This window comes from Mugil cephalus, chromosome 10, assembly GCF_022458985.1.
Source record: "Mugil cephalus isolate CIBA_MC_2020 chromosome 10, CIBA_Mcephalus_1.1, whole genome shotgun sequence".
Taxonomy (NCBI): domain Eukaryota; kingdom Metazoa; phylum Chordata; class Actinopteri; order Mugiliformes; family Mugilidae; genus Mugil; species Mugil cephalus.
The window spans coordinates 5,942,694-5,999,774 of NC_061779.1; the positions used below are offsets into that span (position 1 = coordinate 5,942,694).

At 42.4% G+C, this 57,081-nt stretch overlaps 2 protein-coding genes across 2 annotated transcripts; both read left to right on the forward strand.

The window, feature by feature from the left end:
• The first annotated feature begins 561 nt into the window (after positions 1 to 561).
• On the forward strand, positions 562 to 23,878 carry kcng4a (potassium voltage-gated channel, subfamily G, member 4a). The gene is made up of 4 exons (XM_047595353.1): positions 562 to 1,056; positions 3,349 to 4,011; positions 4,109 to 4,750; positions 22,185 to 23,878. The coding sequence occupies exons 2-4, from the start codon at positions 3,904 to 3,906 to the stop codon at positions 23,067 to 23,069; spliced, it is 1,635 nt and encodes a 544-aa protein (XP_047451309.1). The 5' UTR covers positions 562 to 1,056; positions 3,349 to 3,903; the 3' UTR covers positions 23,070 to 23,878.
• A 15,677-nt stretch (positions 23,879 to 39,555) lies between these two features.
• Positions 39,556 to 47,451, forward strand: si:dkey-246g23.4 (uncharacterized protein LOC559426 homolog). Its single transcript, XM_047596772.1, has 6 exons — positions 39,556 to 39,865; positions 41,374 to 41,640; positions 42,205 to 42,348; positions 42,437 to 43,140; positions 43,238 to 43,478; positions 46,584 to 47,451. The coding sequence occupies exons 2-6, from the start codon at positions 41,415 to 41,417 to the stop codon at positions 46,763 to 46,765; spliced, it is 1,497 nt and encodes a 498-aa protein (XP_047452728.1). The 5' UTR covers positions 39,556 to 39,865; positions 41,374 to 41,414; the 3' UTR covers positions 46,766 to 47,451.
• Positions 47,452 to 57,081: the final 9,630 nt, after the last annotated feature.

Below are 57,081 nucleotides of genomic sequence, written 5' to 3' on the forward strand. Positions count from 1 at the left end.
TCTTCCAACTTGGGTGTGAGTTTCATTTTAAATAGTTTAATTTGGTTTCGATTGCTTTTGTGTTATTCCAACCATCTGGCCCAAGGACGGTTGGATAACTAGAAGCTACACTGTGGAACATTACATGATATGTATCATGCATGCTGAATTATAAATGCTTCCATATGCTTTTTTTGTGTAGAAGAAAGTAATAAATAATAATATATACACAAAACATCTGCTGCAAGTCTAAGATTATCCTGCTAAGAGGCATTTTCCTTTCACCTACGCTTTTATTTCAAGTAACGTGAATGAATGTTTTATATGTGAACTCTCAAACTTTGCGCATCATCCATACTATCTACAGTATGTGTGTCTTACCTTATGAACAAAGTGTTGCGCAGTTCTAAATGGATAGATAGACAGATTCGTGTTATAGTATGAGACTTACGCTGCTGGTAAATGGGGGGAAAAAAAGGTAATTTAGGAGGAGAACCGCGCCGAAGCATTCAGGTTAGGAGACATGGGAGATGACATCTCCTTAGTGTCCTTGAATTTCACATTATCTAAAGGCAAAGGGACATTTGTCGAGTAGATCGCGCGGCAGCTGCACTCCACCTGAAGATAAGTAAAGATGACTCCTCGTACCTGCTCACTACTATATCTGTCGTCACCTTTACGCAAACTTAAACTTGGGTAAGCCACTCTGAGCCTCCTCTCTTGCGCACCACGGCTCCGACTCCCCCTCCCCTGCGCCTCCTCCTCCTCCTCTCCCTCTCCCTCCTCCTTTCTCTCCTTCTGCAGCACCACTAAGCGAGCTGTAACGGGACACTTTCAGCGCACAAAACCTTTACCCGCTTCCCATCTCTGACATGTCCAGGCTGTCTGCGCGCCTTCCACCAGCTTGGATGATGCGGATGCCGGAGACGTGTGTGCTCTTGTGATGACATGTGGCGGCTGAGAATGCTCGTTGACACCATGATGTGGTGTTTAAAGCTCTGAGGGACTGCGAGGCGACAGAGGGATTTTACTCGGAGGCAGTTCGGCCGTCTGGGCATGAGTGCGGGACTAAGGATGGTAAGCTGCCCTTCATAAGTTATTGTGATGTTTGCACGGGTGGCGTTTATAGCTTCACGTTGCTCCGAAGTTGTAATATTCTGTAGTTAGTGTGCCATGATATGTTATAAGACAAATGATTACAGTGTTTTACTTAGAAGTATCTGTATTCAAAATTTGAAGGCAATATCAAACCCCCTTTTGGATATTAACATTCTAGTATTCATATTCCATTATATTCTAGTATATTCATATTCTAAGGGATGCAAAATGTCCTTTAAAGCCACATTTGACTTTGACTTTAGGCGTCCCATTATTTGCCAGCCTACCCACAAAACAATCTTAACACGAGTTGGTTATATAATCTTAATTAAACGCCCAATTTAACCGAGTTTAATTAAAGGTCTAAGCGTCTTTGATAAGGGCGCAAAATTGTAGCAAGCGTGTGTGCGCGCATCTTTTTGCAAGTTGGGGATAGAGAGAGAGAGGGAGAGGGAGACATTACATTAAAGCAACCCGATCCATTTGGGACGCGGGTATCTCCACCAGCTCCTTGACTGACTATGAATGTAATATTCCCTCACGAGCTCCCTGCTTGAATGTGTGACCACTGCATAGAAAAGGTCATGCCCAGTGTTGACATAATAGAATAAATAAACTGAAGAAAAGTATTGATTTTTTTTTTTAAATACATCTTTCCATTTTGTCTTAATACATAAGGGTGCTGCTCCAACGCCTCTTTTAATTAACTTACCAGTGTAGGAAAAACCAAGAGATTCCACAGGGACTGGGAATCGATAAATAAATAGTTTATCAGCTCTCCTCTTCCTGTGAGGTAGAAATCAAACACCAGAATTGAGACAGAAGTGATGTATTGGTCCTCCCAGTAAAAGAGCCTCTCCTCTTGGATCTGAATTGCATGCTGACAGAATTACATGCACCAAACTGTCTTCTCTGTCCAACAACGCCTTTCAATAAGCCTTTGGTTTGCAGATAATTATCAATACTGTTGATAATATTCTTATTTTAGTGTGCAGTGTTAGTGCAACTCAGCGACAACCCAGCAGAGACCGTTGGTCTGGGTTAGTTTTACAGGACAACATGCCAAGCTCACAGTCACAGCTGTGAGTCAGGACTAGTCACAGTAACGGATGAGTGCTTTGTTACCACAGGGAATCCTGTACCTACATGTTATTTTAGAAACGGGTGGGAAAGTGTGGAATCGACGGTGAGACCCCGGCTTAAATTGCTGTATCAATTGTAGAACATCTATTACAGCCTTTCATTCGCACCAAAGGCTGTCAGGAGAAAGCTTTAGTGTTATTACGTGCATACACCAAGCTAGAGAACGATGCATCTCCGAGGATAATTCCAGCTGGTTCAACCTGGGTTCTTTTCTTTCATCTTTGGCCAAACTTCACTTTCGAAAGTAGATAAGTTTGATGCTTGATCTCTAAAGATTATGCAGCTCAAATATTTTCAAATGTATTGAACATGGATATGTTAAAGCTTAGATTTTGACTTCCCACACCAAGAGAAGCACAGGTGTAATTTGTGCAATAGGTTTGGCCAAAAAAAAAAGTAAAAAGAATGGCCATAAAAAGGGTCTTTTGTTGAGTCTTTTGCAAGCTGCTAGCCTTCATGTCTGGAGCTCATGGGCTCATCAAACAGCCGCGTAGAAACAAAGTACAGCTGCAGCCAATAACTGTCAGATTCCATGATATTAGGACCCACTTTGAAACTCAATATTCAAGCCTTTAATGCACAGCGAACAATCCTGGGCAACTGTGACAGCCGACGGTGCCAGTGAGTTTCGGGGGAAGTCATATTGCCAAGAAAACATTCTGGACCCTGTGTTTTAGTGTCTGTTGCTCGGATTTCTGCCCGTTTTCAACAGCCAATAATTTAATGTGAGTGTGAGTCATGCGATGCAACCTGAATGTTCTTTTCTACACGCATAGTAACTAAAAGCAGCCAGCCCTTACTGAATTTTGCCTATACGTTCATTTGCTATCATTCAGCTCCTGCACTGACCACCACCACCACCAGCAGCAGCGTGACTGACCTCCTATAGCTGCAGAGCTAATGTGTCAGTTTTGTTTCTCATTGAAAGCAAGTTAGGGAGGAGTATACAGCACTGCAGTCTCTCTCATTTAGGAGCTCTCTTTCTGTCTCTTGCTCAATTTTTCTGTTTTCTCCCCATCTATTATTTTCTCTCTCTCTCTCTTTTCTTTTTTGCTGTGGTACCTGCCCTTATCTCAGCCTATCCGTGCTCCATTATGACGTTTTTTTTCCTTTCTGTTTCTCTCCCAGAGCCTGCATGATGCCACCACATGTCTAGGCCCTCCCTAATCCTGCTGCGGCGACACCGAGGATTCCCCTCAGTCATCGGACTCCAATTCTACACATTTGCCTGCTTGACTCATCCAGCTCATTCTCGGCAGCTATCAGCCGCTGATCAATCCTGCCCCACGCCCTCTATTCAAGCCTTTTCTTTCCGAGGCTCTGGCTTCAGATCTGGGGTTGCCCATAGATCTGATGCCGAATCCTGATACACAGTCTACTGTGGATCTCTGATGAGAACTCAGCGAAACTCAAACGTCATAACCTTCCCCGTTTGTGCTTTTGCTCGGAAGCCGAAGCCATAGGTTGTGTATTTCTGAGAAAAAAGAAACTCTGCACTGGTTTCTTTTTTGTTCGCCTTGTCTGCAGCAGATGTGGGCTGTGACAAGTTGTAGCACGAGGCTGCTACACAAAAAGGACTGATTCTTCATGAGTCCAGTGGGGCGCTATCTGCAGACCCTTTCCCGTCTTGGTTACCTGGTCTGAACTGCCCGCTCCGGAGCAGTGCGCTTTCCAAATGCTGCCATGCCCATCATCAGCAATGCCAACCATGACTTCAGCAACCTGTCGGTCAGCGATGACAGCAGCCTTGACCGCATCTTCACCGAGATCCCCGAGACCGAGACCATCAAGGTATGAATAAAAATTACACTGATTTCATCAAATAAGTGATTCAGTATTTCCTCTGCGGCTGCTTATGCTTTGAAGTTTTCATTTTGTCGCACTCTAGGGTGTGCACTACCAAAGAGCTCAGTTCATCCGTCGGCCAGAGGACTTGGTGTCCGTCGACCATGCCTTGCTGGCGGTGATCAACGTCGGTGGAAACCGCTACACCTTCCCCTGGAGCACCCTGGAGCAATTTCCCCTCACGCGGCTCGGCCGCCTCTGCGGCTGCCGCTCGCCTGAGGACATCGCCAGCGTGTGCGACGACTACGACGAGGCCCACAAGGAGTTCTTCTTCGACCGTTCGCCGTCGGCCTTCAGGGTCATCCTCAACTTCCTGGCTGCGGGGAAACTCCGGCTGTTGCGGGAGATGTGCGTCCTCTCCCTGCACGATGAGCTGACCTACTGGGGCGTGGAGATGGCGTACATGGAGCGATGCTGCAAGAGGAAGATGTACACGCGCATCGAGGAGGTAAACGAGCAGGAGAGGCGCGAGGAGGAGTGCAGGCAGAGGAACGCCATGCAGCGAGTGATAGTGGAGGAGACGCGCTACCGAAAAGTGATGAACTGGCTGCGGGACACGATGGAGAATCCACACTCGGGCTTGCCGGGGAAGATCTTCGCCTGCATGTCGGTGATCATGGTCGCGGTGACCGTTGTCAGCCTGTGCATCAGCACTATGCCAGACCTCAGAGAGGAAGAGGACAGGGTGAGTGAACCAGAGTGTTGTCAGACTAATAGTAAACAATCAATTGCAATACTTCAACTTGAATGGGGCCGATAAATTCAAGATTTGTAGTGAGATGCCTACAGCAGCTCCGTCTGTCACGGAGATTTATCGCGAGTGGTGTGAGTGATTACAGCTGTCTCGTCTCACAGCTCCTGCCTGATCAAAGATACAGTGATCACGAGCTTACAGAGCTGCTCATGACTTATCGTGACAAAGTGGATGCTCATTTAGACATTACTGTGTGAATGAAATGCAATACAGAAAATATAAAAACAAAAATCAGTTTATACGTGATCATTTCAGCCAGTGCACCCTCAGACTGGAGGTACAGCTCAGAGCCGGATTTGTCGAAGTGCCATTATGAAACCATTCCCGGATTCCTCCAGTGGTTGCATAAATTTAAACAATAAGGGTTCAAATCCCAGAAGAGCAGTCTGTGGAATCTATGAAACGTTATGGAACCGTTTCGCAAAAGTGAAGTGAAGCCAAGGCAAGTAGAGCTCCCCCTGGTGACTGGTTCCATTATAGGGTATAAGCTCCACCTCCTAGTGGATAGTAGAGCAGGTTTTCCACAAACAGGAGGATTAGCTGTGCGATCCCCGGAATGTGCCACATGCCGGGGTATGCTTGAGCAAAACACTGAACCCCCAGTACGTGACACTGGTGTGCGACTGCGTGTGTGCTTGTGTGAGTGAATGGGTAGATGTGTCTGTGACTGTAAAAGCGCTTTGAGTACTAATAGGCAAGACCATTTACCATCACTTGCCCCTCTGGTTATTTTTAAAAGTTGTGTGCAACCTGCAGTTCTGCATGCAAGATCTTTTGTAGCTTGACCACAAATGGGGGGTGGCAAGCGGTGTACAATACGCTTTGAACAGGGTCACCTTCACCTGTTGTGAGCAGGTTTCAATGGTACATATAAAAAAAAAGGTATAATTTACAGCATGGTCTGTACATGTCATCATCATCATTCAGTTGATCAGTTATGAAGTGTCCGAGGTATTTAATCCTTCCACAGACTTCAAGATTATTGCCGGAGAGTTTGCGAGCAGGAAAATTCAGCTTATTACCCTGCTCGGTTCTACATATTACAACATCACTCTTCTTAGCGTCATACTTAATATCATGTTTTATTCCATACTCAGTGCAGATATTAAGGAGTTGCTGTATTCCAGCACTACTTGGGCTATACCTCCAACGCAACCTTTGTTTTCCTGAAACATAACATTAAAGGTTGAGTGTCAGCATGATAAAAAGAGAAAAGGGCTTGTTTTATTCAAAGCAGGCTTTGCAATTCTGCAGAAAGTCGAAATTCGAAAATATAAAATTCTCTGTCAACACGCTCCCCTAAATATCCATGCGTGACTCTGCCGTGTCTGTGTGTGTCCTGTGATCTGCATCTCCCCAGTGTGGGATAACGAAGCCCGAGCTGTTCACTGAGCCCTGTCCGGTATCTGAATAATGAGATGGGTATACTTTATGTTCTGAAGAGGACACACTCCACAGTTTTTGCAAAAAAAATCAAAATAAAAAAATGCACATAGAGGCACTTGTGCATTCAATTGCAATCGACCATTTCAATGCAGTGGTCTCTTTCTGAGCTATGCATGCATTTAAGCATTTGTCTTTTGTTTGCTTTTTAACTAAAAACTGCCTGCAGCGCGTTGTATTCTGTGACCTAAATCAAATTACGTATACATTTTAGCTGCAGACGAAGCAACTTTCGCCTGTGAGTTAGTTCCCGTATCAGATAATGTTGCGCATCTTCGCCCGAAGTGCCTTTTAAATGAGAATTTTAATGTAGATATATGGTCGTGGTGCGTGTGAGGTAGCCTCCACATGCATGACAGAGGAGGCTGCTTGAGAAGTTGCAAACTGCAGCTCCTCCGTATTGATTTTGACAAGGGACGGCCAAAACATCGGGTGCAAGAGGCTGTGATATTGGAGAATGTAGGAAGGCAGAGTAGCGTGCCGGCTGCAGAATGCTTGATGAGTTGTAAAAGCTGAAGTGAGGAGTTTTGCCAGGGGGATGAGTCCTAGCAGTTAAAGACAGTCATCAGGAGCACAGATGGAAGAACTTGGGCTCGGCGGAGGAAAGATTCTCTGGCTGTATTTCGGTGGGTGCTTGTAAACCTGTAGGAATGAGTGATGCTTTTGATATGGACCTTTTACAGCGTATGACAGGGCAATTCTAGCAGCATTAGCCTAGAGGGAAAAGCATTTATTTTCTGTGCAAACACAACAGAAGAATCAGATATGACCAACAGGTCGAGCGAGCAGAGAGTTTGTGTAGATGTTACAGGTCATGTTTCCTGATGTGCAGCACTGTGGTTGCATTCTCGATGTAGATAGTAAATACAATTACCCTGCTTGTAATTCTATCTTGTAAAAATGCAGTAGCGTTTTGCTAACACAATTAAAATCTTTAAACATGCACAAACAACACATTGATTCATACACTCACAGAGAAACGACCGGAGATTACTTATATTGTTATTATTAATACGCCGATCAGCCATAACATTGTAAATAACATTGACCACCTTGATACAATTTAATGTTCTGCTGGGAAACTTTTGGATCTGGCATTTGTGTGGATGTTACTTAGACGTGTAGCACCCACTTTAGACCAGACCAGACACCCCCACCCCACAGCAATGACACGTTCTGATGGCAGCAGCCATTCCGTGACAACCTGACACAGACACATGCAAAAAAAAAAAAAAAAAAAAAACAGTTTACAACTCAAGGTGTTAACCTTGCCTCCAAATTAATTAGATGTCAAACTGACTAAGCATCTGTGGGATGATCCACAGAGGCCCAGACGCCCTCAGTAGGCCCGTGTCCTTTCTCTGACGAGGGATAGCTTTTGGAGGCACAAGGGAGACCTGCACAGTATTAGGAAGGTGGTCATAATGTTATGCCTGATCTGTGTATTTTCCAATTGAATTCAGTCACCACGCCTCTCAATCGATCGGGTCGGTCCGTTCTGAGTGAGGTGGTCACATGAGGCAGTTTTAGTCTGATTGAGCTATTATTGTGATTTTGAGGTTAATATTGGTGCCCGTGTAATTGTAGCCAGTAAAACTCAAATAGCCTTTAGGGACTGGGGCAAACCACCAGCACCAACAATTCACTTCCCCCGACCTCTTCACGTACCACGCGTACACACTTTTATTGATTCCTGAAATCGAATAGTGTTTCAAAACCCAAACATTGTTGTTGTTGGTCCGCTGTGCTGCTTTATGCATGTGCATGTTTGTGTGCTTTGCGAAGACAGTGGCGGTTATGAAGTCGCCTCAGGTGTGTGCGATTGCATCCGGTAACTCTTGGAGGACGTTGTGGATGTATCATCCAAGCGTCTTGGAAAGACAATGGCGGCCTCCTTCACGGGTAAACAGATCCATCTGCTGCTCTTATTCATTTCCTCTCTGCATATTTTCAAAACCAGAAAGTGCAGTGGCCGGGTAGCGAGCACCAGGCAGGAGCGACAGGATCCCCGTCATCCTTAATTCACGCGGCCCTGCCGTTTGTCTTCTCCGCACTCTGCTTTGTGCTGCCGCGGCCCAAAATTTACCCTCATCCGCTCATCAGTCATTCTGACTTTGTTTGCGTAAGAGGTGAGAGAGGAGAGATAAAGTAAGTGAGAGATGGAGGAATAGGCAGATAAACAGACAGAGAGAGAGAATGTCTTTTGGAGAGAGAACTAAAGGGAGGATGAGAGTAAGATCCGGGTAGGAATAAAAAGTGGAGAGATAAACCGTGCTTTATTTTACCCCTCCTCCCGCTGCCCTCTGTCAATGTAACATGTCCTCAGCTGATCCCGTATGTCAGACTGTACACTACGAGCTAAAGGCTTTGGGAGGGGCCTTTATCTTGGAGCTCAGATTCAAGCAGACTGATAATAACCCCTCTGTCATCCCTCCATCCCCTGCTGTGAGCATGTATCCCTGCGCTGCTCTTCATGTAAAAAATAAAGAAATAAATAAGTTCTCCATGTGAACACTTCAGGTTGTGTACAGTTGCAACATTTTGACAGAAACAAATGATGTGTTTCATATATGAGGGTAAGTAGATGCAGGAAATGTTTATATAAAACAGTAGGGATGGGTACCAATAAAAAAAAAAAAAGGCGTACACACCACATGCCAACGCTGCACGTGATGCATGCATGAAGTGAACCTTCAAAATGCCTAAGGAGAAACGGTCAAAAGTTTGGCTGTACTTCACCTCTAAAGATAAGATGCAGACTCGACAACCTACAAGTGCTCGAAGGCGCTATTGTGCAAGGGAGGTAACACCTTGAATTGGATTAAACATCTGACAGCCGTAGCGTTTTTTTTTTAGAAGTCGAGAAATGTACCGACTTTCGTAGCCTGCGAGACCTCACGTCAGCGGAGCTAGTAGCAGCATCGCCGCAGATGGAGGAGAGTAGTTGATGCTGTTTTTGCTATGATAATTATGACGTTTTGTTGTGAATTTTATTTTATAGTGGTTAATTTATTTCTTAGTTAATATGCTGTTCAACTTGCATGTCACCAAAATGCCTTGAAAATAAAAAGCCACCGTGTTTGGACAAAGTTTGTACGTTTTCCGTTCTTTAAGCACCGGTTCGGGCACCGTTTAAGCACCGGCACCGTTTCAAAAGTACCGGTTTGACGGTACCTTTCCCTACTAAACAGCAGTATATCTGAGGAGTTTGAAAAGCTGCGACTTAGATCATCAAATTTCACAGGAACCAAATGCACGTATTTTTTGAACATTGCATTGATCTGTTACAGACCGGAGTATACAAACAGCTAATTTGGACCGAAGCTAATTCAGGAATCCAGTCTCCATCAGGCTATTTTCTTTACCACTAGACAGCTGTGACAAGGTGAATTTGTGAGACAGTCTGTCGCAATAAAAAAAAAAAACATTATTAATGGCTTCAATAATTTAATCCAACAAGAAACATATCGACTTTGCTTGCTCAGGGGTAGATCTGTAATTCTGTAAGACCTTTTTAAATTAATGTCATGTGCTTTTTTTTTTAACAAAAAAAAAAAGGGGGGAAAGAAGTAATGATTTGAAAGACTGAAAGTCAAATCTGTGAGAGTAAGAACTGAGAGGGTACGAACAGTCATAATCTTCCTCTAACAGGACTCAGAGATGTGATCATTTATAGAAGAATAAAAACTAGAATAGCTACTAAGTTATTATTTTTCCATCTGGTCTGGTGTGGTCTGGTCTGGTCTAGGTGGGTGGTACATGTCTAAGTAACATTAACATGAATCCCCCATCCTAACATTTCCCAGCAGAACACTGAATTCTCACAAGCTGATCAATGGTCTCCTGTCAGGGGTCATAATGTTGTGGCTGATCAGTGTAAGGCTGCTTTACGTTTACTGTTACAGTGTCATCCTCCATTGTCATCCAATTACTCTCATTCTGGTAATTACTCCTTAATGTAACACCTCCTTTCATCATCCTAACTGATCTCTGACAACAGTGTTAAAGACTGGAAAGTACAGTATGTACGTAAATGCAGTTTTTTGCTTTTTTAGGATGTGTCTGGAGCAGGAGGCCTCAGCATACAGTGATAACCGGCCTGAATTCACATCATGTTCTTATTCCAATGTCACAACATCCATCACTGACTTTAGTATTTATTTCAGGGTAAAACTTTTAGCAAACTTTTTTTTCTGCATTTTCATCTTCCATTCATATACATCAAAGTGTTTAACCCTCAGCGATTCATGGCTTTAATATTCTCCACGAGTGTTTTTCAGGCAGACGAGTTAGAGTTGCTCTCCTTTTCCTAATTCCGTCATTATCTGGCCCCGGGAGTTATTGAAGTGGCCGTTTTATGTCCTTAATGCCATGAATTGAAGTGGGATTTGCTGTTCAATAATTACGTCCCGGGGCATCAATCACAAGTATCTGGAGAGAGGACGGACAGAGAGAAAGAAGGAAAGAGAGCAGAGTGTCAGACTTCATGACTCAAGCATCAGGCTGTGAGTTTTCTGTCTATCCACTTGTTCTCAAGCAGAGATCTGTCAATAATCGTTCTGAACCTCAGAACCTGCCTGGACTTGTGATTATAGAGAGAGCAGACAGGTATTTGATTTTATTATTCTTATTCTATTAGGAAACCAAAAAAGAAAATATAGAGAGACAGGGCTGAGCACAGATAATATGCCTTATGACGTCCTTTTTTTTTAAATTTTTTTTATTTTACGTATTAGAAAGGAAGGCGGTGATAGAGGCGTCTGGGTCGATGAGAAGATAAGAGAACAGAGAGGAGGTGAAGAGAATAAACCCCTACTGGCCTCCGTCGCTCCCTCTTTTCAGAGGAGCTGCTCGAATGGGGGGGCGGATGAGACACAGCGATATAACCTGGGAACATAAAGAGAGGATGCCCACGCTCAAGGATGATATCTAACTTATAGCTGTACTGATCAGCCACAACATTATGGTCGCTGACAGGAGAAGTAAATAACACAATGACCATGTTATAATTCAGGTTTTTTGCTGGGAAACGTTTGGACCTGGCATTCCTGCAGATGTTACGTAGACACGTACCATCAGACAAGGCCCATGTCCATTCACTGATGAATCACAACTGTTTCGGAGGCACCTACACAATGTTAAATCATGGTGGTCATAATGTTATGCCTGATCCATGTATAATTAGCTGTGATTATGTGTGTCATATGTTAGGGTTATATAAAACATCGCATGTTGATCTCCAGCAGTGCGTTAACATCAATTTGTGTTCAAACTACCAGAGGAAAAAAAAGTAATTTTCAATGGAAGTCAAGGACATGAAGCTTCCCCTGCGTTGCTGGCATGACTCGTCCAATGACAGTTAAACCCATCAACCAACCATATGTTGCTGTTTTTTTCCCACCTGTAATGTCTCTTTAAGTATTTAAATGAGCACATAGCTTCTTCTAAGAATGGTGCAGGTTAACTGGGAACTAAGACTGCATCATTGTTGAACGTTTACAGGAAATGCCACTGTGAACGAGGGTAGAATCACAAGACTTTAGCTTTTGCAACGATGGTTCTTTTATTTCAGAAACTGTTTGTTCCCTTATCTGTCACTTTACGCCAGTGTCCGGCCCCATTGAGAATCGTTTGGGAAAGATGAAAGTACTGGCCGTGATAATATCTCAAGCATGTACATCTCCTGCGTCTGAACTGTGCAGAATTCCATTATGTGAATCAACAAAGCCATTTTTATTTCTGTCTCTGAGGGGGAGTTGTGATTTGGTATCCAACATTTTTGAATGTCTGGACTTGGAAGCATGAAGGATGTTTCCCCTGCAGCTCAAAGCAGCACGGTCGACACTCTAATCCAGAAAACTATACTTCTCGTTACTGTAATACGACTGAAGTCCTTCCCAGCATTTTATTTCATTTAAGTTAATTTGCTAACACACCCAAACTGTGAGACACGTACTGTAACAGGAGAGCGAATGGGAAGGTTTTAAGTTGTGCTTGTGTGGTCTATTTTATAGATTTTGAAGGCCAATTTGCAATAGAGACCTAACACCAACCAGGCATAACATTATGACCACCTTCCTGTAGGTCTCCCCTGTGCCTCCAAAAGACGTCTGACTCATCAGAGAATGAACATGGGCCTTCTGGGGGTGTCCTGTGGTGTCTGGCAACACCTTTGTGGATCAGGCTTGTTCCAGCGCGTCCCACAGATACTGGATCGGTTTGGGATCTAGTGAATTTTGCCAGGTCAACACCTTGTGTTGTTCTTCATGTTTTTTTTTTTAGTTGTTCTTAAACCATTTTTGTGTGTGTGTCTGTGTCAGGCTGCATCAAGGAGTGTCATTGCTATGGGGTGGAGGCAATGTTCCCTCTAAGCTGCGCGCTTGCGCAATCGCGCACTGCTTGCACATTCTCAGCGCACAAGAAAATCTATGCAGCGCATAAAATAAAATTCAGCATAAACGTATTAATTAATATCTAATATTAGACCTAATCTAATCTAATTAATTAGACCAATAATATTGTTTTCTGTACCATTTTGCAACGTAACTCAGTGAGTGACAGGTGTCCATTCAATGGTATGATACAGTTCACTTACGCTACGCAGCCAATCATAGCCTAATAGAAGAACAAGCAGTGAAACTGGGTGAGATTTTTTCTTTTTCGAGTGAGAAAGGTCTACTCTGTAAATGTTGCTCACAGTGGTCCTTGGTGTGCTCAGGGAGCTTGTGTGTATGCCCAGACACATGAAAAATTAGAGGGAACATTGGGTGGAGGTACCTGGTATGGTCTAGGTGGGTGCTACATGTCTAAGTAACATCCACATGAATGAATACCAGGTTCAAAAGTTTCCCAGCAGAACATTGAATTGTCACAAGATGGTAAATGTTATTCACTTCTCCTGTCAGTGGTCCTCATGTTATGGCTGATGGTGTAAGTTGTCATTGTCATTGTTCTTGTAATTTTAGGTTTAAGGTTTAGGATTAGGGTAAGCGTCACGGTTAGATGGGATGGTTAGGGTTCAGTTAACGGGCTAGGGGATGCCTTACATCAATGTGAGGACCTCATAAAGACAGAAACACAAGCTTACGTGTCATCAAGACGAAGAACCATCATCAACCTTGTTTCAGCTGTTTTCATGGCCGAGGCGCAAAATTAAGATATGCATTTGTTGCGTGCCGGCGTGTAGGCATCGCCATAATTTCAACCTCCATTAAACACACATGAAGGGATCGTAAATCGGTGCTGGTGCCTGTAAACTTTGTTGCCTTTGCAGGGTGAGGCCGAGGCTGGCAGTCAGTCAAGGGCTATGAGTCAAGGAGCGTAAATGAAACTTTAAGGGAGCTGGTGGCTGGAGAGCAGTTAGTGTTAGGGAAAAATATCTTTACAAAATGTGGGGTTGTTATATCGTAGGATAACACTAGATAAGGTTCACTTGTACTTCCATTCTCTCCGTCAGAAGGACAGAGCTGCCACATAAAACTGAAGCTGATTAAGTGTGCAGAGATTCGGCATCACTCACCCTGGAGAGGATGTGTAAATATTTGTCCGTGAATTGCCACGCTCCATTGTGATGCATCTGAATACATTAATAATTAGCATGCACATGCAATTCCTCCTCCTGCTCCTGTCTGCAGTCATGTACGTATCTGACCGTGTCAGTACGGAGCAGATTCCATGCCTATTACGGCCTATCTGCTTATGAACTGCATTCACAGTGTCAGATGTGCTGTATGGCTGCCAAGTGGGATTATTGAGGGAACAGCAAAGTATGAGGTGTTTATCCTGTCCATGCCAGGATGGGATTGCACAGCACAGACAAGTATAGCACAGTGCAGTGGAGAGGTGTCAGTCACTAGACCTTGGGCAGTTTCAGGCATTTTGAAGTTTGAATTCAAACACGTCCAAACATTCACAGTTTGCATATTACCAAGGATACAAGATGCACGGTGCTGTAAATGTCAAGCATCCTTCATTACAGAAGAATAAGCCTGTTTTTTTGTTTGTTTTATGTGTGTGCCTGATCCAGAGAGGTGATTCCTCCACAGTAAAGACCAACAGAATGAACTTTAATTTCCTCCCCAAACAAGACCTACCAGACCAAAACTAATGGGGTGTGCATCGACAAAATCAGCCATAAATTTCAAGGCTCATTGCCAGGATGTTGCTAACAAAGTGATGGATACCACTAGAAAATAGAACGTGTTGTGATATCCCTGCAAATACAGCCTGATTTGGTCATATTTGTCTGGCCGCAGTGGATCTGTTTTTTAGGTGATTAAAGCTTAATCATGTTCTGTCTGAACTGGGACGCACTTAACTGACCTTGGCTCAGTAGCCCGTACCTCCAGAGAGAGTGTATGCTTGTTCAGAGCTAAGTATGGAAGCCCTTTCTGCTACTGGGTGAGAAAACACAGCAAAATACAGAACTAAGATGCAAAACACAACCAAATACATGCATGGAGAAAATTAGGAATGTCCTGATCAAGTGTTCTGCCCATTTATTATTCAATATCAGTTGACTTGAGTGCCAGTCCGATCTTAAATTAACAAAATGTCCAATAAATATGGTTGTCAGCGTAAATGTAGCTAATATCTGCCGTTAACCCTGCAGTATTTCTCTGTTTTTCTTCTATATTTGCAGTTTGATTCTGTATTTGCAGCTTTTCCTCTAAATGAATCATGGGTTGTTTACTCTTGTTTTTTCTACTCGTGTTTTTTCTTCAGCTGGTGCTTTGGGCTCTCGGGACCACCACACAGACAGGCTAACAACAATGAACAAGGTGGAGACTGAACAAATTAGTTTGACACTAAATAATTCATTTAATTCGGTTATAAAACAAGCTCAGAAACTTTGACCGGGATACAGCAGGAACTAATGGAAACTTGGATTTTCTTCGCACTAACGGACATGTTATCACAGTTCAAAGTTGCTGGCAGTGGCTAGTTAGATATGAAAAGTACACACAAATGCAGCAGCTGTGATAAGATTGTTCGCTTGGAGCCTATTTGCATCAGTAACACAGTGAAGCTTGGTGATAAAGAGGGTCAATGGTGCAACTTCAAGCCGGGATGTTTACAGCACCGCCAACTAACACGCTACCTACCTGGCGACATGTTAATGTTTGTCACAATAGCACTTAGAAGGCTAGCTGGCCAGGTATTTGCTATTTGATTTGTTATTTGTTTCAGTCTGGACCATTTTCAGTGTAGCACTTCTAAACATGCATGGTGCGACTGCGTCACTGCTAGATGTGGTGAAGATGGAAAGGTCTGAGAAACGAAGCGGCAGAACAAGAAGCCAAAAAATGGTGCCGTGTTGGGTGTTTGGGTTTTAGGGGTGACCAGACATCTCCAGTTTCTGGGGACATTCTCCATTTTGGATGACCTGTCCCCTGGCTAAAGTTGTCCCTGAAAATGTCCCCAATATTAGCTTTTTATAAATGAGAAAAACAATGTTGTGCGCAGACTACAATTATTACGGTAGTCGGTCGCGCTGCTATTGGCATTACAGACATAGCAGTTTAAACATGTTTAAACATGATGTCATAATATGTCAAAATAAACACGCAATTATACATGAAAAAAAAAGTACCGTGATATGATCAGAATTTTGAAAAATACTGTGATATACATTTTCGGTCATATTGTCCAGCCCTGGTCCAACGCTCCTTTTGCCACGATACTCACACCCTCCATCAGTAGCGAGTCTTTGCAGAGTGTGTTTTCAATCCAATATTTTAATGGTTTTCAGTAACACATGCGCTACCTGTCAAAAATTTGGACACACCTGGTTTTGACTTGTGGTGGAAATACACGACCGGTGAGACGTACGATGTCCCCATGCTTCAGATGTCTCCTCATCTTTTCCTCATCAACTTATGCTGTAAGCCTATTCTCCCTCTGCACCGCTTAGCCAGCCGCTCGCCTTTCATCTATTCGTCTTCACTTTCTTCTCCTCTGTCTATCCCACCCACCTTGACCTTCTCCATTTTCCGTTTGCGCATGAACAAGCTCTTGGTCTTTGTCACTGATGGGCCGCTCTGCAGCCTGTGCGGGTGCCTCGCATGAAAATAAAACCGCTCGGCCGTACTTTCACACTCGTGTCCCATGTTATAGCGCTCGGCGAAGGGGGGCGGCCAGTGGACTGTGTGTCTTTGGAGACTGGGTGGCTGCGGTTCCTTACCCTGTGTGCATTTGTGCGTACAGCTAGCCGGTAACAGGAGAGCAGCAGAATAATGGATGGAGGTGGTCACATAATACGAGCTCTTTAATAACCCATGACGCTGCGAAGACACTGCATGATGCGCAGTATTTCTGGTTAAGGCCACTGCTGTGCCGCTCAGCCACACCCCCTCATCTTCTGCCTGTCCTCCTTGGTCGTCCTTGCTGTTCATCCCATTCCTCCTCCTTTCGGTTCTTCTTATTTGGAACTTTTATGCTTTAAAGGCGAGGGCAAGGTCAGTGCAGCAGCAGAGAGTGTTCATTGGTGCAAAGTTTGTTTGGGGCCTGTTGTAAAGGTAGAGCTGACTGATGGGGAGAATAGTTCCTTTTCTTTTGTTCCCCTTTTCTGCCTGAAACCTCTCGGGATTATAGAGACATCATGGGAGATAGACCCTGAGAGAAATGTAAAAGAAAGAAATGAAGACTCAGCTATATGGGGACATGCTGTGAAAGGGGTATAGAATGAATTGAAAAGCCCTACAGCAGGGAGCATCCTAATGAATGATAACCCAATTTTAAATGCAGTGCTCTACTGTTGATAACCATATAGTGGTTTTGCAAAAAATGCACACGTGTCTACATGTGTCGGTGTCATTCATGGCATAGTGTGGCGGTTGCTGCATGCAGGGAGAGTCGTCCCAGTTCCCAACTAAAGGCTGTGACATGCGGAGCTTTAGCTCGCCCACAAGCGTAAAACAAAAACACATTCATAATTCAGAGCTATAGAAGCTTTCCCTTGTCTAACAATAAAGAGGCACATTTACACTTCAAACCCGTGGTACACGGAGTGACCGTCCATCCGGCAGCTGTCTCACCGCACACTGATGGGTCACCGGCAAAGGGTCGATGGGAGGTTGTCAACAAGAACGTGAAACTCAAACAGTGCTGGCAAACACAGCAAACATGAGTAAAGGATTTTTAAACAAGGAATTACGATTTCACACATAGTTCTGTGTTTTTCTTCCTTACAAAAGAGCAACAACCCCTGCGGATTGCCATCCTTGTGATGGCTCCTGTGTGCCATCAAAGAGAGTTAGCACAAACACTGACGTCAGCGACGACGATCCTAATCATGCAATGAAAGCCAGATGTTTAATCAGAGAGGTGAGGGAAAACATTTCAGTGACGCTGCGGAGTCAGAGCCAGACATTCGCTCGTCAATAAAAAAAGATTGTTCAGTGCCAGCAGCCGTGAGGCAAACCGTCTGCCTCGGACATCAGATATTGAAGCACTTTGCTGCGAAAAAAACAAAATCACGATTCTCTCTTCCTCACATTGCATTGGGACCTCATACGTCAAGGATTTCAGTCAATTTCAGCTCAGATCTGCTATTTTCACAGTTCTCAATTTGGTTACAAAAAGTAATGCAAACATTTTAGGAAGCGATCTCCTCCTGAGCTCAGATTTTGTGGTATTTCTTTCAGCATAAGTCAAGTCCTTGCACATCCTTTATTTGGGCAAAATAGTTGGAGGGATGTGCCCCTCCCATAGTGTACATGTTACTATTCTACATGTGAGAAAAGAGGACGCATAATAAAAAGCAGTTTAAGGAATTGTCTTGATAGGTTTTGCATTCAGCATTTTAGCACATTTCTTTTTCAGAAATGTCTGCAAATCTCGTCATGTAAATTCAAGTTAACGGAGGCTGTGATAATTATTCAGCGGCCGTGCCCGCATCAAGCCTCGCACAATGTTCTCCGGCCTCTCTGCGGTCTTTGTCTTAATTTGACATTGAGATGTGTTAGTACAGACAATAATGTGAAACCCCATGTGAGGGCAGCTGCTGGGGTGAACGGCGTCTGTGCTGAAATGTGCCATCAGTGACAGTAGCTCTGCGGAGAGTCGTACGAATGAGATAAGGTCGTGGCGATAGTTGGTGTTGTGGGAGGTTATTGTGCGCGCGGTTGTGTGTGTTTGAAAGGTTGAAAGAGAGAAGTGGAAAGCCTTCCAGCTGTAACAAATGGCCTCTACTGCATGGGGTGAGAGCAGTATTGCAAAGCTCGCATGGGTCTAACATCAGCACGAGGGGGAGAACAAGCAGTTAGGAGGGTAACAAATGACAGGTGGAAAGTGCGCAGGAGAGACATTGCTGTGGGGAGAAAGTGTCTTAAAGATTAATACGGGACAGACAGCTGGCAAGAAATCTCAGCGGAGCTGAAATAAGCCCATGAAGAATGAGGTGAGATTGAGGACAAGGAGAAGTGTAAAGGTTAATATTTAGTTAAAAATGTATTGAAGTGATGTTTCTCTGGGAGAAAATATTTAAATTATCGAATGTGCCCTTTGTAAATGCCCTCCACCTATCCGCATATCCCTCGTCTTCAGACCTCTGTAGAAATCATCTGCAGTTCGGTGAAAAATTATGAATTCAGTAAGTTGGACATTTGTCGTGTTGGTAATATGTGGCATTTAAAATGGCACTGAGAGATTTTTTTTTGTTTTAAAACCTGCACTAGTCAACACTTTTGGTTAAATGAAAGGGCTTCCGTCAAATGTGTGACTATGAAGCGTCACGATCCTTCCTCCATCTCCACAGACTCTTTTAGCTTTTTTACTTGTCGATGCAGATGTTACTTGCTCACGTAGTTAAAAGTCAGTATATCTCCAGCTTTGAGAGGTTTTGTCTTGTTATGCTTACCCCAAGTGTCTAAAAAGTAAATTGAGTTAGCCATAAACACAGGCTATAGGATCACCTTTAGATAAAAACGTTTATCATCTGCATCACCTGCATGTAAGAACATTTACCGTAGCAAAGCAGTAATGGTTGAGTTGGTGATCATTAAGTCTTCTGAAGCACTTTTTTATTATAATTCTAAAATTTAAAAAGGAATTAACATATTTTCACGTCTCTAAATTTTAATTTAACAGATTATAACTGGTATCTGGTAAAAAGCTTATTACTGCTTCATTAAAAAGCCATTTTGGAGACATGACACTACGTTTGTATTATTGAAACTCCAGTGACCCGCTGGTTTTAGTCATAGAAATATGGAATCTGGAGTTTGTTTGTTAGCTCGTTTTCTCTAACCGTTTGTCGTCTAGAGCAGGGGTCTTCTTCATCATTATTATAATTTGCATTCAATACTAATCTATTCAAATCATACACTGGTTCAAATACGTGCAACAGCTGGAACAGTAGTTTCCAGCTGTTAGCTTCTCTCTGCTAATGGGGACTGAATAGGCTCTCGGAACCTGACAGAGTCAGCATGTAATATGCGGCTTCGTGATTGGCTCAGCAGCGATAGGGGCGGGGCCTACTGTGTCCAGGACATGTTTAGATTGACAAGTCTAGTGTGACTCTGTGTGAAACAGTGCGATGTTGAGAAGGTTCCCGTATCGCAGAATGAGTGAAGTTCTGACTGAAAGATTATGTCATCTGCCTCACGTTAATGTCTATTTAAAGAAATTTAAATTTGTGGGGGAAAATTAAAAAAAAAAAACATCCCGCAGTACCTCTGTGGACCACCCTGTTGAAGACCTGTGCTCTGGAGGATCACGGGGGGGCTGGAGTCTATCCCAGCTGTCACTGGGTGTGAGGCGGGGTACAACCTGGACAGATGGAATCTGGAGTTTTAATATTTAATTGGTGTATACACCATGAGGCTCTAATGAAGATATGATACCACCCACACTGTACTGTGCATGAGCATGACTTCTGATAATCCAAATAATACTGCTTTAATCAATACTTTTGTGTTAAATATGACAGTAAATAATAATGAATATAAGAGACCACACAAAATGTTCCATTAGAGAACTTATTGTCCTGCACTTTAAAACTTTTTAATCACCAGACGACCTCCCAGGGTGTCTGAAGGGAGAGTCCCTCTGGTTCATGAATTGCAAGCGGACTCGAAGTGGAACGACTCCATGATTTAACATGATGTAGTGCTTTCAGAATGAATGCACGACGGGTCTAAAGTCAAAACAGCGCCACAAATTACAGGTCAATCTGCAGGAATGAAGTAAAAGATTAAATGTCACCGTGAGATGAGAGTCAGTGAAAAAGCCAAGAGGACAAAAAGTGATGAATGAGAGCGGGAGGACACGCGCGAGGAGGATGCATCGAGCGTAGAGACGCCGTGGAGGGTGCTGAAGGAATGAAGGATCTGGTACAGAAAGAGAGCGGCGCGAGGGGCGAGCAGTGAATGAAGGATGAAAAGGGGAGGGAGTCCGGAAGGGGTGATGGAGGAGGAAACAGAATGAGTGATGAGAAGGTAGAGAGAGAGCCAGGAGGAGAGAGGAGAGGGTGGCGGGGGGGGGGGGGGGGGAAGGACGAGTGGGAAGGGAAATAGATGAGGCAGTGCAGAGAGACGAACGTGCAAGAAGTGGAGAAAATGTGGAGAGACTGATGAAAGAGAAGACACAATGTCCATTTTAATGATAAATACAGTCATTATACTCAAATTAAGTTATTTTTCTTTCAGTAAGAAATTCAAATCAAGTCAAGTTGTTTCTCTTTGTTACTGCAGCTAGAAAATTCAAATCCAGACATCAAGGCGTGAGAAAACGGCACCAAAACGCTCACAACCTTATACTTTGACATTCAAGTGAAAAAGACCTCTACTGCACTGCGGGAAACGTCACTCTTCTTTGTGAGAAGGACCTAAAGCCACAATGGGTTGTGGTTGGGATTGATTGGTCAACCAAATTATCGAACAGGGCTCTACAGAGGGTAAAGTGCTCATTAATTTAAAGGATAGTGGTCCCTAAATCAGAGCTGTAATTTCCATCTAAATCTTGTTTTTGTCTCTGAGCCCAACTGGTGAGATCAGAAAATAGATGCCAGCACTGGAGCAGGAAACCAGCGGGGATAGAGGCACAGGATACTGTTGATCAGGCACAATGTTAATGTTGTCCCTTGTGCCTCCAAAACAGTTGAGACTCATCAGAGAATGGACGTGGTGTGAGTGGGGGCGTTTTGTGTCTGATTGGATCAGTTTGGGATCCGGTGAAACACCTTGTGTGTGTCCGTGTCAGGCTGCATCCTGCTGGGGATGGCTACTTCCATTACTGTGGGGTGGGGCTGCCTGTTTTGGTCTAGGTGGGTGCTACATGTCTAAGTAGCACCCACACGAATGGATGCCAGATGCAAAAGTTTCCCAGCAAAACGTTGAATTGTCACAAGGTGGTCAATTGTATTTGCTTCTCCTGTCATAATGTTGTGGCTGATCGGTGTATTTCCTGTAATTTTAATGTTATTTTTTTTTTATTTGGGCTGAGTGCAGGTGTCAGGAAATTGAATAAAGTGACAAAAAGCTGTGCGATGATACAAGGATTTAAAGAAGAGGGTCAGTTAACAGCACTGTTCGTTTTATCCCAAGCCTCCCCCCTTTTATTATTACACGATGGCACTGGAGTTAGAGGGCATGCAGTCCTGATTGCATTTTGTCACCACTCCCACAGAGTGTCATATTAATCTTTGAAGCCTTCCCAAATTAAATAATTGATTGATGTTGTCAGTGTTGTATCTATCTGTACATCTGCGGTCGCATTAGCATACTGAGTGACTAACTCATGATTTATTAATGATTGCCAAGGATGATTATCTGACCTCAGGGTTTTTGTCTTCTCTCCATCTCTCCATCCCCTTTTTCCACCATCTGTCTTGCTCCCTGTCAACCTCTGCTCCTCTCATCCTCAATCTCCCCGCGTCCCCTTGTCTCTCCACTGACTCCCCCAACCCTTCATTCTACCCCAGGGCGAGTGTTCCTCCAAATGCTACAATATGTTCATCATAGAGACGGTGTGTGTAGCCTGGTTCTCTCTGGAGTTCATCCTGCGGTTCATTCAGGCTCGCAGTAAGCTGGACTTTCTCCGCGGGCCGCTGAACATCATCGACGCCATGGCCATCCTTCCCTACTATGTGTCCCTCGTGGTGAAAGAGGAGGACCCGACCATGGAGCACGAGAGGCCAGGAGGAGGTAAGGGCTACTTAGACAAGCTGGGCCTGGTGCTGAGGATCCTGCGGGCTCTGAGGATCCTCTATGTAATGCGGCTGGCTCGCCACTCTCTCGGCCTGCAGACGCTGGGGCTGACGGTCAGGCGCAGCACCCGGGAATTCGGCCTCCTCTTGCTTTTCCTCTGCGTGGCCGTCACCCTCTTCTCGCCGCTCGTCCACCTGGCCGAGAGCGAGCTCACGGGCACCCATGACTTCAGCAGCATTCCCGCCTCCTACTGGTGGGCCATCATCTCCATGACGACGGTGGGGTACGGCGACATGGTGCCGAGGTCCATTCCGGGACAGGTTGTGGCGCTGAGCAGCATCCTCAGCGGGATCCTCATCATGGCCTTCCCCGCCACCTCCATCTTCCACATGTTCTCACGCTCCTACCAAGAGCTCAAGATGGAGCATGACCGAATGATCAAAGAGGAGTGCGCCGCCGCCGCGGCTGCGGCCGCTGCCGCCACAGGGGAGCTGCAGGAGGTGGGAGGTGAAGGAGGGAGAGAGGACTCGGCCTCGCCTGGGCTGGGATTACGTATAGACAAGGGCAGTGTTCACTCACTGGAGTCCATGGCTCTGCTGGGGAAAAGCGGTGAAGCTGCAGGAAATAATAACTACGGCATTCCAGCTGCAGCTTTCTGAACAGTATTCTAACCGAATGACTCAATCCTAAACTTCCGAGAAGTCCACTTGTCTCCATGTCGCATACAGTGAAAGTGACTGTCGCCCCAAAGGCCTCACTATCCATGCACTTCTGACTCGGTGGGTGTTGCGTCGGATGAAAAACGATCGAATGAAACGCGTTTCTTTTGGTCTTCGGTGTGACGATGAGGAGTGAGAACGCTGCGGACTGCTCAGAAACTGAAAGACGTTAAACCCTTTAAACTGGACAGTCCATTAGTCTGACCAGAAAGCCTCTGCAGCATTATAAGTCACAGGCTGCTTCTATTAACATGCAATATTCAATCCAAAGTTGCTTTTCCTTCCACTGTGAAAATACTTATCAGCCTGACTGCTTTTAGTTCCATGGTCATTATTTTTTAATATGTTGCCTACGGTACGATCTCAAAGGGTGAATCATACCGTATACTCTTCTGCCATGAATTCGATGAAGTGCTCCTCTTAGTTTATTTTTAAGAAGCCTGAAGCCATGTTCTGAAAAGAAATCTAAACTGTTTTATCCTTATATGATGTATATCTATCTCTTTGTCACGTATACTCATATGCTTGGAAAGAAGGAACGATATCTTCCGTCTCTACTATAAACTAAAGGCAAAGGGCGGCGTGTCGCAGAACGGTCCTGATTGATTTTGATCAATAAGTAAGTTAACGGATGGAGAGAGGAGAGAGGGGGTGAGTGTGAGAGTGAAAGAGAGCGAGCGCTAACAACCATGAAATGTACTTTGCAACGGTCCAAATAAAAGCTCTCCTAGTAATCTGAGAGAAATCCATTTTCTGGGCTTTAATTTCTTTTGGTTTGTTCTGGGCATGACGGTCTAATCTTCTTGGCTGGCCAGGGATGCTCAATCAGAGTCCTGACGCTGAACATTTCTGAGAGGAGAAGGAGAAACAGAAACAGCTGCCTCCGTCAGACGCGCAGATTTAGTGAGTTCTGTCACAATCCCCTTCTTACATCACGTCCTTGTTTTCATGTACACAATTACACAAGTTTGGACGGGGGCCATGTCTCTCCACAAGTCTGCGGTTTCAAGACAGGGATCTCCCTAATGTAGTGCAACTAAAGCGCAGCTTTCACTGTTACATCTTCAGGACTTCAGTTGGGATAAAACCAACCCCCCCCCCCTTCCATCCTTAAATCCCGGGGTGGCCTTCAAACGAGTTGCCGTCATCCTCGTATTTTCTGAGAAGAGCGACCCGCCACGCCATGGGGTCCAAGAGGGATATGGAGGCGTGCAAGGATATGCCAGATGTGGATATAATCAAGATTAAAGTTGGGATTAAAACCCCCACAGGCAAACGGGTTGCTGCCTAAAGCTCAACTATGTACAGTTCCTTGAAATTACATTTAGCTTTAATTTCAGCCTTCCACGGAATCCCAGTGATTCCCGTGCAAATACTGTTAGTGTGTTAAGGTGCCCATTGCACATATGGAATCCCATTTGATGGGCTATAGCTCAAATGGGATTCATTAGACCAGTGGATTTAGCAGCTGAAACTCTGGCACTAACATATGGTGCAGAATGCATCAGTCTTAATGTGGCCATCCAACGTGCATGACATGATGGATTACATCATATCTGTATGCACAGCAAATAACCTCATAAGTAGCAGTATGTGCGTGGTATTTAACAGGAGAGACAATAACTGACATGGACCGTAATTCTAAAAACTGCCATGAGGATAATCAATCCTCCTCATCGCAGCAATAAAAATGCACATCAAGTAGTAAATATTTGGCCGTTCCGATGGTTGGATGGGTTTGTCTGCGGTAGTCGTAGGTTTATTGATGAATGGCCCAAGTAATAACGTCTAAAACATCCAAACGCACCTTACTTGAACTGATTCATACTTAGTCAGAACTTTCTCAATGACATTCACATTTGAGTTAATATTAATATTTTTTTTAGAAAATGTTTCTTTTGTTGCTTCGATTCGTTTTTTCTTGCAGAAATGTACATGAGAAGATTGATACTAGTCGGTAAGTAAAACTTAGTAAGACTGAAAGACGAAGCAGCACAGCTCTGTGAAATGTTCAGCTGTAATGGTTTGTGTTTGATTTATGCTCAAAGAACAGAAAGCTAACCAGTGGGCTGCCTTTTTACACCTGAATCCTGCAAGATCAGCTGATTGCTCCCCAGCTCTCAGCCCAATCTTAACAGACAGACTGGGGATAATAGTGCCATCAGTCTTATAACTCACATATTTTACTAAAATCTTTTTTAATGTTAGCTAACAAACAGAGACCCATTTTGTTTTTGTTTTTCAAAAATGCTGTTGAATAAATTGTGAGACATATTGCACCAGACGGAACCTCCAGAGAGACACAGTTCTCACCAACTCATATGTTCTCGGTTTGATACTGCTTTCGGGCTTTTTAAGAATATGTATACATAACCACTGTGTTGTGTCCAACTAGCAAAATCTGCAGATCCTTGAATGACCACTTGAGGCTGGCTCCAAGAGCAAGTCCATGCCATTGCCAGCCATGTAATAATGATCAAAACAGTTTTGGTCTCTATAGCTGATTTCCCTGGTCATGAGGACTGGGCCACTTTGAGTGACAGACAGCTGCTGCCTCGGGTTGCCAGCTATAATTGCTTAGGCGACATCCTCCCACCTCAACCCCACTCATGCTCCAATTGCTTTGCCATTTTTAATTTGCCCGTTTAGTCAAGATGCTGACGGCAAGAGCCCCAACACTGAGCTTCCAACCCACTCTTAGGAATCCTGCTATGAGTGACGTCCCAAGGGTTTGGTGCATCATTAAACAGAGTTCATGGTTGTGCATCATTTAAGCACATTTCTCTTTCCTCAAAAAGAGTTTTAAAAACAACCAGTTTGTTTCCTGTGCCACCATAACCAAACATCATACCTGGTTCAAGAGGTTCCCGTTCCATTCCCCATTTTTAAACTCAAGCCACTCTTTGTGGATTTGTTTACATCTGTAAATTGACTGTCCTCGAACTGCAGCTTTTTTTTTTTTTTTTAAATCAATAGCCAGAAAGCTCCTTTTGAACAAATGAGGATGTTATGAATCGTTTAAGCCACATGAAATGAACTAGTAAAATTGCACAACTCTCCTGAACTACTACTTATTCTCAACCTTATGATCATGCATGCATACACCAAATTGAGCTTCTCCACACTTAAACAGGCTCATCTCTGGTCTGACATCTCATTGGATCGGATCTCCGCTCTAGCCCAAATGAAAGTCTTTAGCGGGCTCATGCACTGTCCGTGCTGAACACAAATTGCACCTTTATTTCAGTGTCACTCTACAACCAGCACAAGCCTCCCCTCCATTTGCTATAAACGCAGTGTTCGTGTCTTCATTCATCGTTTCTATCCCCTGCTTCCCTGTATATTTGTTTCCTCTTTCTTTAATTTAATTTACTTGACTGCTCAAGTGAAACAATGTAACTAAACCGTTATTCGGAAAGTGAATTGCCACCACACAATGAATTATACATAATGCATTTAATATATAAATGATTCCTAAATTTAAAACGTGTAAACAGATCCATTTGTTTAGAATAGAAAACCCTTATTTGTCCCTCAGTGGGGAAATTGCAGATATATTGTTGATATATCAGCTCTCTCACACACCTACTCATGTATGAAATCAAGGCTTTAGTGGGAGTATTTCTTGCACATTGAGAGTCTAAGGGCTGCAGAGGTCACTGCATGCATTCACTGTTACCATAACGTGGGCGTTGAGAAGCCCCTGGAGACTGCAACTGTGATTAGTCAGTGAGAATAAACTAAGCATGCAGATGTGCATCTCGCTTGCCGCAGGTAAAGTAAAGACGGAGGTGCGGAGGGGCTGACGTTACAGAGCGCGAGGCGTTTGGACAGAGTTAGGTGACGATGGAGACTCAGCAGATGCACCAGATGGATCGTCTGTCATGTGAGTCATCTGCCTCCATCCAAGCAATGCAACATGGGGGAAAAACAAGGAAGACAGGGGGAAAAAAGTCCTGACAAATAAGGTTTATTACAGTCTAAAATAAAAGAGAAAAAAGTTTTATAATATTCATAAATGATCCTTCTCTCGTGTGTTGGAAGCCTATCTGGTTTCACTCCAGCTCTGGTAAATCATTTAGCTGCAGGGAGAGTTTCTACTCAGAGGCTTTGTGCTATTATACGTGAATTACAACAGTGAAATCAGTGACACTGAGGAAAAAATATTATAGCCAATAATTTTTAGTATCAAACTGCTCTTCTACCATTTTAAAAACAGAGCAAATAAGTCACAGCTATTCTTTTAACATTCCACATCCATGCTGCATACGTTACCGCATCATCCTGCTGCATCTGCAAAGACAGTTCAAATTCAGTTATAGAACTGAGAGATCTCCTTGACCCAGTAGCTAGTAACGATCCAAACCCCAGAAAGACCTGCAACTAGGAAGTGAGGCAGAGAGGCTGGCTATTTAAAATTCAAAGCCAGCTTTACTTTCATCCTATATTTATCTACTGATGGCAGGGTTGTCTGAGCCGAGGGCTGTGTTGCAAGAAGCACTGTAATTTTCATAGTGAATCCAGCACTTGACTTCTTCAACCGTGAATTGATTGAGGAAGGAGGGGCACAGGTTGCCTGCCTTTGTTTTTCATTTTTTTGTCTCTCTGGACTGGGATGTGAATCTTTTTTGTTGTGATTTGAAAATAATGACCAATTTAAAAGTGGTCGCTTTTTTGTCTTGAAATATGTCTAAAGAGAATATTTGTTTTTAGAGAGAATAAATCTCACCAGCTGCCCAGAGCTAAAACTGGCAAACAGCAATATACAGTATATATTTATTAAACAAAAAGTGGGAAACTCTCACCAGGCAAAATTACAATTTCAAAACACTGTAGCTCAAAACAATAAAAACAGATCAGTGCAGTATTCAGATGACACCAAATCATGCAAGTTGTGGGCTGATATTTTGGTCTCAACGTGGCTGTGATTTGCTGTTGTACAGCCAGACTCGCGTATACTGCTTAATTTGTCTTTTTAGCATTATTCAGACAGGTGTTGGCTGTTCACATAGAGATCAGCTCAGTCATGGATGCAACAAAGCACATAAGAAGGATCTGAAGAGACATGAGACAATACGAATTCAGCATTAACTTTGTTCTCCCTGTATAGATACTTTTGTGTACTGTATTTACAGGTGGATTTTAAATTTATCTAAATTTATTTAAATGTATGTTGCAACTACTTTTCAAATTTGCCTTCTTGTTTTACCTCAATCTCTCAAGTGTTATTATTGGTCTATCAAAGATACAAATCTGCAAACAGTAGACATGTTAACATCCCTGAATGCCATCTAAAAGTGGACATCTTCAGCTAAATGCCTCAAGTAAAAGATAGAGTCATAGGTCAACACAGTGTCATTAGCTAGTTAGATTTTAAATGAACACTTCCATCCTGTTTTCTACATCTCAGAAGCTACTCCAAGATTAAACCATTTCTGCCAGTCTGGAAACTTCTACTCAGGTCTTTAATACAGGTCGATCAGCCCACTGTAACTCTCTGCTCTCCAGTGTCAGTGCGAAAAATCCATCTCCACCGCTTACAGTTAAACAAAACTCATAGTGTTCACATTTTACAGATACTAGCTTCCTCACCTTCTCTACCTGCTCTCTGAACTGAACACAAATCACTGCCGCTCTCAAACTTCACAAAAGCTCTTGCTTCATGTAACATGTCTAATCTTTTGTTATGTCATGTCCCCTTCTGCCCCTGTTCTGGGGTCCAGACTAAGACACAAAGATCACGGACCCTTTTGCTATTAACGCTCGCTGACTTTGGGATAACATACTTAAGGGGATTAGGGATCCGCAAACTCTGTTGCATCATTTAAATTAATCAGTATCACTTTTTGTAGCAATTTCATTTAGTTTTAATCTTCCATGTTCTTCTTTGTACCCTTATTTTCATTTATTGCTGCAATGTTTTTTTGTTTTTTTTAAATTACAGATGTTAATGTTTTCTAGGTTTCTATAACCATTCTGCCACATAGACCATGTTTACATGAATAACAATTTTTCCACCCATTAATATTTTTTTTGTTCCAAATAGAAATTCTCATTTAACGGTTTACATGGATGCTAAATGAAAAGATACAGTCCTAACAGTTATGACTGCTGTGTCAGGTCTTCTGGAAATATAGCAGAAAATGCTAATTTTTACCATCTCAAGTGAAAAAATCTCCTTAAAGAATCAAAATTACTGAAACGGCTGAAAACAGGATGCGAAAATGAAATGAAAATCTTCACTGCCATGAAACATAATCGGTCTGTGTTCACTTACTGCTGTTGATGCACACCACAAGATTTCTGATTAGATGTGGATCTAATTAAACCACACAGACACAGAATATCAGACAAAAAAAAAAAAAACAGCCTATAGAGGCCATATCTCACAATCTAGATGGAGAGGTTCAGACTGCAAATGTGGAATTTAATCAGCTGAACGAGTCTTCAAGGAGTCGCGGAGTGTCTTCTCCCCTTTAATTTAAAGGAAAGAAATGGAACAGGGAAGAAAATCTGTGCTGAAATCTGCCAATACTACCCCACTATAAGGACACCAGAAGCAATTTGCTGAATAACAAAAGAAACATGAATGTCAATGTAAAGGGGAAGTATGATGATTCGTTGGATACCGATGCCGTCTGAAATGTGAAAGTTGTTTGGAGGAAATAAGAAGATCCTATTCTGCGTGACAGAAATTGGATTTTCTCTAAAGCAAGCGTATTTGCAGATACATAATGAGATGAATTAGGTGCTCGGACTCGCAATTAACCGTTTATCATGTGTTGACTCGACTCCTCTCTAATAACTAGGACAAACAAACACACACACAATAAGAGATGAACACACACAGTGAGAAAGCACCTCAGGTTCAGCAGGAGAACAAGTATTTGCTGCAACAGAAGACTCTTCACTCTGAATCACTTCCAGAGTCCTACGCTGCAAGATGCAATCTATAGTAACTAATGATAGAGGTGGGATGAAATATAAAGGTTTGAAATGTTTTGCAGGACTGAGGCTGGAGAGCTGTTTGAAATTCAATTGTCTGAAACACATTTTTATTAACCTCCCGAGACCCTGCATCCTCATATGGGGACATTAAGTTTTACGTTTTATTGCTGCTTATTCCACTTCATTTAAACCTGTTGTCCTCGTTAGTGGACACTTTAGTCTGCAATCTAGTGGTTGTTTATACTTATTAACATTTCTAGTTTGATATGACCCACAAATTTAACAAATGTTATCAATAGTAACAAGCTTCAACCCCTGCTAATTAGCAAGTACTCGTTTGGGGACATTGGGACTTCATTGTTCGCTGTTCTGATTTTGCTCAGCCATGTACAGGTATTTAAATACACAGTTTTATATTTGTTCACACATTGGTGACTACATTGTAATATAAATAATGAAATAATCCCAGTGTCCACATATGAGGACATTGTTTGTTTTGTTTTGTTTTTTCAAAAACTACTGCTTCCTGTTGAAAGATGATGCTTAGTTTTTATACTTCTTGGGTCCTACTGATCCCAAACACCTCAGAGAAATTAAAAACACATACCAAACAAAAGCGTGGGCGTCAGGTTGTTAAAGGGGACATGAAACTTGAAACACTAAACGTAGTCATGATCATTGCTGTTGCGTCGCCATCATTGGAGTGGTTGGCTCAACTTGCGGCGGCACTGAGCAGCTACATATACATTGAAAACGACATGGAAAGAGGAGCAGATTACAAAACTAATTAAAGGAGGCATGTTTTTGCATTGCTCCTGGATGTTCACATGAGCCACACGCCACCGACACAACCATATGTTCTAGCTGCACTCTGCACTTTGCATTTTGCACTGTTGGATCTTAGTAGGTTCTAAGTAGAGCCTCAAAATGCAAAAAGAAGAGAATGGGAGGCTGTTCATCAGCTGATCAAAAATTTAAAGCCCTATTCGCACAGGACTAGTTTTACCAGGGGACTTCCGGTTATTTGTAATAATCAGAGGTTGTCTGTGATCTTAATCCCGTGCGAATTGTCCATGTCTGTGATTTGTAAAGTAAAAATTACAACGCAAATTACCTCGTAACACGGAGGTCATCTGATAATAATCCAGTGTGAACTGACATCTCTGTGATGTCTGAGTTTTTTTTACTTTTTCGAGACTTTTGTTTTATTTTGCCGCTTTTTTCTGCCTCTTGTCCCTTAAGAATTATAAAGGATGTGCTATGATTCAAAGTTTCCGTTGAGGAAGATGTCATATTTTCTGTAGTATTCTTGTGTTTCTTTCAGTTCCTTTCCGTTTATTGTCATTTTTCTTTAACTAGACAGATGGCTGAAAGCAGTGAACAATGATGCTGTACAAAGATCTACACTGTCTATTCTTTGCTCATTAGCCGCTCACAGTACTCCGAGCCTCGTCTGCTCCAAATGAACCATCTGCAGATGCTGAGTTCAACACAACAAACGTCCAGACAAAAACATTTACGTAGCTTTATTCTTAGTGGGGTAGTAAAAGAGAAAGTTACGTCTGGATCTGTGCTACATCTCACTTTCAATCAAACCAAACCAAGTCTTGCATTAACCTTCCCTTACTGTTTTGTGGCAGAGCTAAGGGGGAGGAGATTGCTTGTATACAAGCCCCCAGAGCTACACAACCAACATTGCCACCTGGGGAGTCTCACCGCAGGAAATATTGCAAGAGTCCAATTGTATGGTAAAACTACTGGCACAAGTTCAACGCCGGAGGCAGAGATATGGTTCCAAAAGAAGATAAATTTATTGAACTCTTAAGTCTGGAAGTGTCTGAAAAGAAAAACTTTAAATACAAGAACACACTTAATTTTAAAACACAATCTCAGCTGCGGCCAAGTGGCCACTCCTGGCAAAGCATCACTAATACTAAAAGAATCATGTGGCAAAACAGCAGCTGAACACCTAGAATCAGAAACACACTTCTGAAATAGACTAAAATAGACACTTTAATCCTAACTTTGCTGCCTGTAACAACTCCTACCAATATTGGAGATGAAAGATACTCAACCTTTGTGGCAGTCGGGAGCTTACAACCTTGTCTAAGGAGAGACACCAATACCAGGCAACTAGAACTTAGGCAGGAGGCAGCAAGGCCACCTGTAGAACAAGAACAGAGCTACAGCCTTCCCCTTCTTCACCTTCTTCTTCCATTTAATAAGTGCTGGATTGTGCCCCAGAGTCAACTACCCCCTTCTGTCCTTCCATCTTAAATTCTCTTGTTCAGTCCCATCTTTCTTAAATACTTAAACAGATTCCCACTCTCCTTTTAGCTACCCGCCATGTGCCCGCCACTCATCGAATTGAATAAAGATGTCTTCCAGTACTTGACGCGTCCCAACTTTGCCGCCATTCTTCAATAATATGTCTTTTGATTAAGTCCTTTACCTCAGCCCTGGTAAAAGAAATCTCCATAAGCGTTTCATGAGTCAGTGCCTGTTTTTTTTAGTTTATCTACAATTTCATTCCCTTTTACTGTGAGCTGGTACCCATATGAACTTGATCAGTCTGTTCCTGTTCTTACACCTGATGAAGGTTTCATATATTTCATTAACTATATCCCGCCTGACACTAGCTATAAAAGACTTAAGAGACTGTAAAGCAGAACATGAATCAGGACATATAGCTCTCCATTTCTGAACCCTCTAGCCATTAGTTGCCATCAACTCAACTGTGTAATTATCTGAAGTTCTTCTCTTAGCACAAACCCTTAACTCTGGGATACTAAAATCAAAACATGTTTTTCCCATCTCAGGCTCCTTAGATCCATCTGTATAACGTGCAGTGTGAGCTACAGCCTTGAGGGCACAGGTGTTTTAAATACCCTCCAGCTGATAGGAAGGGCTGGATCAGGGAGGAGCTGACCTATATTTTGGGTTGCGTTCACAGCTCCTGGGAAACAACAGGTACAGCCTGAACAGCACTACTACAGTTTGTTAAGACATGCACATTGGTTTATGGGTTTGAGCAGAAGGAGTGATGCCGAAAAAAGTGGTCAGATCTGACTACTCTTTTTCAGTAACGTGTAATCTAACACGTTACTATTTCCAAACCAGTAATATGTTTCCAAGTCACTGTGCATTACTATTTTTCCCATTTTCATGACTAAAAACATATATTTTTGCTTTCTTCTTGCAGGAGTGACGTCAGGCATGCTACAAGTCACATTTTCAGCATGTCGATTTTAATACCACACAGCTACACACATGTAAACAACAATGGAGGGAGGAGAGAGATGCACGTTTCTGGCTGGAAATACCGCCACTATTTTGCATTTGTGTCAGCTAAAGAAAACAATATTAAGGTTCGCTGCACATGATGGGGTGGCAAAAAAGTCCTACCTGGCTTCAAAAACACAACATTAAATTTAAAGAAACATTTTGAGTTGCAGCACGGAACAGTGAAGCTAACAGAGCATGTCCCACCAGGTGGTGTGAAGCAGAGAGCTGCACCTGATAACAAAAGCTGGACTTCAGTGTAAAACCAGTCCTGTGTTGTTGAGGAAATGCTGCCTCTTTAATTGAAAACATAGTTAAGAAAAACTGTTAAAAATGCATTTTCACTGAAGCGAGTATTGGCAAAACCTGTTGTCATTTTTATGTCTGTGTGGAAGGAGTAATCAGTATTCTGTAATCTGATTACTTTTTCAAGGTAAATGCGAACCTTAGAAGAAATGGTGGTATGATTGGATGGAGCATATCCTGCTGTTTGTAAGATAAATATCTTAATCCACAGTGTAAACCAGATAATTTCTTTGTTTCTTTAACCACACAGGAAGACAGGATGCCACAAAACCCAGGGGAGCCATTCCCACGTGTGATCGTTACACAAAAACAAAACACTCCCAACAGCAGCTGACCCCACTCATTAAATCCTGACTCTTCCTCATCCATGTCTACCGTAGACTCTTCCTGGAAACCTCCTGCTGATTCGTCACACCTTTCACCTGGAGACCAGAGCTTTGCTTCAACGGTGAGCGTTCACACATTATTCTATAGTTTAAACTGTGTTGTATTTTTAGTCTATTTTCCAAATGAATTCAGGTATGCATGATTAGTTGTTGAATCATGTTGGATTATAAGCAAACGGGCAAGGTAATGTTGGAATGGATTTGTTGGTGCTTGTTTACTAAACTGGTGTTGGGATTAGTTGAAACACATTTCTCAATTTGCAGCCATCTGGACCCGCATGCATCTATCAGCTTGTGACAATCACAATCAAATATCCAGCAATGGGAATGCTTTAAATAATTAGAAATTCAGACTATTACGTAACCGATTAGTAAATAAATAATAACAATAATCACAAAATTTGGCTTTCATTATGAGTATCCTTGGTTTACGTATTTATTAATGAGCCTTAGTGGTGTTTTTGATGTGTTTAGCAGTCCAGACCTTTACAGAAGTAAGACTGATTCACATTCTTCTCATAGGGAGTGTTTGCCCGGCCAGTCTTTGACCTGTGTGCAGTCGACTAGTTGGCTGCGTCCCTTCACCGTCTACCCCCACCCGCCATCTGGGTAAGCCCACACACACCTGGGCTTTCTGGGACTCTGCCACGTAGAGGCAAGTAGAAGCTCAAACAGTGAAACATAGGTGGAGGGGCAGGATTCAGCATGCTGGGCTGGAAAAATAGACTGCCTCCAGTATAGAGAACACTCCACCGATCAGGGATGTCAAAGATACGGCTTGTGGACCAAAAATCGAGCCATCAGTGGGTCGAATCTGGGCTGCAAGATGAATTTTCAGAGTGCAAAAATGACAGAGAAGACATAAACTGACCTGTAGATAGCAGCGATGTGCCCAAATTTCAATTATTTTTCTGAAGACATTTCAGGTAGTTTTTTAAAAATGTTACTGTTAAAAAACTCTGTTAAAAAAAACTCCTGAGACCCTGCATCATCATATTGGGACAATAAGTTTTAGGTTTTATTGCAGCTTATTCTGCTTCATTTAAACCTGTTGTCCTCATTAGTGGACGCTTTAGTCTGCCATCTAGTGGTAGCACAGGGTCAATACATTAGTTGGTGTACCTGATAGTGGGCATTTCATCGTACTCATTCAACAGACGGTTGAAACTTATTTATGCTTATTAATGTTTCTAGTTTGACATGACAAATTTGACAAATTTAATAAATTTTATCAACAGCAACGAGCTACAACGTTGCTTATTAACAAGTACTCGTTTGGGACTTTATTCTGCGTAATTCTGTCTTTGCACAGCCGTGTTCAGTTATTAAAATAAACAGTTTTATATTTTGTCATTTTTTCAAAATCTGTCCAAAGATGATGCTTAGTATTTCTACGTCTTAGGTCTCACTAATCCCAAATACCATGGAGATGTTAAAAGTGCACACCACTTAAAAACTCAGGTCTCAGGAGGTTAACAGAAAGGCTGGACAAAGGACATTGAATAAAATAAATAAATTTGAAAAATGAAAGTAAACGTATAAAAGGAATCTCCTTATTCAAAATCAAAACACATCAATAAACCATATGCTGACTATACAAATAATATTTAGCCAGAGTCCAACTCTTAGACATAAAAATAAGTAATTTGCACTAACAATGAGCACAAAGTCAAAAAACACTGTACAGCAGTGTCGGGCAAACAGTTGGAGTTCAGTTCCAGTCACCACAGTGTGATATCAGCAGAACGTATAAATAGGCACCCCAACCAACTGGTCGTTTGAAGGGGCGTGAACCAAAAGGGGCGAAACCAGAAGGGTAAAAATAGCAGGGGGCATAACAGGCCCCTGAAGTCAAATCAGATTTATATGACAAGAGATGTAAAACACATCAAGAACCATGAAAACATCATGCAATGAAGAAATATTTGCTTTTTGTCCGTGTTCCCAAGATAACGCTAATTCAGGCCCAAGGACTGTGGATTGATGCCCTTGTTATACCGATAAAAAAAGGTCAAATCTTTCAAATCTTTCTTATTCCCGTGGGCTTGTTTTAAATGAGTCTGCATGTGTCTGCAGAATTTCTGTCAAGGCTGTCAGCAACCCCCTCCAAGCAGAAGCCTGCTTCAATTCCCCACCTGCACAGCTCTCCTCTCCATTTGACATAATAATTCTTCACACTCAGCTAAAAACAAAAAAGCGACTCCCAAACTGAGTGTGGCTGAGTGTGCGAAGACTGATGAAAGGATATCTGCAAGTTATTGGTGGTGTGCTGATGAGAAGCCCGTGTAGATTGGTGTTGAGGTGAGTGTGTGTACATGGTTTGGTTTTTAAGCAGGGTTCAGTCTTAGATTATCACTGACTAAGCCATTTTTTGGACAAGGAGACGGAGTGGGGCAGTTTTGCAGAACCTGACTTGCTTAAAAATCAGCTTGCAAAAACATCTTTAAAACTCTCCAAGGCTCATAAAACAGCAACTTACAATGTCATGTTTTTATTTAATTGAAGCATTACAAATCAACTCTGTCATGTTGCATAGAATGATATATCTCGTGCATTCATAAATGCATTCTTTGATGTTTGGGTAGCTACAAACGCGAGGGTATTGTATTCCCATTAGGAGACTGCTCAGAAAAACAAAAGAACCAACGTGAACTAAATGACTGTTGAAATGCTTGATGCTGTGTGTGTGTGTGGCAAGCCTCCAGCAGGACCCGAGATAAGATTTGTCTTTCATTGCACGTAAAAACACAGAGACTGGGTGCAATAAGCAGTGATTTACAAAACATTTGGCCCCACTACAATCAGAGAGCAGGACTGAGGTCCAGGAAGGCAATGCCAGCGGACTCCCTCTCCGCATAGGGTTTGTGACACCATGACGATCTTTTCCAATGACCTTGGCTCATCAAACAATCAAGTGTCTGATTGCATCACACACACACACTTACACACACACACCAGCTGGCTTGTTAGCGTTTTCGGCAATTACTGCGACACATGTGTGAGTGGCTGTTCGTTGAGAGCGCACGAATATTCCGAGAAGTTGTCTCTCGTTACGCTGCTGTTGCTTTCGTGCTGGCTACATCCACAAAAGACACCCCCATTGGTTCATGTTATCATGACTTGAGGGGAGAATGCATTCGTCTTGGTGACAATTCATGAAAGCATTTACTTGGATTTTCTTTGACCGTACAACTAATATTAGGCTCAGAGAAAAACATGGTCGCCAAAGTTGCCCTAAAGCATTTCAAAACCCGTGCAATAACTGTTGAAAGTTTTCATTGCTGGACAAATTAAAGCAATGGTAGCAAGGCTAAGAAACAAACAGTTTACACAGAGGAAGCGTGCAACCCGTAGACACGTATTGCACAGTTATTACATCACCGAAGTGAAGACACAAGAACAAAGCTTTAGTCAGCAATGTCCTCCCCTGGATTAATATGCTGGGATTCTCGGAATTTGCAGTTTTCCATGTGGAGCTGCATGAATTCAGAATCAGGATAAGTTTGCCCATTGGTTATGTAGTAGCATGAATGAAGTGATGAAAATTTAATGGATAGGGCCGTGCTGCATATTTCACACACTGCTGGGTTAGTATTGGTAGACATAGACGTATACTCACAAACATCCAGGACTTGGTGATTTACAGGGGCATACTGGAGAGACCAACGTGTCTCTGTTGCAACAACAATTCAGGCATGACGCCAGACACACTGAAGGCAAACATCAGAAGAGTCCACCAGCCTCTGGAAACACACTTAATAACCCTCTGTGCACACCGTGTCAGGCCTCAGCAGCTTGTATACATTATTCAGAAGGCATTCCTCTGCATCCATACCACTACTCTACCTCTCCCAGTCATCCCCACCATAGATTTATAATTTATCAGTCATGTTGATGAATCTTTTATTGTCTTTAGAGCAGCCGTCGGTGATGTGTATGTTAATGTCCTGGGCAGTAAAAGCAAGCCTTTCCACGAAAGTGGTGAAATGATAAAGATACTCTGAAAACGACATGGATAATTCCCTTCATGAAGTACCTGAAACTATCCTGGAGATCTAGACCAGCACAAATTATCGCCCTGGTGGACAGATGCAGTGATAGGTCAATGATTGATTTATTCTGTCCTTTTCTCTTAGCTTAGCCACACTGTAACCTTCACCACCGGAATACAGAAGCAAGCTTAAGTTTAAAATTGAGAGTGTGACTGATCCTACTATAATATTTGAGGATATGAATTTTGAAAACGGAGCCTTTATTAAAAGTATACAAATGTAATCCACTGAGTCAACTCAGTGTCAGTTAAGTGTTTTAGTGTTGAGTTTTCATTTCCGGAAGATTTAAGATGATTGATTGACCTTAAAGAATAAATTGTGGCCCTATTAAAAGAACACTACGAGCTCTTTTAGCTGCTGTCTGCTGACTCAAGGACCCACAGAACACTTGGCACAGACACTAAGGATTGTGCACTTGGCTCCATAAAGAGGTTTGTGCTCGGTAACAATCTGGCAGGTCACAAACCTCGGGATTGTGCCAATTTAGTGACTTGTGTGGATCATATAAGCGGTGGTTCATTAACTGCATTAATGGTTTGGAAAACTTTACTGGCAGGCTGTACCAACAAGAGGCAGTTAAAGGGCTTTTTGTGGAATAACGAGGTCATCTAACTGTCACACTTCAGACAAAGTCCGTCTTTTCCTTATTAAGCGTGCCATTTTTAATATATTGTCAGTTCTTATGCTCTTTCTTTTTTTTATCAAACAGACAGACCTCCCTCCAGTAAAGAAATTTTCATCATCAAGCACAATCATTATGACCACTGACAGGAGTAGTAAATAACATTGATCATCTTGTGACAATACAATGTTCTGGGACCTGGCATTCATCTGATGTTATTGAAAGGCTGGTTACACCCTGGACAGGTCGCCAATCCATTGTAGGGCACTCACACCTAGGGTCAACTTAGAATCACAGATTAACCTAACAAGCACGTCTTTGAATGGTGGGAGGAAGCCAGAGTACCCAGAGAAAACCCATGCAGACAGAGGGAGAACATGCAAACTCCACCCTTCTGGGTGGAGTTTGCATGTCCAACGAGATGGACTTGAACCCAGACGCTCTTGCTAGGAGGCATCAGCGCTCCGGGCATTCACGTGAATGCTAATTAGACATGTAGCACCCATTTAGACCAGTCCAGGCTCCCCTACCAAATAGCAAATGCACAGAACTGATAAAGTCAAATACAATGGAACAATGCTGATGCACCGAGGCCCCTCTCCTCAATCAGTAGAACCCAATGGCCCCCGACATCCTGTTGCCAGATTCCAGAGGACACCCATAGAACAATCTTTTTTAATCCTCAATCACACTGCACACAATGTGCACACTCAAGTTTACTAACCAGATGATAAGACTTTGCCCTGTGAGTCTATTTGTTTTAAACCTGCTAACAGTGTAGGACTTCAGCAGGTTACAAAGGTCTGCTCAACCTACTATAAAATCGAGTACAACCAGATTCCTACCTTAGCTAGTCAGTGGCAGGCACTGCTGAATTTGTCCGTGGACATTTTTACTCAAAGTGGATTTTCCTGTAGCACTGTTAAGGTTAACTGCCTACCTAACCTACTTTTTAACCCTCTGTTGTCTTCTTTCTCCCTTTCCCTTCTGCTGTTAATGTTCTTTCTGTCACTTCGTTCTCATCCCTGTGCGTGATTCACACCACTGCACATGACAAGATATCTGTGTTCATGAAAACTACACCAAGTGTGGCCGGCTTCCTGCAGGAGGGGCATGAGGGCATCCATATGACCAACACGGGTAGGACATAAGTTTGGTTTTACCTATAATGCAATACGTACAGACAGTGAGATGTTTTTCGCAGTCAGTTGTATCACATATTTTTAGGGTCATGATCTAGATTTGAGTTCAGACCTCAGTCAAATCACACAGAGGGTGAGTAATCTCCATAATTAAAATGCTTGAAAATCCACCATGTAAACTGCTTCTTCTGCAACTCTAGGAAGTGGTATTTTTATTATGTGTATTACACATTTTTCATCAACCGAAAAAGGAATTGAGCTAAATCCTATCATGCACGCTAAATCTAATCTACTTGCGTGGACCGCGCTCCAAAGACAACAAATATCGTACAGTGGCACATTTTTACATTTTAATTCCTTCTCTACACAACTGAGGACACTCTTAAAAGTTATTGAATGTATCTTAGGGAGGCTTTTGATCAGGCGGTAAATGATCTACTCTGCTCATATAAAATTTGAAACCCAGCTGATGTGACTTAATGAGTGGCCATGTAGTCTGGTTAAAAGCAGTGCTTTGTGATCTGTGTGTTACTTACTTATGACTTGAAATTCCAATACTGTGAGGCTGCACACTAAAGAAGCAACACTCTTGACTGTGGTGTTTATATTCAAGGGCAAAACACTGAATAACATTACACCACAGTGTGCAGAATATTTCTTTATGATTGAAATGCAGGATACACTGCTGATCATAAATTTAGACTACAATATTTTTAACCCTTTCTCGTGATACAATAATGACAATCTGATTTATATTAATAGGAATAAGAAGAGGAATGTATATTCCAACTTTATGGGCACCAGTGTACATATATCTTTATACACAAGTACTGTATATGTAAATCATTTTTTCTACTTTGTATTCTTTCACCATCTGTGTACAGTTGCTATTGGGAGTCAAGGGAAAGAAATTGCATTCTAATGTGCATTGCTGGTGTTAAGCCTCAAATTTCCTGGATTTGCTTCCATAATGTCTGGAGATAAGACTTTAGTTGGAGTTGATTCATTCACTCATCTCAAAAACTGCAAGTTGGGTTTGAGTTCAGGGTTAGTTTGTGTTCAGTACCATTTGAGGCTTGAGTATATTAATACCTGAGTTGTTAGACCAGGATATTTACCCTTTGTACTCCAGCCTTTCAAATTTCTCTCTGCCTAATATTTTTTTTTAGGTCTGCTTTCTGGGTCTTTCAGTTTTGAAACTGAATTCATTAACTCAATTTATGGTATATACTCTAAAAGTACTTGAAACAAAAGTGGCTGAGGAACTGTACTTGTGTAGCTGTACTCAATAGCAAATGCTAAACGTATAGGTCGGGATTGAAGATGGCGGCTATAATAACTTCTTGATCTTATCTACCATTGTCAGCCATGCCATCTGTAGTAGGAACGTGCATTCTCGCCACTGACAACTCCATATGGACAATGTCAGCGTAGGTGGTGTTAATTCACTGGGCCCTAGCAGTTCAGTGTGGGGGGCTTCCACAAAACTCTTGTATGTCTCCCTAGGTGAGTTGGTGTGAGTGCTGCCGGGAGCAGCGCAGGCCAAGATGGACGCTCCAGTGAAGGGTCAGAAAAGGAGAGTAACCTCGGCACCCCCTGACGGTGGCTACGCCTGGTTTATCCTGATCTCTTGCTTCTTCGTCTTTGGCCTGACCTTTGGGGTCATTAAGTCGTTCGGCGTATTCTATGTTGAGATACACCGGTATTTTGAAACCACGGCAACCGAGACATCATGGATCACCTCCATTGCCGTGGCTACCATTCACGTTGTGGGTAACTATCACCAATTTGTTTTACTATGTCAGGTAAATGACTCCTTAATGTAGCACAAAAGAGTCTGTGACAGTCTAAATGTAACAACTGTCTTTTTAAAGCTCTTCCACTCTTTGTTATCTTCATGTCCAGTTATGCTCATGCCCAGAAAAAACTATTGTATGTTTTTAAATTATTATTTTTTTAGTCTTTTTACATTCTGAGTTGTTAAATTCTGAGGAGGAGGTTGCTTTCTCCTAAATCTTGAAGGATGTCATGTGGTTTCTTGGGGTGAATGCGTTTTACACCATTAATAACCAAACTCTTGTTAACTTGTTTACTGATGGTGCGGGTAAATGATCTGCTCACTCAGTTAAGTGAAAAACCTATAGCTATATATTTCAAGATACAGTCTTAATTTATACAGTGAACTCTTTTAAGATAAATTAAATACCAACTCTGCCATTCTTTACTGCATGCATATACTGTACATTGAACTGCAGTTTTGTTGCTCTAAGTCTGTTTACTCGGTTGAATATATGCTGAACCAGACTATATATGCATATGTCATGTGTCCTTCTGCAGCTCCAATAGCATCTGCACTAAGCGCCTGCTACAGCCATCGCTCTGTAGTGTTTACAGGTGGACTGATGTGCAGCTTGGGAGTTGTGTTTGGGGCTTTTGCACGTGACCTGACTGAACTCTACCTAACAGTCGGGGTCCTAAATGGTAAGTGCACCGTAACATGCACTGTCCACAGAGCAAACTCAGAACATAACACACAAAATCTGATATACGCTCGTCACCTCTGTTGCAGGTTTTGGCTATGCGTTAACCTGGACTCCCACCGTGACCATGCTCGGCTTGTACTTTGAGAAAAGGCGTCCGGTGGCAAATGCAGTGGCCAGCTCAGGAGAGTGCATTCTCACCTTCATCCTCACACCTTTGTTCCAGCTGTTGATTGACAGCTTCTCTTGGAGGGGTGCTTTGCTGATCCTAGGGGGTCTGCAGCTTAACCTGTGTGTGTGCGGGATGCTGCTGAGGCCCCTAAAAGACGCCAGAGACTGTGTCAGTGAGGTCAAAGCAGAGGAAGGAGACTTGTCTATGGAACTTCTCCCCAAAGAGGACTTGGATCAGGTCAAGCAAAGCTGTCAAGCAGGACTGAAGATCTCTGAGGGAGATGATCAGTTGGCCACTAGGTCATGTCCAGAAAACCCGGAGGAGAAACACGATCTGACCAAAGACTCAAAGAGCAGGACTAACAGGACAGAACTAAAGAACAAAATCCTTATCTATGTAGATTATACCCTCATCACAAATGCTCGATTCATGGTTTACTCTATGTTCGGGGTCTTTGCTGCTCTGGGGTTTTTTGCCCCAGGTTTGTTTCTGGTTCCATATGCTCGCAGTCAAGGGATTGAGGAGTACCAGGCCGCTGCACTTATGTCCATTTCTGCAGCTTTTGACCTATTTGGAAGATTGTTCTTTGGCTGGGTGGCAAACATGAGGCTGGTGCAGACGGTAGGTTCAGTGCAATAATAAACCAATGCATTTACAAGTGTAGGTGTTGATGTAGCAGCTGATGAGCTGTCTGTTTTTATGTCTCTACTCTAACCAGGTGCAGCAACTGACCGCTTCAGTAATTCTGCTCGGGACAGTGTTACTCCTATGCCCCCTGGCCACCTCGTTTTCAGAGCTGGCTGCTTTCAGTGCTGCTTATGGCCTGGTGTACGGCGCAACGGTCGCAGTCCACATCACCGTGCTCGCTGAGGTTGTGGGAATCCAACAGCTCGGAAGCGCACTGGGGTTTTTCATGCTCATACGCAGCAGCGGAGGTCTGCTTGGACCGCCCATCGCCGGTGAGCTTTGACAGTCAGCTGCAAGAGAACAGTGAGCCTGCTGTGCATATCAAAAAGAAATAGATTTTAGCTTTGTGTTTTTGAAGTAGGGTTTCTTGTGATTCAGGTCGGAATAAACAAGAAGCTGCACAAAGTGGAATATTTTATCATTTTTTAGACATTTACCGTAACCTTTCTATTTGCAGAGCTTCAGCAAAATCTCAAGGTTACCTTGTCGCCCGGTTATATCCTGTTCTTCCAGCACATTAAGTCTTGCACCGTGGATGTGCTTTTATGCCGTTCTGCATTGTATCCTCGGCCCAGTGTGCCTCATTCAAACGAAACAAGATTTTGATACCTTCCTGACACGCGGTGCCACCCCTCAATTATTAATGGGTTTCGTGGATTGTCCAACAGCATCACAGATATTTATACGCAGAAAGCAAATCACCAAAAATATTAATGTCACGATGCTTTATGGCCGTGTTAATTTCATGGCTGATTGCTTCCAAAATCAGTTCTTTTTCTTGTTAAATGGAGTTTCTTCCCCACTGACTTTTTATCCTGCCACATTTTCCGACACTGTCCTGCAGAATGTCAGAACAGCTGTGGTATTACAATGGACAAGCATCAGGGTGGAAAATGAAAAAAAGAAAAAAAAGACATGGAAGAAAAATTTGTTCGCGTTAAACTTGAGTGACAGTTCACTAACTGATAGAGGGGAAGAAAAATTAAACGCTTATATATAATTAAATTCTAAAGTTGATCATTAACAACCCAATGGATATGAGACAGGAAACAGCTGACTGATTTGCCAAGAAATTAAGCTGTTTAGAACTGCAATAGTGGACAAAAGGCAAAAAAAAACATTAAGATAAATATACAATAAAATGTTTACTAGAGCAACTACAGTACTGTCACTTCCATTTAGTTGTGAGATCCATATTTGAAATTTAAAAAAACAACTATAGCAGCTTTAAGTTAGAGAAATATAGAGTATATACTCTATGTATATCCTCCTGACATGTTGTTTTGCATATTAATTTACATACCACTACACTTGAAATTAATTGCAGCCATTTATCTTATAGGCACATTAAATGTGAATTTGATTGCAGTGCTAGTGTTCAGTTTAGCTGTTTTGAATGTGTGCCACAGATCCATAATGTATTTGGTAATATCACAAGTATAGACCCCTTCATGGCCTACGTCAGTGTGACGTCACAATGTTCGCTGGAGGCAAAACAGAGGGAAGCTTGAGGTGAACATTGTCACTTTCAATCACGGAGATGTCGTCTTGTTGTATTTTTGGTGCTAAAACCGAAAAATCAAAAACACTGACTTGAAGTTGTATCACATACCAGCCACTGCCAGTCGCAGACAACTTTGGTTTGGCTTTGGTGATTAAAAGAAAGTAATGGAGTGAGACAATCAACAACTCGCACACTTCATATCAGGTCAGATTAATATGTAATCACCATCAGTTTCAGCCCGAAAAACGTTTTGGGTTAGACTAAATCGTGACTGAAAATTACGTTAAATTAATCCTTATTTAGGGGATTCTCGTTGCATGTTAATGCTAATGCTAACCGTGAGCTAACGCAAGGTTAGTTACATGTGTCAGTGGAGTCCGAGCACAAATTGAATTTACTACTTTACCCTCCACAGTGGTTCCACTTACTTCTTGTAATATCTTTGTTGGAGAGGCTTCACTTGGTAAAGACAGACCAGTCTCCTCTGTGTCCTCCTTTGGTCACATTGTCCACCCAGCGAGTGAGAGTGTAGGGGTCAGTGAATGTAGTCCCATCAGTCAGAGTGAACTTTTTCAAATAACACTCACGGCCTTGGGGAGTGAGTGTATTAGTATAGTCTGTAAAATATGCTTTTCCCTCATCCATTCTTGCCAAAACAGTCCATTGAAATATGCTAAACACCGTTTACAGGCTGTGGTGTTTGAGATGCCTAGCATCCAATTAAGCCCCTGTCCCTCACAAAACGTCACTTTGTTTACAAACCGTGAAGGGGTTCATATATCAGCTGCTCTGCCAATGTTCTTTAATCTATTCTAGAGAGGAAAAATAACACGAGCAGTCATTACACAAACATTTCAACGAAGTGTCAGCAAAGACATGCTGCTTCACCACCGACTGTCCACTGTCCAGGAAGCATTTAAACCTGATTTCTGGGGTTTTGACCCATATTCGCACGCAACTCTAAACAATGGCAGTAAACACAGACTTAAAAAAAAAATGCCCAGCTTGACTTGGCAGCCAGGCAGAGACACTGCTGCCAGAAAGCGTCCTGTCACTGAGCACATCCAGCTCTAAATCAGCTGTGGGGACCTCTCCAACAGAGAGGAAACTAAACATAATTGCACTTTGCATGGTCCGCGTGATGGCATTTATGGATTTCAATGAAGATGGGAACACGGCCAGGAGTCAAAGACACTTGAGTTATTGAGGTGTGGCGGATTTATTATTTAATTAGTCTTGAAGAACTTGAACTTTTTCTTTGGCACAGGATCCATTTTTTCTTCTGTCATCCTTTGTCTAATGCACTGGATAAAGCTCGGATAACATAAACAGATTACTTTCACTCCCTCCTCAGTCCTTTGAATCTCCATTCCATTAACCGCTGTTTAACAAGTGGCTGGACCACACGGACTAATTTAATTAAAGAAAATGCTAAAGGCTGAAACCGACCTCGAATAAAGTTAAATGCTAATTGAAGTGAAGCAGATACAAATATAGCCAGTAGACTCTTATTTTTAACTGAACATGGTCCCTCTGACACAGAGCCTGCCCCTAACTTATTTACTCAGCCGTTCTCAGAGCACTTTTTAAGACCAGAGAGCTGATGGATGTTGAAGATGCATTAAAGCATTCTAATTTCTTTCACAGGGAGGAAGGCACTAGCTATTACCGCCTTAGGAGAAACTACATCTTCTTTCAATTCACTCCTCCATGACTGTGCTTCAGTCTTGATCTTGAATGATAACATAGCTGGGATGTTGCTGGGAATTTGACCGGCGTGGGTGCATTCCAGGCCGGAGGGAATGTCATATGGGAAAACAGTTTTTTGACTGTGGCAGATCTTTAAATCTCTAACACTTGTGTTCCCTTTCAGGATTCTTCATCGACAAGATGAGCGACTACGGGACAGGTTTCCTCATGGCAGGTGTGGCTCTCATCGTCTCTGCCTTGTTCCTCCTCATCCTGCATCAGATGAACCGAAAGGAAGCGCGATATGCACATGGACAAAAGGGGCCCAGTCTTAGAGCTGCGGGAAAAAAGGAAAATGAGACATGAGCAACAGGAAAATGGCTGTGGTTGGTGAGTCTGAATAGCATCTGGGTACAGAAAAGGAGGGAAAATGAGGAAGGCCAGCAGGACAAAAAAAAAAAAACTTGGTACAACAGTAGAACAATTTTATAATTTATTTTTCTTTTGCAGTCACATTTCCTTTTGAAATCTTTTTTTTTTAGGCAATTGCAGACAAGGCACTTTAGATTTCATAATAATGACGATAATAATAACTTTCCCTTTATTAATCCCCAATGGGGGGAATTCCTCTGTATTCATTACTTACCCATACTTTCTCGCATGCATTTATCTCAAGTTACCTATACTATATCAAATCCGATAAATAAATAAAAAATGCAAATGCTGTTAAATTATCAACTGCAAAATGTCTCAAAACACAACAATAAAAGAGCCTTCATAGAAGCAGAACCAAATAGAATCCCCCAGAGCCTCATGTTCTGATACATTAAACCTTTTTTTTTTTAATGAACATTGTATAAGTGTTGTATTATGTATAAATGCTGTTTTCTTAAAATGTGACTGTGGCGCCCTCTAGTGATAAGGTACTGTTATTGCAATTGCAACCTTCTTCAAGACTTTAATGTGCAAAAAAGTGTAGCTATATTCTGATATCTAACCACATTGAAGATTTTTTTTTTTTTTATTATTATTGTATAAACCAGAAAATCTCATCGCAGTGAGATGTATCCTTTTTTGGCTCAGTATTTATTTGCATGCTCTCTTTTTACTTCTCTTTTTACGTGACTTACTTTAAAGAGTCCCAGAGCAGTGTCAAATGTTGAAATAACTGCTGAATAGCCAAAATCTTTTTATAGTCTGTCCTAATGCAGTCTGAAAGTTAATAAGAAAAGCTTCCTTCGGTTTTGCTCCCCGGCTGCACAAACTTTAGTGTGCAACCATCAGGAAAACTAGCTTTCACAAGCCAAACAAACAAGAGGCACAAGATAAACATCTTCAACCAGGAATGGTGCAAATATACAGTAACGAGTGTAAATAAACGTGTCATTCTCCATAGATCTGCAATAACAAACTCCAAAATGACCCACGCTGGAATCCCCCTCCTCACTAAAAGGATATCCACACACACAGAAAAGAAAAGAAAACTGGTCACAAAATACCACAAGCCTTTGATGTACCAGACAGGAACAAAGACATAATCCATGTTTCATAGAAGCTCTACATGAAAACCAAACATGAACGTTCACACACACTCACACAGGCCAACGGTCTTCAGCAGCTGACTGCCAAGAGAGCGCAGGGGCAACCTAAAATCTACCCTTATTTGATGCTAGTTTGAGCTTCTAATTACACATCAGGCTTTGTTGAAATCATAAACTGTCTATCCCGCACCTAAAAAGGATTACACGTCTGCCTGAGTACTAAACAAAGCTGTTGAGGGGGGAAGATACGCAGCAGGATTGTAAGAAAGTCGAGGAGATAAGAAAAGGAAAGGGTTATGTTATAGTAGTAATGGATCGTTTTTATTTTTGCTATTGCAAAGAATTTATTGCAAATGATGAAAGATTTGGTGCAGTACTGGTGCGTTAAAAAGGCTTCATCAAGGATTAAAAGGTCAAAAAAAAAAAAAAAAAACGTGAAAGGGAAAAGGGAAGAACCCCGACAGCACACAGTTACATAGTTCTGTGGATCCTAACAAAAAGTTGGGGGCATCTGCATTTGTCAGGTCAGTTAATTTTCACAACCTGTGTCGGCATAAGAGACATTTTCCTGCAGAAGCACTCGAGCACAAAATCACGTGATGTTTGCAGAGTTTACTAGTACGAGAGAGTAAGAGAGAGCTGCAGGCACTCTTGTGATTAATGTGTATTTTGACATCGGATGTTAACTTTTAACTTTTTGTATCCGCTGTCTGGAGGAAATGTTGCTAAATCACCAGCGACGCGGCTGGATCCTGATGGACAGTCAGACATAAAACGCTATAACTGGATCCTTATTGAGTGATATTATGCACAAACTCGGGTTAGGGTTAAGCTGCAAGTGAGTAGCTGGTTTGTTCACTGTTTTATTTTTGGCCTCTGAAAGTGAACCTGCACCAGTGCACTGAGGACTGGGGCACCTGCTCAACCATGTGGGTAACACATGAAATTAAATATGATTTCTATCACTGTAATCTTCATGCATCATTCATTTTCATAACCCCCCCCAACAATATAATGTAACAATAAAGCCTTGCTGTGTAGTTTGTGGACCGCTGCCTTTAAATGTGCATGTAAATCTAAGGAGCCGAGATTATTTTGTCACACCAGCTGTGGTGTGTTCCGTTTCATATACACCAGGGGCAAATATATTATATAGAGGATATGAGGCAGTCTAAATCTGACCCTTCCAATGTCAACTTCAATAAAGCAGAAATCACAGGAAGAGCTTTGAAGTCGAGAGAGAGAGAAAAAAGAACACCTCCCAGTCATTTTGACCCTAAACTGAAACCCCGGGGCTCAGGGTCGCTATAGAAACAGCTGAAATAGTTTTGCCTTCTTTTCCGACCCTTCGGGGTCAGGCCGAGGAATGCGGCACCGCTACCTGAGTTCAAAGTGTTCAGTAGCAGGATGAGAGATGAGGAGAGGCGAGAGGGGGAATAACTTTATGTGAAAGGGGAGAAAGCTGGGAAAGGAAAACACGAGGAGGGAAACTAAGGATTGAGAAGAAACGAAGAGAAGGAGAAAAAAAAGTATGAGGAGTCAAAGAATGTGGAGAAAGAGAAGGAGAGTGACAGAAAATAGGCAATTACTGTATAGTCTGGAAAGAATCAGAGCTAGATGAGAACAGTCTGACTTTATGTGCTTGCTGGTTAGTGCCAGGATAGAGGATAATGATTCAGGAATGAAATAGTTGCAAAGGAGAAGCAGTCGGGCACAGACATGACTTTAACCTCCCCACTGATTAAAAGATATGAGGAGGATATTCTGATATCAAGAGATGATTAATCCTGCTACATAGGTCTTAGCTCTATGAGGAGAACTAGCGATTAGACGCCACCTCCAGAAGTGAACTCTGAAACTGATTACTGCTTCAGGATTGTGTGCATGTGCCTCGGTGCTGATCTGAAATGTCCTGAAGACTCTGTTTTTGGAGCGTTCTGGCCAGAGAATCATAACTCGAGCAAAACACTGCCAAGAAATAATAAGAGGCGTACTGTGAAGAGTGTTTTCATTTTCAGTTTTTAGTGCAAGATTTTGGCAATTAACCCTTGAGCTCTCTGATCTTAAACCAACGAGTGAGACGGTAAACAAGTCTGATAAAAGTTTGGTCAGTTCCTTTTCGTGTACAGTTGTTGACAGCTTCCTGTCCTTTCATCTGCCGTTCTTCCTTTCCCCCCCTTGATTTTCTTTATCTTACCCGCATCTTTCAACTGCTGCCCCACTTTGACTCATCAAGGACGTTGTGTTGCCATGTCTCACACACTCTTCAAAAGGCTTCTAAAGAAACGCAGAGGCCAATGCTTTAGATGCAAGGGTACGTAATTACATATTATATTGTTACATAAGCAGCAAGGAAGTTTCTTAATGGCGAAATAAATCATTTAAAGGGATATGCCACCCCTATGTGAAACCACGCAAAACCTGAAAACCAGTCACGCCAGTGTGTTGACGGAAGTTGGAGGTCACCGAAATAATGTCCCAAATCTACACTCACCGGCCACTTTATTAGGTACACCTTCCTAGTAAAAGATTGGATCCCCTTTTGCCTTCAGAGCTACCTTAATTCTAGGATGAAGCTACTTTCAACATCTATGATGCGAATCTCCCGTTCCATCACATCCCAAAGGTCTATGCTCTGTTGGATTGAGATCTGGTGACTGTGGAGGCCATTGGAGTACAGTGAACTCACTGTCTTGTTCAAGAACCCAGTTTGAGATGGTATGGATATTTTCTCTGTAAAACCCTAGAGATGATTGTGTGTGAAAATCTCAGTAGATCAGCAGTTTCTGAAATACTCAGACCTGGCACCAACAACCATAGACTACCATGTTCAAAGTCACTTAAATCCCCTTTCTTCCCCGTTCTGGTGCTCCGTTTGAACTTCAGCAAGTTGTCTCGATCACCTCTACATGCCAAAATGCATTGATTGCAGCCATGTGATTGGCTGATTAGCTATTTGTGTTAACAAGCAATTGAACAGGTGTACCTAATAAAGTGGCAAGTGAGTGGACATCTGCCCTAGGCAATCTACAGTGGGGGAAATAAGTATTTGATCCCCTGCTGAATTTGTAAGTTTGCCCACTTCCATAGAAATGATCAGACTCTGGTTTTTATGGTTGTTTACTGGTTATGGGTATAGACAGAATATCAATCGAAAATGCATAAAAAACACACAATCTAAAAGTTATAAATTGTTATGTATTTTATTAAGGGAAATAAGTATTTGATCCCCAACAATTCACTTAGAATTCAGGCTCCTACAGATTGGCTGGTGCGCATGTGGCACGGAGCTGTGCTCAGTCAACTAATTACCAATACTCCTGATCTTAACTCGTCATGTATATAAAGCACACCTGCTCTAAGAATCAGTTTCTTACATTCCAACTTCTACAGCACCATGGGCAAGACCAAAGAGCTGTCAAAAGATGTCAGGGACAAGATTGTAGACCTGCACAAGGCTGGTATAGGTTACAAAACCATCAGCAAAAGGCTTGGTGAGAAGGTGACAACTATTGGTGCCATTATTCGCAAGTGGAAGACCCATAAAAGGACCATCAACTGTCCTCGGTCTGGAGCTCCCCGCAAAATCTCGCCTCATGGAGTGAGGATGATGATGAGAAAGGTGAGGGAGCAGCCTAAAACAACACGGCAGGAGCTTGTTAATGATCTGGAAGCAGTTGGGACCTCCGTCACCAAGAAAACAGTTGGCAACACACTGCGCCGTTATGGATTGAACTCTCGCAGTGCCCGCAAGGTCCCCCTGCTCAAGAAGGCACATGTACAGGCCCGCCTTAAGTTTGCCAGTGAACATCTAAATGACTCAGAAAAATGAAAAAACGTGAGTATGACCCAAAGAACACCATACCCACGGTTAAGCATGGAGGTGGAAACATCATGTTTTGGGGCTGTTTTTCAGCAAAGGGTACAGGGCAACTTCACCGCATTATGGGGCCAATGAATGCAGCCATGTACTGTAACATCTTGGACAAAAACCTTCTTTCCTCAGCAAGAACACTGAAGATGCCTCGTGGGTGGGTTTTCCAACATGACAATGACCCAAAACATACTGCCAGGACAACAAAGGAGTGGCTCAAGAAGAAGCATATTAAGGTCATGGAGTGGCCTAGTCAGTCTCCAGACCTTAACCCGATCCAAAACCTGTGGAGGGAGCTGAAGCTCCGAGTTTCCAAGAGGCAGCCAAGAAACTTGAAGGATTTAGAGACTGTCTGTAAAGATGAATGGGACAAAATCCCTCCTGCGCTGTGTGCAAACCTGGTGACCAACTACAAGAAACGTCTCATCGCTGTGCTTGCCAACAAAGGTTTCTCTACAAAGTACTGACTTGTGTTGTGCTTGGGGATCAAATACTTATTTCCCTTAATAAAATACATAACAATTTATAACTTTTAGATTGTGTGTTTTTTATGCATTTTCGACTGATATTCTGTCTATACCCATAACCAGTAAACAACCATAAAAACCAGAGTCTGATCATTTCTATGGAAGTGGGCAAACTTACAAATTCAGCAGGGGATCAAATACTTATTTCCCCCACTGTATTTGTGTTAAATGCATTGACATTTGTACTTGATGTGAATGTGCATGTCACCAGAAGTAGGAAAATTTTTGAGTTTATTTATCACTTTACTTTACGCCTATGCTAAGCTAAAGCTAACTGGATAAGGACGATGCCTGGACCGATTTAAAAACACTTTTTCTTACTTATCCAACTCTGGGGAATACAGTGAGTTTCACAAAGAGGTGGCGTATCCCTTTAACAATGTTAAACAATGTTTTCGTTTTGCGGTGCCATGCCTCCATGTTGCAAGCAGGTGCTGAAATTGCAAAGAGTGAAACAAACACCGCCGTCGGTGGATAAAGCCACAAATATGTCAGAGATTTATGCTGCTCTCGACCCGGCTGCTCAAGGTTTGAACTCAATCGGATACACATTAAAACCAAATGTCAGGATGAAGCTAATGGTCTCGGAACTGTTTGAGCAGGGGACAATAAAACTGCAGTTTTATTGCTGTTGATATACAAAACATCAAACAGAGCAAATTGATTTCAACTAAATGGAGTCAGAGTGCTATAAAACTTGCCCAACAAGGACTTTAGCAGTGTGTCTCCTCCCTCGCCTGGCACAGCATCGCAGGATGAGATCACACTGGAGAAATAAAAGACAGAGCGGTATAATCAGTATTTTACCTTCTGAATCCCTAGTATTTTTTGTGCGTGCGTGTTGAAACATTACATCCCATTCAGTTCTGACTCCTGTTCAGATCCAGCAGCCTAGTTCATATCAACTAGTCACAGCCGACCCCCGACCCTTTAGGCTGACCCCTGACCCCAGATGACAGCTCTGATTCGGAATGAGCGACTTTGACAGGACTCTGCTCCAGGCTTCATCACACCCACCAGTCTAGCTCCCTCGGTTAGCTTGTTCTAAGGCATGTTATTAGCGTAGCTTTGAGGATGTAATTTCCGTCTCTTAGCACCATTCTGAAATATTTCTTATCGGACACCTTTGTCTACTATCTTGGTTCTAATATCCACAGTCTCCTCAACTGGGATTAAAATAGTCATCATTAAGTAAAATAAAGAAGTGTAACTGTTTTTGTGCATCCTGCTGGGGATGTCTGCTGCCATCGAGGAGGGTCATTGTTATGGGGTGGGTGTGCCTGGTCTGGTCTAGTTTGGTTGGTACATGTCTAAGTAACATTCACATTAATGCCACGTCCAAAAGTTTCCCAGCAGAACATTTTGAATGTCACAAAATGTTATTTACTTGTCAATGTTATTTACTTCTCCTGTCAGGCGGTTTTAATATTGTGGCTGTATACACACATTGCTGTAGTGGTTGGTCGGTGAAGTGGTTAGCGCTGATGCCTCACAGCAACCCACAACTGGGGCTTTGCAGAGTGGAGCTTGCATGTTCTCCCTGTGGCCAAAAGCATGTCTGTTAAGATAATTGGCCCTAAGTGAGGATGTGAGTGTGAAGGGTTGTTAGTTTTTTCTGTGCTCACACACATGTTTCATGGCATTAAACATGCCTTGCAGCTACAGTGGATCAGCTCTCTCTTAACATAAATGCGCCTATACCTGACAGAAACAAACCATTGGTGATGGTGTCTAATGAACGGGGTGTTGGTTCATTTCATTTTTGTTACTGACTGAAGTTGTGTTGTTTAAAGTTTGAGCTATGAGTACTGTATTTGCATAACCTTTAGATGAGCTAATCAGAAACTGGTAGCATGCTGAAATCTTGTTTGACCCAAAAGAAATTCACCCAAAAACCTGATCCTATAACAATACGCTTTCCGTGCCAGTATGTTGAGACATTCATGAAAAACCTCCTCTGTTAATATTCTGCACAAAATATCAATCTCAGCCGGAAATTTGTTGGATTACCAGATAAATCACTGGTGTGTATACTGTCTGATCAAAGTTAAAATAAACATACATTGCAACTTACACTGCGTACACAGACAGAAACCACAAAGTATAAACACAACAGCTACATATAGGCTTCTGTATAGACTCCACACATTACATCCAAATGCACAGGCTATAATAATATATTGCGCAAACATCATATGTGACTGAGGAGCTGCCCTGTCCACCGAGCCAGCAGATCTAACTCTGGACAGCTACCAACTATTGCACCATGAATCAGACTGGAATTAATTTTGACCGTCGGAGAGCATGTGATGTGAAGCCCCCTGAGATTTCCAGAAACTATTCTGCAGCAAAGAGCCCCGATACATCTCCGGCTCCTCAGAGAAAAGCTGTCAGATGAAAGGGATTTCTGTCTTATAAGTGGAGCCTGGACAAACTGTTCTTCTTCTTCAGCAGACTTTTGTGTTCATCTATTATTCGGCAGTTAAGCAGAATCCAAGTTTCCAAAATAAATTAAATGTTCTGTTTTTGCTCATCACTCAGCTTTCCACATTCCTATAGCGTACATACCTCTAGGCTGTCTGCTGGCTGGACTGTTTCATCCCATTTCCTGCTCAAGAAATTGTTTACGTTATTTAATATTCATGTAAGCAATAAATGTCGGATTCAGAAAGGAGGCAGGATACGGACGGAGCGTATGAGAACATGTCTGGGAACATTAGCACATTGTCTCCAACTGTAAACTGGGCGGCTGAATTCCTTTCCATTCCAGCATACCAGGCGTGCCGACAATCTTACCCACATTTTGGCCTCTGCAGCGGGTTTTCAATTTCCTAAAACATCTTAAGCTGTGGTATTCTTAGGAAAGGAGTACACAAAAAAAGTATTAATCATAAGTGGAATTACAAACAATTCAATCCTGGTAATATTAACTCTATAAATTCATAAATGGTTAGTATCCATACAGTGCAATGTAAGCTACATGGTCTGCTTATCTCATAGCAAATAGATCAACTTTATGAGAACCAATAATCACAAGCATGTCCATGGCATTGCAGTTATAAGAGTTTACAGGGCCCTTTAGATTATGTTTTTTTCTGCCATAGGGTTAGTGTTAGGGTTAGGGGTTTGATATACACTACCGGTCAAAAGTTTTAGAATAGCACGCAGTATCATCTGGAATAGTTGGTCAGGGCTTCATCCTACAGCAAGATTATGACCCAAAACTTCAGTCCAAGCTCTACCAGAACTACCCCAGGATAAAAACAAGATGGAAAGCTTGAAAACATGGAGTGGGCCATGGCTCAGTCTGTAGACTTTAACCCCATGCAGCCGGTTTGTGATGAACTGGACAGAAGAGTGAAAGTAAAGCACCCTAGGGTTAGGGTTAGGGTTAGCCACACATTTCTGGGAAGTTCTGCAACAAAACTGGGAAGAACCTTCTGAAACATATTTGATTTCCATTGGAGAAAGAAAGAATGTCACAAGTGTGTCACATGTTTTTAACTTCAGTTGTGTATTTGGTCTATGTTTTAATTTCAGAGTAAAATGAGACATTGAACTGCATACATTTCAATTAAAATGTATTTTGACCAGTCTAGATCCAGTGACATCTCTCACACACAGATGAGGAGTTGTACAGAATTCCTTTCAACAGTTTTTCAACAACAAAAAAAAATTTCAACAGAATAAACCTCACACCTTAAAATTCTGCATTTTTTATGACAAACGAGTGAATAATACTCATTGAGCCACAATCTGTGAGAGGTTAAAATCACAACAGGTCTAAAAAATGAAAAGATTAGTAATGGAATTAATAATAAGAAATAAACAATGCGTATTGGGATTTTTTTTTAAATTATTTTATATAATTAAACATGCTTTGGGTCAAACTGACCCAGATACGAACATAACAGAAGGGTTGAAATGTATAACCCTTTTTTGCAACTAACCATGGGGCACCATTAGCCGCCTTGCCACAGCTAAAAGAAAAAGCAACCTTTAATCTTACCCAACAATTGTCCTGCTTTTCACTCTGTTCCCGTTAGAAATCAAGACCCCTTTGTTGGGAGACTTGTGAGAGGTAGCCTACATCTGTAAACAATACACTTTGGTTGAGTCCATAAGGGAAAAAAAAAAAAAGATCCACATCTGTTCTAATGATACAACTGAACCTGCAATTATTGACAGGTTCACTTCTGTGCCTTTCTCACACATTCATTCATCCAGTCACTGCCTCTGCCCTCTCCCACTATCTCTATGCCCCCATCCCTCCGCCCCCTTTCCGCGGTCTCTCTTTCTCTCACTCTTTCTCTTTACTCTGCCTTTTGTGTAAGTGAAGCCGGGGGCCTCCCAGTGACATGAGCCCTGCTCCTGTAAAACTAATAATGACCGAGATTTGTGCGGGCTTAGCATTCTTTCTCCCTTTCAGCACAAGACACTGAGAATGGAGCGCTAGGGGAGGGGAGGGGAGGGGAGGGGAGGGGAATGGGGGGGTTGGGGGGTAGAGGGTGGTGGCAAGGTCTGGTTGTAAGGTGGGGAGGGTGAGACAGTGGGGTAGATGTCCTAGTTTGAGAGGGAGCAACTTGGGTGATATGTGAAAAAGGAAGACCAGTGAAGCACAAGATGGAGAAAAGAGACAGAGAGGCCCCCTGTTTCCCTGAAACACACCACATGCTTTCATTCTGCATGGGTCAACGCCACTGAAATTCCACCGCATCCTCTCCAAACACATTATACAAA

Coding starts and splice junctions, on each gene's coding strand:
- kcng4a (XM_047595353.1), top strand. CDS start 3,904: ATGCCCATCATCAGCAATGCCAACCATGACTTCAGCAACCTGTCGGTC. Junction 4,012..4,108: donor CCGAGACCGAGACCATCAAG/GTATGAATAAAA, acceptor GTCGCACTCTAG/GGTGTGCACTACCAAAGAGC. Junction 4,751..22,184: donor TCAGAGAGGAAGAGGACAGG/GTGAGTGAACCA, acceptor ATTCTACCCCAG/GGCGAGTGTTCCTCCAAATG.
- si:dkey-246g23.4 (XM_047596772.1), top strand. CDS start 41,415: ATGGACGCTCCAGTGAAGGGTCAGAAAAGGAGAGTAACCTCGGCACCC. Junction 41,641..42,204: donor GGCTACCATTCACGTTGTGG/GTAACTATCACC, acceptor GTCCTTCTGCAG/CTCCAATAGCATCTGCACTA. Junction 43,479..46,583: donor GCTTGGACCGCCCATCGCCG/GTGAGCTTTGAC, acceptor GTTCCCTTTCAG/GATTCTTCATCGACAAGATG.